Genomic DNA, 72,089 nt, shown 5'->3' with positions numbered 1-72,089 from the left:
AATCCCCAGGTCCACCAATGCCATCTCAAAAGGTAAGATTTCCTTCCTTTTCATGGCTGTGTAGTATTCCATCTTATAAATGTACCATTGCTTTTTTTTATCTACTCATTCACTGATGGACACTATGGCTGTTTTCATATCTTGGTTATTGTAAACAATGCTGCAATGAACATGGGAATGCATATCTTCTTTTCAATGAATGCTTTGGGATTCTTAGGATATATTCCTAGAAGTGGGATAGCTGGGTCATAAGGCAGTTCCATTTTTATTTTTGAGGAAACACAGTGCTGTTTTCCACAATGGCTGCACATGTCTTTATTCCCACCAGCAGTGTAGGAGGGTTCCCTTTTCTTCACAGCCTCACCAGCAGTTATTGTTTATTGATTTGTTAATAAAAGTCATTTTGGCAGGTGTGAGGTAGTATCTCATTGTGGTTTTAATTTGCGTTTCTCTAATGATTAGTGATATTGAGCATTTTTTAATAAGCCTATTGGCCATCTGTTATGTACTTTTTGGAGAATAGTCTATTTAGATCCTTTGCCCATATTTTTATTATTTTTATTTTTTGGTGTGTAACTCCATTTATTTAAAGTTCAAAAAGAAGGCAAAGCTAAATAAAGTGTAGGGTTTAGGGAGTGCAAGCTTAGGTGGTAAATCTGAAAACAGGCGAGAAGGTGATTATTATCCTTAGGTGAGGATAGTAATCCTCCGCGGAGGGTGGTTAGTGCTCCAGCAGTAGACAGGTCAGAGGCTGTTGGGATAGTGACAGCGTTTACTTGTAGATTATAGTAAGATTCATCTTCTGTTTGTGATACTTTCTTAAATTCTACATTGTTATTTTGTGCATGCAACTGTTATATTTCACAGAAGAAAAAAAATCATAAAAGCACAACCCATGCATAATTTGAGTTCTACTGCACAACAGAATGAAAATATAATCAAAGTTTACTTTTGAAAATGTAAAAAAGATAAAAAACATATATAAAGATAAATTTAAAAATTATTGATGATATTTTGTTGTATTTATGCTTAAATTATTAAATAAAACATGGTTTTTATCTGCATTAGAAACATCTTATTGATTTTTTTTATAAATAAATTTTTATTTTAATGGGGTGACATCAATAAATCAGGGTACATATATTCAAAGAAAACATGTCCAGGTTATCTTGTCATTCAATCCTGTTGCATATCCATCACCCAAAGAGTGATTGTCCTCCGTCATCCTCCATCCAGTCCTCCCTGTACCCCATCCCTCCCCCTCCCCCTCTCCCTCCATCCCTCCCCCCGCCCCCTGTAACTGCCACACTCCTGTCCATGTCTCCCAGTCTCCTTTTTATGTCCCACCAATGCATGGAATCCTGCAGTTCTTGTTTTTTTCTGATTCACATATTTCACTCCGTATAATGTCATCAAGATCCCACGATTTCGTTGCAAGTGATCCGATGTCATCATTTCTTATGGCTGAATAGCACACCACGGTGTATATGTGCCACATCTTCTTTATCCAGTCCTCTATTCTTTATTTTTATTACAATGGTTAAAGAATTTAAGCAAACTCTTGGCCAATACAACAAGAATCCATAAAAGAGTAGTGTCCTTAACATGTTCACCAAGTCCAAGTTGGCCCCAACACCATGCCAAATCCCTGAAAAATGCAACCCAACCCCAGTTCAGTCTGTTAAGAGCTGTCACAAGGAGCAGGACTCCAGGAAAAGTCCACATCCAGGAAAGGTCCGCATGGCACTGAAATTGTCACAATTCTATACTTTGCAGCTCACATCCAAGTCCCAATGACCACTGCTTCTAGCTGGTAATGATTCAGGTAGACTGGAAAAGCCATCTGCAGCATGTGTGGATATAGAGCTTCTGTTCTCCTCGGCCTGGAGAGATGAGATCAGGTTGCTTTTCTCTGGAACTCTGCGACTGTGGCTTGGTAAAGAGAACTTTGGGATACACTAAGCTGGGTGGCAAAGGTAGATTCATAATAAAAGTTGGAAAAAGGGGGAAAGAGAGCTCTAAATTAGGAGTAGGTCCCAGCCTGAAATATGAGTGGGGCATTGAGGTAGGAGGAGTAAAGGAAACACTATATATTAAACAAAGCAGCAGAAAATAGAACTATCAACAACCACAACAGAGATCTTCGAGGGAAGAATAAAAAACCTGACTATTCAGGCAAAACATAGTTAAGTGGCCCTTGTGCAAATGAGATCAGTTTACCTGCTTCTTGGAAGAAATACCCTAGGCTCGTCCACAGTGTCATAGATGGGGCCGACAGCCCTGGGCACCTTCAGCCTTCAGTGGCAAACCCCAGCATTCTGGGCAAGGTTAGATGGCTGGAGCAGGGCTGGAAGAGACTGAACCCTCCCTTAGAGGAGTGAGAGGGAAGCCTACCTTCCAGTGTCCTTGTTTCCTCACAGCAGAGGCATGTAAGTCTAGCAGGCTTTAGCTCAATGACCTCCCTTTCCACTATTGAAGAAGGACCCAGATGGAATCCTATGAGACCCCTTTGGGGCATTGGAGCCTTTAAGGGCGTATCCTAAAAGCTGGTAGTTCCCCTGATCTCTGGGCTTTTTCTGCCTCTAGGAATCTTAAAAGCCATGCTCAGAAGATCTTGCTGAGGGGTTTGAGGATCCCCATCTGCCTATATAAATCTTTTCCATATATCTGGAGCTATTTGGAAAAAGACAAAACAGTGTTATTAGCTGGATCAAATAAAGAAGGTAGTAGTTTGCAGGTAAAAAAGATATGGTGTCTCCTGTTCATCAGCATTCAAAAGAAATTTAAAAAAAATTTTTTTAAGTAAAAAGCATGATATGGTAGACCCATAGGAGTTCCAGGATATGACTACCCCCTTTTAAATTTTTTTAAATTGACCTTAAAATATTTGCTGGCCCTGGCCGGTTGGCTCAGCGGTAGAGCGTCGGCCTAGCGTGCGGAGGACCCGGGTTCGATTCCCAGCCAGGGCACACAGGAGAAGCGCCATTTGCTTCTCCACCCCTCCGCTGCACCTTCCTCTCTGTCTCTCTCTTCCCCTCCCACAGCCAAGGCTCCATTGGAGCAAAGATGGCCCGGGCGCTGGGGATAGCTCTGTGGCTTCTGCCTCAGGCACTAGAGTGGCTCTGGTCACAACAGGGCGACGCCCAGGATGGGCAGAGCATCGCCCCCTGGTGGGCAGAGCATCACCCCATGGTGGGCGTGCCGGGTGCATCCCGGTCGGGCGCATGTGGGAGTCTGTCTGACTGTCTCTCCCTGTTTCCAGCTTCAGAAAAGTGCAAAATATATATATATATATATTTGCTGGGTACACTTTAATAATACCTTAACTTTAAAGATTGTAAAATAAAAAAATACAGTAAATGCTTTTGCCATATGCAGGAGCATTTTCAGTTTAACCAGTTTAGGAAATCCAATAATAGAACAATGCATACAGACAATGAGCTATAACATGCTTAGCAGCCTCTCCTGTTCTGACAGAGGTTACTATAAATCCAGAATATGTATCCACTCTAACGTGGACATAGGACTGTTTGCCAAATGAAGGTATATGAGTAACATCCATTTGCCAAAGTTGTCCTGGTATGGGTCCTTGAGGGTTAACTCCAAATGAATGGGCAGATTGTAGTATAGGGCCCCTTGGACAGGATTTCCCAATCTGCCATGCTGCTTCCCGAGAAAGTTGAAACTGTTTACACAGGGCTGCAGTGTTCTGGTGATGAATAGTATGAGATTGAATTGCTCGAACTGTCATAGTTGCTCCAAATAATTTTCTTTTGGGTAGTTTGATCAACAAGGGCATTCCTAGGCCCTGGCTGCTTGGCTCAGTGGTAGAGCATCAGCCTGGTGTGCAGGATTCCTATGTTCGCTTCCCGGCCAGAGCGCACAGAAGAAATGCCTATCTGCCTCTCCACCCCTCCCCCACTCCTTCCTCCCTGTCTCTCCCCTCCCCTCCCGCAGCCAAGGCTCCACCAGAGCAAAGCCACTCCGGGCACTAAGGATGGCCCCGTGGCCTCTGCCTCAGGTGCTAGAATGGTTCTGGCTGCAACAGAGCAACACCCCAGATGGGCAGAGCATCCCCCCCTGGTAGGTGTGCCGGGTGGATCCCGGTCGGGCTCATGCGGAAGTCTGTCTGACTGCTTCCCCATTTCCAACTCCAGAAAAACATAAAAACAAAAAAACAAAAAAACAAAAAAACAAAAAAAGGAAGAAAGAAAAGAAAAAAGAAAAAAAAGGAAAAGAAAAAGAAAAGAAGGACATTCCCTTGTGCTAAAGCTCTAGGGAGCATAGAGTGAGCTTGAGTATGTCCTATGAAACATGGAGCTCTATGTTGACATACAAGTCTTTGAAGAAGGAGGAACTGCTGAAATAGTTCATCAGCATTTGTCCCTACGACAGCAGTCTTTATAGTGGAAACACCATAAGTAAATATTTGCTGTCTGTATATAGATTATAGGGGGAATATGGCAAATGCTGAAACACCATGATAATGGCATATAATTCTAGACTTTGAGCTGATTTTAACTTGAGAGTTTCAGTATAAAGTTGTTCATTGATTTGTAGGAGCGATTTGCCATTTAGTGGAATTTTCCCAGAGCCATTGTTGTTGATCCTTTGAAAAAAGGGAACAACAATAATTCTGAGGCTCAAAACCTATAAGCTGTAAGGGTCACCTATGCCCCTTGATAATCCTGAAGACTACAAGATCAAAATATGGAAGTGTATTCCATGGGCTATTAGATGGTTCAATGTGCCCAAGCTGTAGCTGCTCTTGTAGCAATTGAGCAGCTGTCCTAAGTTTCTCCTGAGAAAGGGGCAATTGGTCTACCCATACAGGATTATCTGATTTCCAAGTAATTGGTTCTGCACAATGCATTATTGAGGTAGCAGGAGCTACCAAGGCCCCTATGCTAAATTTGGATATCCTAATCCACACCTTCTGGTATTGGGTGCCACTTCTATGGGGGTGAGAATTCCTCGCTGTTCTTTCCCTAGACCCTTGGTGGGCAAAAATCCCTGATCAAGCATCTGAGTACTGACTAAACCATTAAGACTGACAAGCAACACTCCCATATTTTTCAAAACATCTCTATCTCACAAATTAATTGGCCATCCAGGGAGCACATAAGGCTTAAAAAATCCAGAATGACCTTAATCTTCCCAATGTAGGAAACTAGAACTTTGTTGAGGGAATTTACTCTGCCCTAAACCTTGTAATTCTGTGGCTGCTGCATGAGTGGGCCAGGAAGGAGGCCAATGTAGCTTAGCAATAACAGATACATCAGCTCCAGTATCTAAAAGTCCTTTAAATTTATGCTCATGTATTGTTAGTTCCATTTCAGGGCGTTCCTGACCTATTTTTTAAAAAAATCCAATTGGCAAAATCAGAGAAGCCAAATCTCCAATTTGCTCTGGGCCCCTTTTGCAGGATGTGGCCTGAGAAGCAGAATTAGCATCCATATACTATTCTTCTAACTGTCTGAATTAGCAGAGAGACACTTTTTTTTTTATTAATTTTGATGGAGTGACATTGATGAAATTGTCTTTTGTCACCTTCTAACTGGTTTTCTTTGTGCCCCTCCCCTCCCCCCACCCTGTAACCCCCATACTGTTGTCCATTTCTCTGAGTCTCATTTTTATGACCCAACTATGCATGGAATCATATAGTTCTTAGTTCTTTCTGATTTACTTATTTCGCTCAGTATAATGTTATCAAGGCCCATCCATGTTGTTGTAAAAGATCCTATGTCATCATTTCTTATGGATGAGTAGTATTCCATAGTATATATATATACCAAAGCTTTTTAATCCACTCGTCCTCTGATGGACATTTGGGCTTTTTCCAGATCTTTGCTATTGTGAACAATGCTGCCATAAACATGGGGATGCATTTCTTCTTTTCATACAGTGCTATGGTGTTCTTGGGGTATATTCCTAACAGTGGTATAGCTGGGTCAAAAGGCAGTTCGATTTTTAATTTCTTGAGGAATCTCCATACTGTTTTCCACAGTGGCTGCACCAGTCTGCATTCCCACCAGCAGTGCAGGAGGGTTCCCTTTTCTCCACATCCTCGCCAGCACTTATTCTGTGTTGTTTTATTGATGAACGCCATTCTGACTGGTGTGAGGTGATATCTCATTGTGGTTTTAATTTGCATTTCTCTAATCATTAGTGATGTTGAGCATTTTTTCATATGCCTATTGGCCATCTGTGTGTCCTCTTTGGAGAAGTGTCTATTCATTTCTTTTGCCCATTTTTGGATTGGATTGTTTGTCTTCCTGGTATTAAGTTTTACAAGTTCTTTATAAATTTTGGTTATTAACCCCTTATCAGACGCATTGTCAAATATATTCTCCCATTGTGTCGTTTGTCTTTTTATTCTGTTCTTATTGTCTTTAGCTGTGCAAAAGCTTTTTAGTTTGATAAAGTCCCATTTGTTTATCCTGTCTTTTATTTCACTTGCCCGTGGAGACAAATCAGCAAATATATTGCTGCGAGAGATGTCATAGAGCTTACTGCCTATGTTTTCTTCTAAGATGCTTATGGTTTCACAGCTTACATTTAAGTCTTTTATCCATTTTGAGTTTATTTTTGTGAGTGGTGTAAGTTGGTGGTCTATTTTCATTTTTTTACAGGTAGCTTTCCAATTTTCCCAACACCATTTGTTAAAGAGGCTGTCTTTACTCTAATGTATGCTCTTATCTCCTTTGTCAAATATCAGTTGTTGAGAAAAGTGTGGGTTTATTTCTGGGTTCTCAGTTGTGTTCCATTGATCTATATGCCTGTTCTTATGCCAGTACCATGCTGTTTTGAGTACAATGGCCTTATAATATAACTTGATATCAGGAAGTGTGATACCTCCTGCTTTATTCTTCCTTTTCAAGATTACTGAGGCTATTCGTGTTCTCTTTTGGTTCCATATAAATTTTTGGAATATGTGTTCTATATCTTTGAAGTAAGTCATTGGTATTTTAATCGGTATTGCATTGAATTTATAAATTGCTTTGGGTAATATAGAGATTTTAATGATGTTTATTCTTCCTAACCATGAGCATGGTATATGCCTCCACTTGTTCGTATCTTCCCTGATTCCTTTTATCAATGTTTTATAATTTTCCGAGTACAAGTCTTTATTCTCCCTGGTTAAATTTATTTCTAGGTACTTTATTTTTTTGGTTGCAATGGTAAAGGGGATTGATTCCTTGATTTCCCTTTCTGACAGTTCATTGTTAGTGTATAAAAATGCCTCCGATTTCTGATTATTGATTTTATATCCTGCCACCTTACTGAATTCATTTATTAGGTCTAGTAGTTTTTGACTGAGATTTTAGGGTTTTCTATATACAGTATCATATCATCTGCAAAATGATAGTTTTGCTTCTTTTTTTCCAATTTGGATGCCTTTTTATTTTTTTTTCTTGTCTGATTGCTGTGGCTAGGACTTCCAGGACTATCTTGAATAAGAGTGGTGAAAGGGGGCACCCTGCCTTGTTCCTGATCTTAAGGGGATTGCTTTTAATTTTTGCCCATTCAGTATTATATTGGCTGTGGGTTTGTCATAGATGGCCTTTATCATGTTGAGGTATGTTCCCTGTATTCCCACTTTGCTGAGAGTTTTGATCATGAATGGGTGCTGGATTTTATCAAATGCTATTTCTGCATCTATTGAAAGTATCATGTGGGTTTTCTCCTTCCTTTTGTTTATGTGATGAATCACATTGATTGATTTGCAAATATTGTACCAGCCTTGCCTCCCAGGAATAAATCCCACTTGGTCATGGTGTATAATTTTTTTCATATATTGCTGGATCTGGTTTGCTAATATTTTGTTGAGGATTTCTGTATCTAAATTCATCAGAGATATTGGCCTATAATTTTCTTTCTTTGTGTTGTCTTTGCCTGATTTTGGAATCAGAATTATGCTCGCCTCATAAAAGGAGCTTGGAAGTCTTCCTTCCTCATGAATTTTTTGAAATAGCTTGAGAAGGATAGGAGTTAGTTCCTCTTTGAATATTTGGTAGAATTCACTTGTGAAGCCATCAGGCCCAGGACTTTTCTTTTTTGGGAGTTTTTTGATAGCTGTTTCAATCTCATTTGTTGTAATTGGTCTGTTTAGGTTTTCTGATTCTTCCAGATTGATTTTTTGAAGATTGTATGTTTCAAGGAATTTGTCCATTTCATCTAGGTTGTCTAGTTTTTTGGCGTACAGTTCTTCATAGTATTTTCTTACAATATTTTGTATTTCTGTTGTGTCAGTTGTTATTTCTCCACTCTCTTTTCTAATTTTATTTATTTGAGTCCTCTCTCTTTTTTTCTTGGTGAGTCTGGTTAAAGGTTTATCAATCTTGTTTACCTTTTCAAAGAACCAGCTCCTCGTTTCATTGATCCTCTGTATTGTTTTTTTAGCCTCTATGTCATTTATTTCTGCTCTGATCTTTATTATTTCCTTCCTTCTACTAGCTCTGGGCTTTACTTGCTGTTCATTTTCTAGTTCTTTTAGATGTAGGGTCAAGTTGTTTATTTGAGCTTTTTCTAGCTTCTTGAGGTATGCCTGTGATGCTATAAACTTCTCTCTCAGTTCTGCTTTTGCTGTGCCCCATAAATTTTGAGTTGATGTATGCTCATTATCGTTTGTTTCTAGGAATTTTTTTATTTCCTCTTTGATCTCATTGTTAACCCATTTGTTATTTAATAACATGCTATTTAGTTTCCAGGTGTTTGAATGTTTTTCAGTTTTTCTGTTTTGGTTGATTTCTAGTTTAAAGCCATTGTGATCAGAGAAAATGCTTGATATGATTTCAATCTTCTTAAATTTTTTGAGACTGCTTTTGTGCCCTAACATGTGGTTTATTCTAGAGAATGTACCATGAGCGCTTGAAAAGAATGTATATTCTGCTGCTTTAGGGTGGAAGGTTCTGAAGATATCTATTAAATCGAGTTGATCTAATATGTTTTTTAAGTCTGCTGTTTCCTAATTTTCTTTTTTGAGGATATATCTAATGATGTTAATGGGGTATTGAAATCCCCTACTATTATAATATTGCTGTTGTTCTCACCCTTTAAGTCCATCAAAGTCTGCTTTATATATTTAGGTGCTCCTATATTAGGTGCGTAGATATTTATAATGGTTATATCTTCCTTTTGGATTGCTCCTTTTATCATTATGTAGTGACCTTCTTTATCTCTAACTATGGTCTTTGTTTTAAAGTACATTTTGTCTGATATAAGTATTGCTACCCCAGCTTTTTTTTTCATTTCCATTTGCATGAAATATTTTTTTCCATCCTTTTATCTTCAGTCTGTGTGCATCTTTTGATTTAAGGTGTGTCTCTTGTAGACAGCATATGTATGGGTCCTGTTTTCTTATCCACGCAGCTACCCCATGTCTTTTGATCAGATCATTTAATCCATTTACATTTAAGGGTATTATTGATATGTAATTGTTTATTGCCATTTTATTCTTTAAAACTGTATTCCTCTTTTGCTATATTCTTTTTCTCCTTTGATCTGTTTACAACATGTCCTTTAGCATTTCTTGCAGCCTTGGTTTGGTTGTAGTGAATTCCTTGAGGTTTTTTTTTTTTTGTCTCTAAAGCTTTTTATTACTCCTTCAATTTTAAATGATAGCCTTGCTGGATAAAGTAGTCTTGGTTGTAGGCTCTTGTTCTGCATTACTTTGAATATTTCTTGCCATTCCCTTCTGGCCTCAAGTGTTTCTGTTGAGAAGTCAGAAGTCATCCTTATGGGGACTTCTTTGTAGGTGATAGTCTTTTCTTCTCTCGCAGCTTTTAATATTTTCTCTTTATCACTTAGCTTTGGTATTTTAATTATGATGTGTCTTGGTGTTGATTTCTTTGGGTTTCTCTTTATTGGAGTTTTCTGTGCTTCCTGAACATGTGAGCTATTTTCTTGCCTTAATTGAGGGAAGTTTTCAGCTATGATATATTTGAACAAAGTCTCTATCCCTTGTTCTTTCTCTTCTTCTTCAGGAACCCCTATGATGCGGATGTTATTTCTCTTCATGTTGTCACAGAACTCTCTTAGAGTTTCCTCAGACTTTTTGAGTCTCTTTTCTTTTTTCTGCTCTGCATCCGTGCCTTTATTTATCGTGTCCTCTAACTCACTGATTCAATTTTCCGCTTCATCCATTCTGCTTTTAATTCCTTCCATTGTATTCTTTATTTCAGATATTGTATTTGTCATTTCTGACTGATTCTTTTTTATTATTTCAATGTCCTTTTTTATATTTGCTATCTCTTTATTTAGGTTTTTGTAATGACCATCTATTGTTGTTCTAATATCGCTGAGCATATTAACATTTGTTATTTTAAACTCTGCATCTGGTAATTTGGTTATATCTGATTCATTTAGGTCCTTTTCTGGGGATTTCTCTTGGTTCATTTGTGTTGCATTTCTCTGCCTCCGCATTTTTTCTTCACGAGAGTGGCTGTGATCATGTGCTCGGTGCACAAGCCTTGGTGGCCTTGGCCTTTGCCCCGCCCCCATGGATGACGTTATGCTCGGTCCTGAGGGCACTGGTGAGCACCTTTGCTCAGCTGTGGGTCTCCGCCTATTTCCAGGCTTTCACCCTGCCCTTGCAGGAGGAGCCTGCTCGTGGAACGGCTGCTAGCCTTGGCTCTACTGGCTGGGCAGAACTGCGTGCCCATGCTCAGCTCAGTAGCGGAACTCTGCCTGTTCTGGGCTTTTGGCTCCCAAGTCAGGCCACAAGCCTGGGTTGCATGGGCAGGGCAAGGCTGTGCTCCTGCGCCCTTGCTCAGGGGCTGGTCTCCACCCTTTCCGGGGTTCCTGCCCTTCTCCTGCAGGCTGGATTACAGGCTGCTGGCAGCTGGGCTTTACCGCTTTTGCACGCCCCCTCTTCCTCAGCCGGGCAAGACTGAGCTCACACCTGAGCCCAGTGGTGGCCAGCCGGCTTCTGCCCCTGCCAACAGAACTGCACTTCCATCTCCAGCTGTCGCCTGCCCTCTGGCGAGCCCTCAGCCGTGTGGGTGCGGGCACTGCAGCTCAGACCCTAACACACACTACTGTAGACCCGAAAGCTCCCTCCTTCTAAGCAACTCTGCTCTGAGTGCTGCGGGGGGAGCTTATTTGGCTGCTTTCCTGCTTCCCTTTGCTGGTATTGCTGTTTCCAGGGGAAATATTCACTTCAAATTTGGGGAGTGACTCAACCCAGGGGTTAGGGTGGCTATCTCCCAAAATGTTTCTCCCTGTGCCTCCTAGATTACACTCTTTTCCTGCTACTCTGGTATTTTCCTCTCTCCCCATTCCCTGGAGCCCCGGGTGAGTGCTTGTGAGAGAGGTTTTCTGCGCGGTCCCTTTAAGAAGGATCCTGGGTCTGAGAAATCAGTCTCTTTCTCACAAACAGTATCCTGACTTGTTTCCAGCTAAATACTGTCCTTACGCCTCTTCTGGGCTCTGGGGCTGTAGGCTGGGGCTTTGTTCCTGGGGCTCAGGTCCCTCCCCTCTCTGCTAAAATCACTTCCCACCACGCAAGTCTCTCCCGGCTGCTGTTCGCTCCGGGAAGCTGGGCAGCCCTCTCCGCGTTTCCGCTTTTCCTACCAGTCTCGGTGTGGCTTCTTCAGTGTTCCTTGTTTGACGTGTCCTCTTAGTTTAGTCCAAAGTTGGTTTTTCCAGATGATAGTTCTTTAAGTTAGTTTGTAATCCACTTTGGTTCTAAGAGGTAGATGTTGGTACATCCGCCTACTCCAGTGCCATCTTGTCTCTCCTTTGCCTATATTTTTTAATTGGATTGTTTACCTTACTGGTGTTGAGTTTTAGAAGTTCTTTATAAATTTTGGTTATTAACCCCTTATCAGATGTACCAGTGAATATGTTCTCCCATTGAGTGAGTTGTCTTTTTGTTAATGGTGTCTTTTGTTATGCAAAAGCTTTTTAACTTGATATAGTACTATTTGTGTACTTTGTCCTTTATTTCACTTGTTCATGGAGATATATCAGCAAAAATATTGCTAGAAAAGATGACTGACAGTCTACTGCCTATATTTTCTTTTAGAACTTTCATGCTTTTGCAATTTACCTTCAAGTCTTTTATCCATTTTGAGTGTGGTTTTATGAATGATGTAATTTGGTAGTCTTGTTTTATTTTTTTCTGCACTGTACCAGCTTTGCATCTCTGAAATATATCCCACTTGATAATGATGTATGATCTTTATAATGTATTGCTGGGGCCCTGACAGGTTGTCTCAATTGTAGAGCATTGATCCGGTATGTAAAAATTTAGGATTAGATTCCTGGTCAGATCACACAGGAGATTTGATGTCCCCTCCCCCTCACTCTTCTCTCTTCTCTCTGTCTCTTCCCCTCCCATAGCCATGGTTCAATTGATTCAAGCATATTGACTCTGTGTGCTGAGGATGGTTTTGTGGAGCCTCTGCCTTAGGAGCTAAAAATAGCTTTAGAGTGAACATGAGCCCCAGATGGACAGAACATTGGTTCCAGATCAGTGGTAGCAGAATGGATCCTGATTGAGGTACATACAGGAGTCTATCTCTCTATCTCACTTCCTCTCACTTAAATAAAAAAAATTGTATTGCTGGATCCAGTTTTGTAATACTTTGTTGAAAATTTTAGCATCTATATTTATCAGGGATATTGCCCTATAGTTTTTTTTTTCCTTGTGGTGTCTTTACCTTAGAATTAGGATAGTGCTTGACTTTTCAGATGAACTTGGATGTCTTCCTTCCTTTTGATTTTTTGAATAGATTAAGAATAGGTGTTTGTTCTTTTTTGAATGCTTGGCAAAATTCACCTGTGAAGCCATCCAGTCCAGAACTGTTGTTTGCTGGAGTTTTTTTTTAATTTTTTTATTTTTATATATAGAGAGTCAGATAGATAGGGACAGACAGGAACAGAGAGAGATGAGAAGCATCAATCATCAGTTTTTTGTTGCGACACCTTAGTCGTTCATTGATTGCTCTCTCATATATGCCTTGACCACGGGCCTTCAGCAGACCGAGTAACCCTTTGCTCAAGCCAGCGACCTTGGGTCCAAGCTGGTGAACTTTGCTCAAACCAGATGAGCCTGTGCTCAAGCTGGTGAGTTTGGAGTCTCGAACCTGGGTCCTCCGCAATCCAGTCAGATGCTCTATCCACTGTGCCACTGCCTGGTCAGGCTGCTGGGAATTTTTTGATAACTGTTTCAATTTTATTTGTTGTAATTGGTCTGCTCAGGTTTTCTGACTCTTCCAGATTCAGTTTTGGAAGATTATAGGTTTCTAGGAATTTATCCATTTTGCCCAGGTTGCCTAATTTTTGGCATATAGTTCATCATAGTATTTTCTTACAATTATTTTTCTTTCTGTAATGTCAGTTGTTACTTCTCTTTCATTCCTAATTTTATTTGTTTGTGTCATCTCTATTTTTTGATGAGTTTTGTTAAAGGTTTCTCAATATTGTTTACCTTTTTAGAAAACCAGTTCTTGTTTTTATGTTTTTTTAAATCTTTTGTATTGTTTCTTTATTTTAGCCTCTATGTGATTTATTTCTATTCTGATCTTTATTATTTTCTTTCTTCTACTTCCTATGAACTTTATTTATTGTTCTTTTTCTAGTTCTTTTAGATTTGTGGTTAGGTTGTTTTTTTGAGCTTTTTCTTGCTTCTTAAGGTATATATGTCACGTTATGAACTTCCTTCTCAGGATGGCTTTTGCTGTGTCCCAAAGATTTTCTTTATGTTTATTTTCATTTCTTTCAAGAAAATTTTTTATTTCTTCCTTCATCTCCTTGTTAACCCATTCATTATTTAATAACATTTGGAGTGTTTGAATGTTTTCCAGTCTTTTTATTGTAGTTGATTTCTAGTTTCATGCTGTTGTGGTCAGAGAAGTTGGTTGATATGATTTCAATCTTCTTAACTTTGTTGAGACAATTTATTATTGTTTTGTGTTTTGACATGTGGTTTATCCTAGCAAATGCACTATGTGCACTTGAAAAGAATGTATATTCTTCTGATTTAGGGTGAAAAGTTCTGAAGATATCAATTAAATACAGTTGATTTAGTGTGTCATTTAAGGCTACTGTTTTTGTTGATTTTCCTTTTGGAGGATCTAGCCATTGATGTTAATGAGTGTTAAAATCTACTATTATTTTATTTCTGTGGGTCTTACCCTTATGGCCATCAAAATCAGCTTTATATATTTAGGTGCTCCTATATTGGATGCATATATATTTATAATGGTTATATCTTCTAGTTAGATTGCTCAGTTTATTATTAGGCAGTGGCTTTTGTCCATTATATAGCCTTTGTTTTAAAGGCTATTTTGTCAGATATAAGTATTAAAACCCCAACTTGTTTTTCATTTCCATTTGCATGAAATATTTTTTTCTTTCTTTCATTTTTAGTCTATAGTCTATGTGTTTCTTTTGTTCTGAGGATGGTCTCTTGTACTCAGCACATATACAGGTCTTGTTTTATTCATGCAGCTACTTTATGTCTTTAGATTGGAGCATTTAATCTATTTACATTTAAGTTTATTGATATGTGCTTATTTATTGCAGTCTTATTCTTTAAATCAATACTCTTCCTTCTCTAGATTTCATTTTTTTTTTTTTTAATTCTTCTAATAAGAGGCCCTTTAACATTTCTTGCAGTACTGGTTTAGGGATAATGAACTCCTTGAAGCTTTTTTTTTTTTTTGTATTTTTCTGAAGCTGGAAACGGGAAGAGACAGTCAGACAGACTCCCGCATGTGCCCACCGGGATCCACCCGGCACGCCCACCAGGGGCGATGCTCTGCCCACCAGGGGGCAATGCTCTACCCCTCCGGGGCATCGCTCTTTTGCGACCAGAGCCACTCCAGCGCCTGGGGCAGAGGCCAAGGAGCCATCCCCAGTGCCCGGGCCATCTTTGCTCCAATGGAGCCTCGGCTGCGGGAGGGGAAGAGAGAGACAGAGAGGAAGGAGAGGGGGAGGGGTGGAGAAGCAGATGGGCGCTTCTCCTGTGTGCCCTGGCCGGGAATCGAACCCGGGACTTCTGCACGCCAGGCTGACGCTCTACCACTGAGCCAACCTGCCAGGGCCCTCCTTGAAGCTTTTTATGTCTAGGAAGCTCTTCATCTCTCATTCAATTTTAAATGATAGCTTTGCTTGATTGATAACAATAGGCTCTAAGAAACTCACACTTTGAATGTCTGTGCTCTAAGCCTCTTTTCCTCCTCTTTGTAGAACTTAACCCAGTGGGACAGGAGGTGGACCAACTGACTGTGAAGCTCTACCTCATCCAATGCATGTAAGCTGTGCAGGTGTTAACCCCAGAAAGCAGAATTTGTCTCAGCTGGGTTTGGTGACTGACAAGTTCTCCATTTGGATATGTTGCTAGAAAGACTAGTTGATCTTATATGTAGTCAGTAGCTGGCCACTGGATGTGCTGGCTCTGGGGCTTTTTGGAGGAAATCTGGTTCAGACCAGTGTAGGATACTGCCTATGACTGGCCCTTAGCAACCTTCTTTGCCCTACAAGCAAATGAGAGTTTGTGGCTGCCTCTGCTGGGCTTAGGTGCACATAGAAGGAACAAGCTATGCACCCAGGCTGGCTTTTACCAGCCTTGGGCCTGGGAGCAAGTCAGCAAAAGGCTGAAGATTCTGTGAGACTGCCTCTTGCTGCCTCTGTCTGCTAGCTCTTTTTTGGGCTTGGCCAATGAAAGATACCTTTGGTAGTGTCTAGAGCCTGCGGCAATTCAGAGTTTAGGATAGGTGGTAGGTATGACTTTCACCCCATGGCCTCAGGTGTCAGACTGTCCTTTTTTTCACAGACCTCAGTAGAATGTAGGCACTAAGAGTCTGGTGGGTGTGACCCTGAAACTCAGCGGGTTGGTCTGCCCACAGTTTGGACAGTTTCTATTGAATGTCCCATGAAGTAGAAGCACCAGTCATATTCTTGGGAGAGTGGGGTGGGGGAGCTTCAGGCTCAATGCCAGATAACTGATTCCCTGCCATGTCCCCTGCTTCCTGGCTAAGGTTGCTTACTTCTCAGCAAGGCTTAATCCCCTAGGATGGGCCAAGAGAGCTTCCCAAGGGTGGGGCAATTGCTTTCCCCAAAGTTGATGCTGCACCAATGGGACTGCTCCACCCAAGAAAGATGGTGACTGCAGTATTAGGGAATGGCTCAGCCCAGAGTTATAGTTGTACCTTACCATGTCTCTTCCCGGACCACATAATTCACACTCTTCTCATGCGACTTCAGTCCTCTCAGCCCCCCTTCCACTGGGGCTCAGGGTAAATGGTTCTGAACAAAATTTCTGCGTTGGTTTTTAAAGAAGGTACCTTTGTCTCTGAGAACACCCATCTCTTTCTCGCAGACAGAAATCTTGTACCTTTTTATTGCTAAGTGCTGTGTGGGTAACCTCTTCTAGGCTCTGATGCTTTAGGTTGGAGCATCCAGACTGGGGCTTAAGACCCACACCACTTAGAGAAAATCTCCCCACAGCTGAGCATCCCTTCAGACCCTGCGCCACCACCCACTCCTGGGAGTGGGTGTAGCCCTTTTCGTGTCTCTGCCCTTCTTATCAAGTCTCGATGTAGCTTCTGTGATCCTTCGTTATGGACTCCTCATTTAGTATGAAGTTGGTTTTCAGGATGATTGTTCTTAAATTTAGTTCTAAGTCCAGTTTGGTCCTGGGACACAGCAGTTGAAATATCTACCTGCTCTGTCACCATCTTGGAATACCTCTCCCCTTTAAAATTTTTAAATGATAGGGTTTGTAAATTAAAGTTCATGATATCAGGTTAATAAAGTTTTTAAAGGTTTCATTTTTAATGACGAATAGTGGTTGAATTATAATATACTTTGACACATTTTGAAATAATAATTTTTCTTTTTAATCTATTAATGCGGTGAATTACACTGATTTTCTAATGTTACACCATCTTTGGATTTCTATGATAAATCCAACTTTGTCCAAATATATTATATTTTTTGTATTCTTCTGAATTTGATTTACTGTTTTATGATTTTTTTCTGACCTTTCCAGATATATTAGGTAAGTGCCTCTTTTTAGACATTCAAAGAGTTCCTGAAATCTTCCTTTCCTGCTTGTAAACAAAGCATTTTCCTGTCTCTATCTCTCTCAGAAAAAAAGAATCTCTCAATTGCTATATTAATAGCTTAATTTATATTTTATTAGTTAACAAATTCTGGATGACATTATATAGTTAATTTTCTAAAATGCTGAGTTCATTCAGATCACTGTTATTAAGTGGTTAATTTTTATTATATCAAGTCCTCATATTACCATGAGCACATCATATTTTATAATGTAGTGGGTCAAATTTTGTTTTCTTTGATGGTATGAAAATATTCATTACTTTAACAAATATTTATTGAATATATAGTATGCATCAAGTAGTATCTTAGAAACTGGAGATAGAAATAAAGAAAGATTCTTGCCCTGATGGAGCATCTTGGTGAACTCTGAGGACCCAAAAATGATCTCAGAATGTAAATGGGACTTCTTCAGATGGTGCACAATTTATACAAAAAAGTATTTTTGCTCTCTAATAGTCATTTCATGCCTGGAGTCAAAACTTTGACATATCACATTTAATCAGTGATAACAAAGAAATATGACCTCCTTACTGCTTTAGACCATTTCTCATTGAAAAGTTACCTTTATAGTTTTTTGTATTATAGTTCATGTAAACATAAAATATTCATTTTGAATTAAAAATATAATAATTTTACAATAAAATTACTTCTGTTGTGGATATGTAAATATTTTTCAAAAGCTCAGATAAATTCTCATTTTGTTAATATACCCAGTGAATTTGTAGCACATTCTAAAATTGTTTCTTAAAAATCCTACAAGAAGAGCCTGACCAGGCAGTGGCACAGTGGATAGAGCATTGGACTGGGATGCGGAAAACCCAGGTTTGAGACCCCAAGGTCGCCAGTTTGAGTGCAGGCTCATCTGGTTTGAGCAAAAGCTCACAAGCTTGAGCCCAAGGTTGCTGGCTCAAACAAGGGGTTACTTGGTCTGCTGAAGGTCCGCGGTGAAGGCACATATGAGAAAGCAATCAATGAACAACTTAGGTGTTGCCACGCACAACGAAAAACTAATGATTGATGCTTCTCATCTCTCTGTTCCTGTCTGTCTGTCCCTGTCTATCCCTCTCTCTGACTCTTTCTCTCTGTCCCTGTAAAAAAAAACATCCTACAAGAAGATACAAATATGTATCTTCTTTTTATGTTGTGTTAATAAATTTATTTTTCTAAGATAAGAAATAGTATTCTTATTTTGATATACACTTAGCAACTAATTAGTATTAATGAAGTCATGTAATTAGGTAATACTTTTGTACTTTCACTTAAAAATTTTTATTGACTTTATTAGGGTCACACTGGTTAATAACATTATGCAAATTTCAGGTGTATGGTTCTATAATACATCATCTGTATATGGCACTATGTGTTCACCACCCCAAGTCATCCTTCATAACTACCCCCCCTCTACCCTCCTCCTCCTTCCCTTTTAAAGTATTTTATAAGAAAGTATAGCAAATTAAATTCTAAATTAATATCTAACAAAGGTGTATAACATTGAATTTTAGTTCTAATATAATTTCTATTTTAAATTATAAATAAAATCACAGCTAATCCTAAAATTCCCAAATTGATAGCTGAAACCTTGGTGCCCAGATCAGGAATATACTTGATTAGTTGTGCAATGTTAGAGAGTTCTGAGGTGAGATTGGCTTTACTGATGGCTTTAACTGCAATAAAGACTTTGGTGCCATTTTCTATTTTCAAAGCTTCTGGTTTAAATTCAAAAATTTCTGTTGAGCCAGCCTCCTTAGGTGTCAGGCTAGAGGTGTTCACTAGAGTAGCAATGTCAAAATGTTCTTGGAGCTTCAGGAGATACTTATCTATTCTTATAATGTAGCGGTTGGCTGAAAAACAAATAGACATTTCATGTATATTAAAATCTCTGTGATGCTGTACTGCCAACACACTGCCTTACATTTAGGGCCTTATCAGAAATGCACACTGGGTTTTGTTTATGAAAATCTCAGTTGTAGCTATTGTCTGGTTATTCTGTCTTCCATATTTGAAGGACAGATATGTAAACACTTTTTATTTAGTTATCTAATTACAAGAAATTTAATTGAAAATTATATAATTAAAAGCAAAATCTCAATTTTTCTAGAACTATAAAGAACTGAATCCATTTTTAACTTAGAACAAGGAACACAATAATGTTTGAATATAGTAAAGACATTCAGACCCCACATCTGTATTGTTTCTCGATAAATTGAGAGAGGGATTAATAGGAGGGGAAAATAAGAGAGCAGATAAATAGAGTGGAAGACAAGCAGTAAGGATAAAGAGCAAAGGGAGGCAGAGAGCGAGCGTGGAATGTGTGCTCATTTCTATGTGCTTAGGAGCTAGGCAGACTTTGTTTAGCACCTTAATTCTATAACTTTCTAGCTGTGTAACAAAAAGTAATTTATTAAACCTTTTTAAACTCAATTTTCTTATCTGTGAAATAAAGATTCAATTCATTCAATGAGTATACTGAATGCTTACTATTCTAGTGTTCAGAATTATATATGATAATGTAGGAAAAGTATTTAGCACAAGTTTGAGGAGTTAATAAATGTTTAACATATTAGCTATTATAACTTATTTTATCAAGAAAGGAAAGAAAGATGCTGACATAAATGTTTAATTCCAAAATGCTACTAGAAATCCACCAGAGCAATCAGTGTAAAGATACAGTCTCACATTCTGAAATGCCAGGTATGGAAACTGGGGTATAAGCAAAAGTCAAGTGCCCTTTCTGGATGTGAAGACATTTTGTTGTCAATGATACGTTTAAGGTATTTTAAGTGTGTGGAGAATAACTTTGATTTAATTATTTTGAAAAAATTCAAGCCCTTTGCCTTATCATTCTAGTTTTTCAATAAATGGGTCTTCTCAATCTATACTACTACTCTTCATACACACTCTGTGTTTCATTGATATGGGTTTGTTTATCTCTATCTTCTATCATCTATCTATCATCTATCTTCTATCTATCTATCTATCTATCTATCTATCTATCTATCTATCTATCTATCTATCTATCATCTATTTATCTATCATCTATCATCATCATCTATCTATCACTACTCAGTTTATTATCCCTCTCTTGCTCTTACTTTAATTTAAATATTCCATTGTGAAATTTTGCTTTCTTGACCTTGATCATATTATTTTGTTCCTTCTCGCTCTGTCATGACTACTTGAAGTGTGACTCTCTTTTCATATCTGTGCAAGTTTTACTAATTTCTCAAAGTTCAAAAGAGGCCTAACCTCTTCATGAAGTCATGTTCATGTATTAATTCATCCTGATGACTCTTCTTATTGCACAAAATGGAGTTTTGTAGATTTTTTTATTGCAGGAAATAATTTTCTAAATTTTTTAAATTGAGGTTCAATTTATCTTTTTGAATAGATCATTTTATTATTGAGGGAAAAACCTATGATTTAAATGTTTTTTTCTTCTATCAATTGGAGTATGTGGTACTGTTTTGGGCACATATCTGACTTACTAAATTACTTGTTGGTCAACAACATAGTTATTAAGTTGATGCTCCAAATGATGGAATAAGAGAATCATAAAATATTAGGATTACCTCTAAATGTTTTAGTCATTTAGACCAATTAGCATATTTATGGATATGAAAATTGGGTTACAGAGAACTTAAGTACTTCACTTGAGATTATATAGATATTCATTTATTCTTTGGGATACTGCTACCACATTGTTTTGCAAGACAGAGCAATATTTGATAGTAACTTCAAGCTTTTATTTGTCACCAAAGAGCCTGCCTATCTTAGACATTTGTGGTTAAACACAGTGAAGTTCTTCCTTTCTCAGTGCCCAAGTATAATGCATTCTTCATTCTTTTAGTTTGTATAATCAGAATAAAGGACATTTAGTATGAACCCAATCTTGAACTGAAGTGTTGGCATTGACTGTAATTTATAACTAAATATTTGGTCAGGCAAATTTATTTGAGACTTTACTAGTGGAACTCTCTTTTTTTTTAATTCTGCTATTTATTTGTGGGTCATATTAAAGAAAAATAATGTATTTCAGAAGTTGTTATGATGAGTTATTCATACTGAAGTAGAAAAGAGCTCTTCATGGGTAGTCTATGTTTTCTTTGGTTTAGAATTTTTTTTTTGTATAATAATGATAAAAAGAATATAGCTTCCAAAAATGCTATATAGAAAATGAAAGATTAAAAAGCATATTTTCTATTGAGAGTATTCAATGAGGATTTTATTGTAACCTAAGAGAAAGAGTACTGAACATGTGGCTTTTTAGCACTGACAGCTCATGAGATACTGTGTATTTTGATAATGCATGTTGTTTTCATTTTAATTTTCTACCTTTAAAGGAAAATGGAGAGATTGGATTTATCTCATATGAATCTACTAGTCTAGCAAATACTGGAATAGGATAGCCATTCAATACATAATGAAACTCAAGTAAATTGAAAGTGATGGTGAAAATGATTAAATCTTTTGAAATGAGGCAATTTATTGTAAGAGACTTTGAATGAATGAGATATTTGGCCTTGAACTTTATTCAAACTCCATGGCTTGAACTTCCAAACTAGTTGAGTTTCTCTGCCTAAGATCCTCTCTTTTCAAAGGGATATCTTCAATTAACTTGGCTAATTGTCCTCATCTTCAACTCTTAGGTCATGGGTAGACTTCCTTGGAAAGCTGTTTAAGATATACTCTATGGTCCTACCTACAACCAGGAATTTGTAGTCTTTCAATGTGCTGCCATATCCCTCTGTGCTTTTATAATACATGTCACTTATCATGTTCTGTAAAGTTATCTATTTACTTGTATAAATTGTCTTCTGCACTCACCTGAATGTTGAGAGTAGGGATTAACTCTTAGGAATTCTGCTTTGTTTGAAAATTCAAACAAATCAATAAATGAATAAAATTGTACAAGAAAAACTTGTTAGAGAGAAAAGAATGAAACAGAAAGTTATTAACTATTTTCTTAAAGTTATTTCTAAGATGGTTCATATTGTGAGAGAGAGTTTGACCCAAGAGAATCAGACAGGAGTGGGTGAGACTTGTTAAGTTATTAAATATAGAAAAAATCAAGGGCAGTTAATTATCTTGTAAAGTTTCAATTTCACACCTGAAAAATAAGTGAATAATTTTTCATAGTAGACACTCCACACATTATTTATAAATAGGACAGTAGATAATTCTTAGCAAGTGAAAGACAATGGGGTTTCTATTAGTATATTTTAAAATATAATATCAAAATTACCTTTTCCAAAAAAAAAAAATTACCTTTTCCTAAATCAAAGACATTGCCAGGAGCAGTCCATGAAAGTTGAATAAAATCTTCTTTAAATTTAGCTGTGAGGTCTGTAATTTTGCTGGGTGGAAATATCTGAGTATGATCACCAGAAGGAGGAATTTCAGACAGAACAAAGGAGCCTCCAGAGGTTACTCTGTTAAAGTCTTCTACTTCTGCTTCTTCCATGTCATCATCATCCTCAGGTCTGGGAGGGTTCAATATAATTATACCTGATAAAAATAGTATTTTTGTAACTTATTCCATTGCCATATCTATTCTTATCTTGTAATCTCATCTTGCAATGTAGAAGGCTAATATTTATAGCTTTCAGTGAAAAAAATACTTGTATATTGTTGAATGTTAAAGTTGGTGAAGAGACACACAATGTTAGAAAGATCTTTTAATCTACTTTTACTCTTTACCACTTAAATGTAAATTCTTTGAGAACAAGGGTGATGTCTTATTTCCTATCTCTGTTGCTCGAGCATTTAGCACAATGCTTGCCACATAAGAGAGGCTCAGTAAATTTTTTTCAATGTAAATGAAATGAACTGAAGGGGTATAAGCACATCATGTTGGAAGCATAGCTCAATGCTAGGTCCATTGTATAACTATGGTTTTGAAACATGCATGATTTTATAGCTGTTACTTAGGTTCTCCATAGTACATTATATTTTCCATGCTTGACACGTTATTCACCTTAACAAAGAATATGTTTCTATTTTAAGACCACTTACCATTTTCTGTGTAACCTGGTACATACAGAGCTTGGTTGTGTCGTTGTCTTAAACTTAGCCTACCCATCTTTTTTCTTGCCTGGGCACGTACTTTTAAACTGTATCTACCATTTCCATGGTAATCTATAAAATATCTTGAGTAGATGCCATCATTTTTTACAGTATCAGCTCCTTGATATTGAAAGGCAATAATCAGTCATTCAACAGAGTAAAAATGACAATTCTAATTGTTTACAAACCTAAACTGGAGAAAGCATATGCAAAACAATGACACTAATAAAAATGGAGAAACATTCTACTCTCAAATTCCATGGGAAAAATAAATTGTTCATAAAATTTAAAGAAGATAATGTGCTTATTTCTACATCTAGTCAAGGTAACTGAGTAGGACATCTCAAAAGCATTAACATTTAATTGAATTCACTTAAAAATATGATTCATTAGCATGCACAGGAAATACTGACTGCTAATTGATTGGTAGTAAAACTGTAAGTTCAGTGGAAGTGGATGCAGATTCTTATTACCTGCACCGTTGTCCCAAAGTTCCAACGTTACTTGATGTTCATCTTTGTTTTCTATAAAGGCTGTTACATTGGCTCCCAGAACAGGCAAAAACCCTTGACTGATTCGTGCATAAACAATCATTGGGCTGGTGTAATTTGCTGTATTTCGACTCATGTGAGCTGTTGCAGTTATTGGGAGTAAGGTAGGACTTCTTGCTCGAGTAGTCACAGTCACCGTTACCGTTTGAGGTTTGATATGTTTATTTAAAAGGCTGTAAGCCCAAGTACCCGTCTAAAAAAGAAAAAACCTATTTGAGAGATTTTGTAATATTTTTTTACCTTGTTGGGGATATAAAATTATTTAGACATTTAAGAAGAGTAATAGTAATGATTTAAATGTATGATTTTTATAAGCTAGTAAGTAGTATGGATATTAATTTCTAATTTTTTTCTAGGTGAGAGGAGGAAAGATAGTGAGACTCCTGCATGTGCCCCAACTGGGATTCACTGGGCAACACCATTGAGGGCCAAGGCTCGAGTACTGAGTCATTTTTAGCACCTGAGACTGAGGTGCTCCAATGGAGCTATCCTCAGTGCCTTGAGTCATGCTCAAACTGTTCGAGCCACTGCTGCAGGAGCGGAAGAATAAATGTGGAAGAGGGAGGGGTGGGTAAAGTACATCGTCACTTCACCTGTGTGTCCTAACTGGGAATGGCACTGGGACATCCATATACTGGGCCTGCCGCTCTATCCACTGAGCCATTGGCCAGGCCAAAGCTCTAATTATTTTATTTGTTTTCCTTTTATGACAGATACTGTTTAAATATTGACAATACTTAAGATGTTTGATTGATATAGAATGGAAAAAATAAAAGAATATTCTTACCTCTGCACTACCTGGTATTCGAAGACGGGCAGATCGAATATTTAATTTATCTTCTTTAAAATCTAAGGTTTTATATTTCTTTCCTTTTGGGTCTTGGAGAAGAATTACTGGCTTTTGTATTGTCCAAGTGACAACAAAAAAGGTGTCATTTCCAATTGTACTATCCACAGGCACCGTACCATTTATCCATTTCCCTCCCGTAATTCTTAAGGCTTTACTTTCCAGCTGTCACATCAAAATAAAAGACACATAAAACCATTTGTTACTATAGATAATAAAATCACAAAGTTTGGTCAGTTTAGAAGAATTCTGAATTTACTTTTAGAATTTCAATTAAAATTACTAAGAATTATTTTGAAATATTTTGTCAATAGAAAGCATTTATAACTAAGAATATAGAAGACAAAAGAAAAAGTAGCTGTAATTGTTCCACAAAGACAAATTCAGCGAGGATATTTTTCCCTCTGCACACTTGAAATATTTTCAGTCAAAAGCATTTTTTACTTTTTAGTATGATAGAAGTTTATTACAAATGTGAAAAAGCAAGGAATCATTCTGTAATACAGACCTGAATTGCTTGCTGAGTGATGCTCCCACTTCTAGATGAAATTGTACTGAAAACATCAATAAGGCTATTTATGTCTTTATTGGCAAAAAAACGATGTCCTCCTAAAAATGGACATAAATTTAATTTTATAATACTAATTTTAAGTGGGCTCTTCATATTTTAATTGTGCTATTATTAGTATACTTTAGGATATATTTTTAAATTTCATTTTAAAAATTATCAAAGATGAATTTCCCAGAATATTAGAAACTTTTGTACTTCAGTATCAAGATATAGTACTATAATAACTAGAACTTTGCTCAAAATAAGTTAAAATGAAGAAAATGTAAGGAACTGGCCATATATAATTGTTTTTACATCAATCATGTAGCAAGAACCTGCCACATTAGTAAAGATGATGTAATAACTAAATAATATGGTAAAAATAAAATTTAAGACAAATTTCTGAATCTCCAGCTTATTTTCTAGTTGTGTTTATGATATACCAAAAACAATTAGAAAATTACAGTTTAGAATAAAGTACAATAAATAAATAAATGTTAATGAAGAGAGAGATTACTTAGGTGTGAAGAGTTAGAAAAGAATGGGTTGCAGAAGGCAAGATTTATTATCAGGATTCTAACTACATATAACCTCGTATTCTTTAGGTTTCCATTTTTATGTTTCTCTTTTCTGTAGGTCTGAGCAGGACTGACACTGAGGAAGAATTTTGGAATTGCAGTTGAGTAAGTCATTAGGAACTATTTGGGAAGAAGTTTCAATGTGGATTTATTGATAGAAAATGGTAAGAAATGAATAAAGACAACAAATGCTGACTATTATCAGAAGAAATCAGTATAGGTAGAAATAGAGAGAAGTGAGGGGGGAGAAAAGATAAGATTAACTTGAAGAATAAGGACAAAGTGACAAAGATGATTTTTTTTTTTTTGTATTTTTCTGAAGCTGGAAATGAGGAGAGACAGTCAGACAGACTCCCGCATGCACCGACCACCAGGATCCACCCGGCACGCCCTCCGGGGCGTCGCTCTGCCGCGACCAGAGCCACTCTAGCGCCTGGGGCAGGGGCCAAGGAGCCATCCCCAGCGCCCGGGCCATCTTTGCCCCAATGGAGCCTCGGCTGCGGGAGGGGAAGAGAGAGACAGAGAGGAAGGAGAGGGGGAGGGGTGGAGAAGCAGATGGGAGCTTCTCCTGTGTGCCCTGGCCGGGAATCGAACCCGGGACCTCCGCATGCCAGGCCGACGCTCTACCACTGAGCCAACCGGCCAGGGCCGAGATGAATTTTTAGGATAGGAAACTTTTGAGCAGTTTTGTAGTTTAAGAGAAAGAGGCCTTAAAATGGGGGAGACTGAAAATGTATTTTCTATTCAATTATGTTCCAAAGTTTTACCTGTCATATCTGAAAGGATCTCCAGTTCTTTGGCAGCAGAAGGCCCCAGAGCAATGGTGTGGATGATTGCCTCACTTTGTTTCACATCTTCAAAGCATGAGCTTATTTGATCATCTTGCCCATCTGTCAATAATATGATTTCAGAAGCAGAAGTGCTCTGGCTACTTTGGATAATTGCCTGATAGGGAAAAACCAAACTATCAAATGGAGAAGATCATATCTAAATAGATTTAAACTAAAAATAAACTTATTCTTTACTCTTAGAGAAGTTTTAGGCCTATGCATCAGAGTAGGCAAAATAAACTACTGTCATTCCAGGCTGAGTTGGTATGGAAATGAGTATAATGCCCAATGATCTTGTAGGCTTCCAAAGATAAGGTGTTAATAGATCTCTTCTTTTTAAATATACTCAAACTACCAAAGAAAGGAAAAATAAAACACTTAGGACAATGCCTAGCACATAGTAAGTACTCAGTGTACTACTATTATTGTCCTAAGAGATACTGTGGTAGAAGTATATGACCAAGGCAGATTTAGAAGGCTGCTGACTAGACAGCATTTGCAAATTTATGCCTAAAGGCACGAGTGCAATGTTAAATGATGTGGCATCTGCCTGTAGGGATTCCAGTTGATCATTGAAGAATCTCATGATTTCCTGAAAAAAACACTGACCTATCATGAAGAAGGAAGTTCATACATTAATCAAGTATCACATTGTTATTATTTTTTTTGTTTTTTCTTGACTTCTTCCAAGAGTATTGGCTAAGATCTTTAGTCAGACATATTGAGGGTAAATTCCAGCATGGCCATTGGCTGAATAGAAGAGCTAGTGTTTAGTCAGCCTTCTTTCTGTCTCTCTTTTTCTCTCTCTCTCTCTTTGATATATGATAGAGTTCAATAAATAGCTCTGTGTGATAATCAACTTTTTAGACTTTGGAGTAAGATAAAACAGGTTTTGGGCCCTGGCTAGGTAACTCAGTTAGTTAGTGTGTCATCTCAATTCTCCAAAATTGTGGATTCAATCTTTGGTCAGGACACATGCAAGAATCAACCAATGAATGCATAAATACCGTTAAGTGGAACTGCAAATTGATCTCTCTCTCTCTCTCTATCTTTCCCCCCTATTCTCTCTTTAAAAATTAATGAATTAATAAATTAGAAAAAGATTAGGTTTTGAATCCACAATATGGCTATTAAATATGATCTTGAGAAAGATATTTCATTACCCTGAGTATAGTTTCCTTATGTGCAAAAAGTGCATTTTAATAGTCTCCAACTGAATAAGAAATGGTAAAGATAAAATCAGATCATGAGTATAAAGCATTTAACATAGTTAATGTAGAATATGCTCAATATATTTTAGTTATTCTTGCAATGATTATGTAAGTGAAATGCTTATATATTAATATGGTTTTATTACATAAGTAATTAAATAGGTATTTATAGCTTTGAATGTGATTTGACAGATCTACTCAACAATAGACTGTAGTCAAAATATAAGATATCAAAGTATATTAAGAGAAACATGTATAAACCATTATGTGCAAAGACACATTTTGAATATGTAGTACTGTAATATTTTCAGTGAATAGACATATAGCATGGGACAGAAGTAGATTTACAGTTGTTTGTATGAACGATAATATAATAATTAATAGTAATACAAGAATATATTCTTCCATATTTATAACTGTAAGCCTACTTTTGCCACACCCTATATATATATTTAATAATAATTATGGTTATTACAATAACAGCAATTCTTCTTGAGCACTTACTTATCTTACATAATTGTCACAATTAAATGAGTTAGGTACTATTATTTTCCACATTTCCTTGGTTGAGGAAATAGAGTTTCTGAGTTGAGTATCTTATCCAAGATTATTTAACTAATAAATAATAGAGCCAGAGTTTCAGATTTCTCTGAATCCAGAGCCTCATGCTTTCTTAAACCAATATAATTTACAAAATGTAGACATCATGAAGAAAGCTAAAAAGTGTCAATCAGTGGTGTAGATAAGAGTAACAACCTCTACATTTTAGCTGAGGCAATTTAAAGGAACAATGAAGGACAGCAGTTTACTGTTTTGTGACTTAAAGAATGACAATAAGTAAGCTTAAATATAGGCTAATTTTAGTTTGGAAAAAATTCAAATGAGTACCAGAGGTTCAAAAGTCACTCCCAAGTTTTGATTTCACAGTTTCATTTCATTAAACCTCCACCCGTGTGTCTTGGGTTTGGCACTATATTGCTTGAGGAACTACCTCTGTGTTTGTGATTATTAAATATCAATTTAACTTGATAAACTGGGTTTTTCTTATTCTGTAATACAGAGATATTACTGATTATTTTCTTTCACAATCCCCTTAACAGAATATTTTCTACTCCCACAGATTCATACTTTGGAAGTGTTAAAGAAATGGGGAATTCCTCAGTGAAATCATAATGACTGTGTACACCCGGGGTTTTTTATTCCCTCGCTTAACCACTCCCCAGTTTAACACAGAGAGGCTCCAGCTTAAACAACAGATGTGCGAGAGTAATTTTTAAAAAATATATTTTAAATGAAGGACCTGTGAGCTCATGATCCTTGTTCAAATATGGTTGGAAAATATTAAAATCTAATAGGAATGACAAACGATATTTTATAAAGCATCTAAAAATTTTACCTGGAATGCAGCTGTGAGGCCTCCGCAGATTGAAGTTCCTCCCTCAGCTACTGGAGGCAGATTCGCAGTGATACTTCGGTAAGCAGTATCATTGGTTATTTTTGTAAGATAATTTTGGATTGTAGCCGTACTATCAAATGTGACCATCCCAACCAATGATCCCATTTCAATAATTTGAATCAAGTATAGTTCTGCTGCTTGATTCATTCGAAAGAGACGGTCATCCTGTAAGAAAAGTATGAACAATTCCAGAGTCTCCTCAAATCTTGGCATATTGTTGAAAGACCAAGTTGTTTGTGTGCCGAAATCATAATAATATTTGATTACTATATTTTAAATTATTTATTTATTTATTTTAGAGAGAGAAGAAGGGAGAGAGAAATAGACAAATAAGAACATTGATATGTTCCTGTATGTGATCTGACAGGAGACCGAAGTGCCAAACTACACGTTAGAACGATGCTCTAACCAACCAAGCTATCTAGCCTGTGCAGTTTGCTATGTTTTAGAATTTAATTTTTTTACTTATTAAATAGAAATAATATTAAAGAAAAAGTTTAAAAATCAGGAGTGTTCTCATTGAAAAAGCCATAAAAATCTATATGTTTTTAAATATTTCATAGTTTTAAATTCAGGAATTTCTGCTAAGGAAATATTTTCATAATGCATACAGTAATATTCATGGCAACATAATTTTTATCAATAATTTGAAGTTATCTAAAATATTCAATAACAGTTCAATAATAGTTGACTAAATTATGGTATATGCATATGATAAAATCATTAAAAAATAGTGTTATGGAATTATTTTTCTTCCTGGGATGTGTTTAAGGTATAGTAAGTAAAAAATATTCATATTATAAAACATACAAAATGTAATCACATTTCTGAGGTGGAGCAATAAATGGCACAAATTGAAAAATCACTGTAATGACATAATGCTTAATGCTGGAATTATGGATGATTTAAAATTTTACTTTTTCTTCAGTTATATTATTTATTTGTTAGAACCAAAAATTTAAAAGTAAACATTATTTATAAGTCAGTAACCTTACTATAACAATTACTTTTTTAAAAATCTCTTCTTGTCCATATAAATTACTACAGTAAAGTTTATTAATAATAAATATATATTTCAATTTGTTTAGTAAAGCTAAATTAAGGTTAAACTATATTTCTATTAGCTTAAATACTTAATTTAAGAGAGCTAACAAATAAATGCCTTACTGAACTCATGCTTCCAGATTTATCGAGTACCAAACAGACTACTCGTTGTTTGGTCCTGAGCAAAGAAAATGTAGGAGGAGGTGGTGGATTCTTTCCTTTCATGGGAGATGCATTCTGAAAATCATCAGAGCCCTTGATTACATCCCATGTGCTTCTGTGGTTGCAGATTTTGTTTTGTAGGTTTGGAGCTTCTGTATTGTGTGTTTCTGCTGTACAAAATTCAGTCACCTGGGGGGAAAAAAAAACGGTGAGAAGATGATATTATGGTGACTGGTGAGGTATTACCTTCCTTTCCAACCATTCAGCAATTACATACTCCACATATTTTATCTCCTGACAATTAAAAATAATTTCATAATCTAACATCTGACATGTATTTTGCATATTTGAGTGGAGAGGAAGCAAAGTAAAACCGTGAATATGCCCTGGAATGCTTCGGGGGATTCTTTCAGGTATAGGTAGATCATGGCAGTGTGGGGTGGCGATGGCTGGCACAACTGCTTAAGTTAACTTCTAAGTTTCCCTTCTAGACCCTTGGAGGACTCAAGCCTTGAATGAAGTTTAATGGGAAAAGGGACAGGATTTGCAGTGTTTTCTAGTTGCCCCTAAAAGTGGGATAAAAATGGCCTTCTTTAGTTGCCTAAGGATTTTCTATCTCTTTATAGTTGTTCGAAAAACTTGAAAAGAGATATTCTCACAGCTAGCATTCTTATTGGCTGTGGTGAACACTGACATAAGTTAAACAATACTCCTGTAAAGTAATGGAAATGCAGGGAAAAAAATGAGGAAATATGATTGTGTCTCTTTCTGTTGCAACGGTGAGTTTTATCCAGGAATTCTGCTAAATGATGTCTCATTACTTAGAATCTGTGAAAGTCCTCAAGTTAAAAAGACTTAGTAACTTGGAAAAATGCTCCCATAAGCTAGTGTAGCATTCAGGAAAAAGTTTATCTTGCAGTAAGTTTCAGCTTATATGAAATACTGTACTTATAGAAATGTCGTTTCATTTTTAAAAAATGTCTTTGCAATATTAAGTCTTCAGAAGTAAACTCAGATTTAGAACTAAATTATTAAATTTGGATACATTTTCTTTAAGTTTTAAGAATTTGCTTTCCTTCTGGTATGGTTCTGATTTATATTTTCCAGAAAGCATTATATTGGATGGTGAAAAAAGTGTAGTTTTCAATAAGAACAATGATTCATAATCAAGTCTTTCTGATAGAAAATGCCTCTCAAATTCGGTCTTTCTGCCTTTGCCTCTGCCTTTATTCAGGGATTCAGGCCTTCTGGTCTCTTATCTGCTTATTGCCATGGCCTGCCAACTGGCTTCCCTGCCTCCACTACTCTCTCACTCCATTTTGTCCTTCACAATTGGTAGATATATCTTCTGGAACAATTGAATTGATTTCATTTTCAGCTTGAAGCTGATAATTTAAAATCTGAACCCATTAGTTTTAGTCAGAATTTCTTGTTTCAGTTTCCTTTCTTGCTTCTTGCTCGCCATCCTTTGCTTGTAGCAGCACAGTTAGTGTTCTTCTGGACAAGATGTGTGGTTAAAGTAGAGTATTTATATCTGAGTCATATTTTATATAATTAGTTCCCTTCTTTGATAGGGGAAACTAAATGTTATAAATTGGACTTCAGGAATAGTAGCTTTTAGTTATAGTGATAGGGGATTATGTAAGGGATTAAATTACAATAATTTCTTGTAAGAGTTCAGACAGGCCTTCCTGCTAGGAGGTAATGCACTGTAGATAACTAAAAGCTTAGTTAACCAACCTTGATCTTTGTTGCCTAAGAATACTGAGAATCCCTCTTGCAAAAGCAAAGAATCTCTTGTGGATGGTTCCCAGAACCCCTGCCAGACCCAAGCTTTTGTGGAGCAACATCAAAGATGCCAGATAAACCCGTGTCTGTGTCAGAAGGACATTCTGGGTAGGCATCTCTGTATCTGGACTCCCATCTCCTGCACACTGCTATGTGATTAACAGCATGCTCTGTAATGAATTACTAACCTCCCCCAAAATATACAAACCCGCCAGTCAGCTAGACTGTTAAGGCTGTTTTTCAGACCTGAGTTCCCTGCCTTCTCAAATTGCTGGCAATTTGCATTAAAGACCCTCTTACACCTACTCAGTCCCTGTGTCTCATGAATTGGCTGAAAGGGAAAGGCAACATTAGTCCCAGTTTGTTCCGAAAATAACTCTATTTCAACTACATGATATTCTTCATTATTATATATCTCCCAGGTAGGCAGCATAAGTTATGTTCTAATTGTCCAATGCTTTTGGGATTTATAGTTTACTACAGACAGTACATATTCCAATTATCTTCCTTTGTAACATGATCTGATGTCTATTTGAATGCTGAATTATTTGGCTAATCTTTGCTGATGTCGATTCAGCAGTTAACATGAGTTTTCTTAACTCATATTTCAAATATTTCCAGATGGGAGCTTTAGTTGGCTGGAAAATCATTTCTACTTTAATATCTAATTGAATCTATTTAAGAATTTTAGAAGAAAATATCAAGTCTATATTTTACCTGAGACCTTCACCTTTAATGTCTTACATTTCAAAATGATTTTAAATTTTATTGTAAACAATAGATTTTTTAAAAAATCTTCACTTAATGGGAGTATTTGTTGGCAGAGATTTGTTGACAGTGATTTGGTATATGAAAATTTGCTTCTTTTTATTTAGTCATATTTTTACTTGTTTTTGATAATTTTCATCTGTTTCATATTAAAAAATATTTTAACATGTTTAGAAATTTTTTTTAGATTACTGTACTGTTTGCATTAGTTTAGATTGGATTTATTCAAGGAAAGAGACAATTGACCATTATCCAAATGTTTTATAAATTTAAAAAATTAAATATTTATTTTTTATTCACCTTATGCTAACTAAGCACAGTGATAATACTTATATACCTAACAATGACACTGTGAACCAAGTATTATAATTCCCATTTAAAAGATGAGAGAACTAAAACTCAGATTTAATAGTTTGCTCATCATGACACAGCTTGAAGATGACAGAGTTTTTTCTTTTTTTTTTCTTTTTACAGAGACAGAGAGAGAGTCAGAGACAGGGATAGACAGGGACAGACAGACAGGAACGGAGAGAGATGAGAAGCATCAATTATTAGTTTTTCATTGCAACACCTTAGTTGTTCATTGATTGCTTTCTCATATGTGCCTTGACCAGGGGGCTACAGCAGACTGAGTAACCCCTTGCTCGAGCCAGTGATCTTGGGTCTAAGCTGGTGAGCTTTTCTCAAACTAGATGAGCCTGCGCTCAAGCTGGCGACCTCGGGGTCTCGAACCTGGGTCCTCCACATCCCAGTTCGATGTTCTTTCTTTTTTTTTTTTTAAAAAAATTTTTTTTTATTTTTTATTTTTTATTTATTCATTTTAGAGAGGAGAGACAGAGAGAATGGAGAGACAGAGAGAGAGAGAAGGGGAGGAGGAGCTGGAAGCATCAACTCCCATATGTGCCTTGACCAGGCAAGCCCAGGGTTTCGAACCGGCGACCTCAGCATTTCCAGGTCGACGCTTTATCCACTGCGCCACCACAGGTCAGGCCAGTTCGATGTTCTTTCCACTGTGCCACCGCCTAGTCAAGTGATAGACTGAGTTTTAATATAAAATTTATCTGACTTCAAGTCACCTGTTCTCATTCACTGAGCTTTATACACTTAAACCAGATATTTCAGGTCAAAATTAGCTTTGGAACTTGAAATATTGTGTTGTTAATTTTTAATTGGTCAGGTAGGTGATTGTGAATATTTTTTCTTTAAGTGTTCCTTAGAGACAGAGCTGTATATGTTTTCACAATATCATTTGCAATAGGTTGTTGTGGTTTAGTGTAAAGATAATGGAAAATCTGCAATGTTAATGCTTTTCAAAACTACAGAATGAATTACTTTGTAAAAGTAGTCTGAGTAACATTTAAAAGGGAGAATTCAGTTGTAGTTTAAGTCAGAGGTCTACAGAGTCAAATGAGGGAGGGAATGTTATAAGAAATTATGTGACACCAATGATAATGGTACAGTTTTACATCTGAAGAAAAGTAATGGGTTAATAAGAAAGGACAGGATATTTTCCAAACACCTCTTGACACAAGTTGGTGAAAGAAGCTGTTAATTGAGTAATTTCTTTCATTTCTATTGGTGTATACATAATTTCATAGAAGAAAATCCAGCTTCCCTAATCAATTTTTTCCAAAGAGTTCCTGTGTGAGATTTGAAAAATAATGTACTTACAGAATTGAGACTTTGCATAAACATTATGGATTCCCTTGCAGACTGGGATTTTTCTGGGATGAATTTACATTTTGCTTCATAGAGCCCTGTTTGTGAGTCATGTCCACATGGCTTCGTACAGCGCTCTCCCCGGCATATCTTTTCAACCTTGTACGTTCCAGTAATATAAGTTGAACATCTGTAATGAAAGAATTAGGTTACATTTATATGTGATAATTAAACAAATCATGAACAGCCTAACGTGTTAAAATCTTCATGTCCATGACAAAAGCTCTAGGTCATGTACCATTTTGACAGAAGTAGGCTCAGTGTCCTACTCCTACTTTCCATTGAATTCTACAAGAACAGTGGTATTAGTTCATATTTATTAGTGTTTGTTGCTTATTAATGTGATCAATAGATATATTATTCTTGTTATGTTAAGCTAAAGATGATAATTCCTAACTCAGAGGGTTGTTTTGAAGATTAAAAGAGTTAAGAGATACAGAAGAACTTCTTCCTAGTAAGGAGAGGAGAGTCAACATTACGATTAAAACCCTCTTAAATTTTTATGGATATTACACACATACACATATATATGTACACACACATATTACTATATAGGTACTATATGTACATGTATGTATGTATACCATACACAAAAAATCATGGGTGGTCTTGTGTTTACAGCCTTTTTAAATTTACAATTTGAAAACTGCTGAGCTAGATTGAAGAAGAAGTAAAAATAAACCCTGCTTTGAAATACTTGTGCATTCACCATTCTGTTTATAAGATAATTTTCAAGTGCCTGTCAGGGAATGAGAAGTGAGGTATGTGTACAAGAGTCTAAAGAGTTTCTGTTTATCTGCAATATTTACCTTCATTTTGTGTTAATGTTAAACTTTATAGCATTAATTCTCTATTCAAAGTGCCTGGCACACAGTAGGAGCTCAGCAAGTGTTATTTTAGTTACTTGTTTTTACTAATATGTCTCTTTTATTGACAGATAAGGACACTTATTTTTTATTCATTCATTAAAAATTTGTTGTCTGATACATTCTTTGTTTACCTTTTACATACTTTGTGCCAGGCCCATGGCCAGGGGATTAAGCAAAATATCAGTCCTCAAGGATCTTGAAGTCTATGGGGAAAAATAAAATTACACAGACAATTCCTGCCCAGTGTGAGGAAAGTCCATGCATATTCCTTTAGGAATACTGTCAAGGATATCTAACACAAATGGAGGGAGAGAAAAGATATTTAGGGGAGAAACATTTAAACTGTGTCTTGAAGGGTGAATAATAATGTTGAATAAGGAAGGTAGTTTTGGGAGAAGTTGTGTGGGATGTGGTCGAGGAATGAATATCTTTGGTCGAGACTAGTTCATATGAGACTCTAAGCTGCTCAGTAGAGATTAAGCAAACAACACAAAGAAGATGGGAATAGTCATTTTTCTATTACAGCTTTTTCCTCTAATATATATACTGCATACAGATATTAGGGGATATTTTATCGCTTCATATGTATATTTTTTATCCCAAAGGCATTTTTTATTATATCAATTTCTATTGTTCTTTAATATTCTTTAAATATTCTATGTGTTTATAATTTAATTATCTCATCTATTAATAAATAGTACCTGTATAAATCTACCCAGAATTATATTTCTTTAAAAGATCAATTTTCTTACTTATCCCCTTGAAAAGTACTCTTTTTTCTTTAAGCTCAAGATTAAATAAAAATAAATATCTTTGACATGAAGCTCTAGTACTTCAACAGATTTCAATGGAATAGAATCATCTATTGGAATAAAAAATTGAGTAGAAACTTGAACTCCAATTCTTCAATATCTAAAAGTTTAAACTACAGATTTTTCCTTTTTTTTCTGTGTCAGTAAAATATTTTTGTACAATCCTCATGAACATTACATTTATTCCCAATTCTTTATTGATTTTAATTCCAAAGTGGAATTCCCAGTGGTTAGACATCTCCAGTGGAGTAGGTTGGATATTGTAATTAACTGTATGAGCATTCAGCCACTGAGATAGCCTTTCTTTGCCTAGTATAAAGAGTAAAAAGTCACAGGTAAAAATTTTTAAAACTTATTTGTTCAGTACAACAATACCTTGTTGCCTCAATAGTGTTCTTGCTGGAAATATAGAATGGCTGATCCATATTGTACTCGTCAAATACTCCCCATCGAAGATGGGCCCACTCGTGGACAAATACTCTGCCTATGAGAGAATATTAACACTTACAAAATTTATATTTACAATGTTGTTTTAATTAAGTTTTCTTATTCTGCCCCATGTCCTCAACATAATTGAGTCAAGGAACTCTAGAAATTGGCAACTTCCATTAAACCAAAAAGGTTGAAATGGGTTAATACCAGTAAATCACTAATATTTTTATAAACACATTGAAAAATATAGTTAGGTTGAACATAACTAGTATATCTCAAAGTATTAAGACCTATTTTTTTCCTTTCAAAATCTTTGAAAATACCTTTAATCCAGTGTTATATTTGTTTCAGGTGGAAATAAATATAGAAGTATAAAGTAGATATCTTTACCTCGTGATCCATAGATAGGGAAATTATTAGTCAACAAAAATTTTGGAGTAAAATGTATGTATTGTCCTTTGTCTCCACATTGTCCATATTGAAGTGTGTAGGGATCATCTCCATATTTTAGGTAAGGATTAGCAACTATGACGTCTGCCTAAAAGGCAGAACAAACAAACCAAAACAGATCTTAAGAGCAATAAAAATAAAGAATTATTTATCTAAATTAAGACAAGTAATGTTATTAATTTAATTACTAAAGTAGTGATTAGTAATTAATAAAATATTATGAGTGCTAATTTTTAAAAAGCACAGGAAGTAGAAATATTTTAGCAGCTAGATAAAATACCCTACCTGGTCATATGATTCTCGTTTTGGCATTAAGTACTCAGATTTTGACTTCCAGGTCATTGGAATTAAAATGCTTACATTCCTGAAATAAATTCTTCGTTTGGTTGCTTGAAACAGGTAAGTAGAAGCTTCAGTTACCATTTCCTGACAAAATTTAAAATACCTTGTGGTAACAATTTCACAATGAAATGATCCTAAAAGTGTATATACAGTATAGTACATACAAGAAACACAAATCCATCCTCCGTTTCCCCAAACATTTTTTTAAAGACTAACTGAAAAATAGGTTGAATTTTACCATATCTCTCTGGTATGTGAACTTTTCATTTTTATATTCTCAAAAATAATTCTTATTTTTTAATTTACACAGACCTGCATTCAGCATTACAGTTTGGAGGGGGTGGTGAGGGTGCTGGGCAAGATATAAAGATGTTTAAGACTGGGAGCTTATTGGCAAATTGTCTTGTTTAATTAAATGAAGGTACTTGTAATTAGGTTGAGATTTTAAAGTTTTGTAGATTCTGTACTTGCTCTTAATGGAAAGTAAATCTGCTAGATTTATTTTGAGTTGTATTCTCATACAGAGTGTGTTCATAAAAGGCAAACTTTTACCAAGCAGTGATGAAAATAAAAATATATATGCCTCTTTGGTTTCAAGTCCTAGTTTTACCATTTATTGTATGACTACAAATCACCTCTCTCATTAATACAAGGGTAATCATCTCTGTTCTTGACCATCACAGGGATATTGGGAGTATCAAAGAAGATAGTATATATTAAAGTGTTAGATATATAGTATTTTATTATGCTGGATAACACAAATAAAATGAGGAAGTAAATCAACCTCAAAAATACATAATATTTTCTTTAAGATCACATACAAAAGAGTTTTGAGTATTTTGGAGTTAAACAAATATGAACAACTGAAAAAATGTGTAAGATATAGAACCTCTAGGGCTTAAGTGTTAATTATTTAAGCTTTATAAAAGTAATTTTATAAAGATAAAATTTAAAAATAATTCTCCAGGAGCTTTAAGGTCTTTTTGTTAGTTTAATTTATTGAAAAATACATTAGTAGCTTGGCATTTAAATAATTCATTAAGGGAACGACTAATACTATCAATAGATGAAAAATCATACACTAAGCAGATATTAATCTTGACAGTTTTGATACTCTGTAAAACTGTCATGAATGATGAGTACTGTCAAAGCAATTTTGAAAAGTTATAACTGTATGAGTGGTGTGTTTGTGACTAGACAGCCAAAATGAGTTGAAAATAATTATTGAAATAAAAATAATAAAAAATTTTTTCTTACCTTTATTTTTTGAATGAGTTGTTCATCTTCTGGTACACTGGGATTAATTGCAATGACAATGCCATCATATCCATTATTATTCAGCTTTACCATTGAACTTTTCACTCCAGGCAAGAGATGTAAAGCTAGGAACAGAACAGGAGTCAGACTGAACACCATTTTTGCATGTTACAATAAATCTATTGGGAATGCAAGGGAGAGTATTTATATTACTTAATTTGGGAATTTGAATCTAGACCAAAATATTTACAGGTGTTATCATATACAGTTAGTTAGATATTAACAATAGATAAGGAAACAAAACTGGCTAAGCCTGATGAAGTCTAGAATCAACAGATTCACAGACACCCCCGGGGACAGATATATTTGTCAGAGACATTAATCATCAAGTAGGCAGCAAAACTGATCTTCTAATCTCCTGGGGAAACAACAACAAGCCTATTCCCACAGATTAATGGTTGCAGTTGTGTGCACTAGAAGCCAGATTATGAGGCAAAACTTTGAGAAATACAAAATAGAAGCCAAAATGGCAACCATAAAGGAGTCTAGCTTGAGAAAATCTAGTAAAAAAAATAAAATAGGGTCACAGACCCCAGTAGATCCAGGAAAGGAATTGGGTTGGATAGCATAGCACCAGGAACATCCAGGAAAGAGATTGGAACGTTTGAAAGAAAGTTTACCCCTTCCCACACCCAAAAAATTATAATCAAATCTTAACAAAGGCCCATCGCAGTAGCACCCATGTGCACTCTGTCTGTTCACCCATGTGGGCCAAAATGCAGCATCAATCATGAACTGTATGGGAACAGAGACTGTGTTGGGCTACTAGAGCCTTAAATGCCAGACTATTAGCATGGCAGTCTAGTTCTGGGTTCTGTCCCTTCTCCTGGGCTTGGTGGGGACAAGTGTGACTGCAGCCCCAGAAGCTGGACTTCTTCCACAGTGACACATCTGAACTACTTGGTTGTGGAGGAAGATATCAGGCATGGTGTACCGTGGGGAAGTACTTTGTTTTTGCTTCAATAAATCTTGCCACTATACTTAATCCTCCTAGGTACGTAATACTGAAATGCTTTTTCTGCAAAACCATGGAAGAATCCTATTTCCTCTGGCAATGCTTAGATATAATAAATAAAAATATTTTGATGAAATTCTTTCTCTTACTGATTCTAAAGATTAGTTTTTAATTAGTGATGTGGATTAGGCTGAACACATTTGTCATACTTTTTAATACTACTAAGGTGTTAAGTACTCAATTTAGCTGTTTTTTTATTTTTAATTTTTATTGATTATATTGGGGTGGCATAGGTTAATAAAATTATATAGGTTTCAGGTATACAATTTTATAATACATCTTCTGAATACTGTATCGTGTGTTCATTACTCCAAGTCAAATCTCCTTCCACACCATGTATTCCTCCTCTACCCTCTTCTATCTCCTCCTACCCTTCCTTCCCTCTGCTACTCATCATCTCTTTGTCTGTGTCTGAGTCTTTTCCTTGCTTAATTTCTTCACCTTTTTTATCCAGCATCCCAAAAGCTCTCCCGTTTGACAGCTGTCTGTTCTCTGTATCTGAGTCTGTTTATATTTTGTTTGTTAATTTACCTTGTTCATTAGAGTCCACATAAAAGTGAAATTGTATCGTACTTTTCTTACTCTGACTGGCTTATTTCACCTAGCATAATATTGTCCAGATTCAACTATCTATGCTGTTTCAAAGGGTGAGATTTCTTATGTTTTTACAGTTGAATAGTATTCCATTGTATAAGTGTACCACTGCTTTTTTATCCACTCATCTGCTGATGAGCACCTGGGCTGCTTTCAAAACCTGGCTATTGCAAATAATGCTGCAGTGTACATAGGAGTGCATATATTCTTTCATATTAGTGCAGTGTTTCCCAACCTTTTTTGTGCCATGCCCCACCTTAACCTTTCTAAAATTTTTATGTCCCCCCCATGTAACATACATAATTTTTAACATTAAAAAATTGATTTGTTCACTTAATAAACATAAATGATAGGTTCTAGGAAGAAATCTTTATGAAATTGTTAACAAAACACAGTAAGTAAAATTTCAAAACATATAATGAAAAACAGAAATTTAAATTCCAAATAATTTTAATACAGATTTTTTTATATTAATTTATTATTTTAATTTAGTGTGATCCTTGCGCTTGATGCTTGCTGCACAGAGATTTTATATTAGGTTCCAATTTGGTTAGCTTTAGTCTCAAGTCTCCACGTTGTGTTATATCCAGCCAATTTCTTTTTTTTACCAGTAAATCATTTATAGCACTAAATCCACATTCAGCTAAAAATGAAGATGGAAACAGTAGCAATAGTTTTCTTGCACATTTAGTTGAATTTGGGTATTTGATTTCTGTTTCCTCACAAAGCCATGCCATCGCTCCTTTGATATTAAATAAAGCTTTAACTGACTCATCATTTTGCAATTCTGCGAGGTCTTCTTGATACTGCATATTTGATATATCAGACAAATCCACTAACATTGGCTGCATCATCCATGTTAGGAAATCAATTTGTTTTAAATCAGAAAATCTTTCTTTTAAATCAGCCGATAGAATATTCAAATGATTGACAATAACAAGTAAAGCGGTATCAGTTATTTCACATTTTTGGAGCCAATGAAACTGTTTAAAGTTTTTGTTGTTAATATGTTTCTGACATAACTCAATATTGGTAATGAAACCAAATATCTTTGCTTTTGCATTGACAAGAGTTTTATTTGTTCCTTGAAGTTGCTTATTTAATATACTTAGTTTTTCAAAGCTATCAGCTAAATAACTCACAAATGCTTTACCATCTATTGTTAACAGATACTTCATTTCAGGTTTGTCGCTTAAAAAATCACTAAGAGTATCAAACAGTTCCATAAATCTTTTCAAACAGTTTCCTTTAGATAGGCATCTTACTTCAGTATGAAGTAAAAGTCTCACATGGTCTTCATTTTGTTCTTCACAAAATAGCTTGAAAAGATGCTCACATTTGGCACTAGCTTTAATAGCATTAACACACTTTATTACTGTATGTAATACTTCATTCAGAACAGGCGAGATGTTTTTAGCTACCAAGTTTTCCCTATGAGTAACACAATGCACAAGAATCATTTCTGGATTCGCATCTTTCATCAATTTTAAGCAGCCATTTTTCTTGCCCATCATATTGGGAGCACCATCTGTAGCACAAGATGTTATATTTTTCATTGGTATATCATTGACATCTAAGTAGTTTTTTAGCTTATTATATATATCTTTGGAGGTAGTGGTGCTTTCTAATCTTTTACAGAACAACATTTCTTCAGCAAAATGTCCTTTATCAATATATCTTACGTAAGTTATCAATACTGCCTCACTGTCTCTCAAAGTTGATTCATCCATTTGCAAGGAGAATTTTCTTGTTTTCAGCTTTTCAATAAGTTGTTTTTCAATATCCTCACTCATTTCGTCTATTCTTCTGCTAACAGTATTGTCACTGAGTGGCATAGCTTTTACATCTTTGTCATCTTTTTCAAGAACCGTTTTAAGAAATGCAGATATTGACGGTTTTATTAAATTCTCTCCTATAGTGTGATTTTCTCCAGTTTTAGTGATGAATAAAGAAATTTGATAACTAGCCTCAAGAACACGATTATTAGTTGAAGTATGAACAGTAAATAGAGACTTTAATGTCGTTCTTTATTCAAAATTTTTCTTTAAAGTTTTAAAGTAACTCAAATCTGAATTAATATGAGCACTATGTTTCGCCTTCAAATGCACCTCAAGACGACCTCGTTTCATTGATTCGTTGGTCAAGCATTGCTGGCATAAAAGACAAAAAGGAATCCGCTCATCGTGAACAGCGGGTATAAACCCAAATTTTAAATATTCCTCCGAATATTGACGAGTTTTTTTCTTGCTTGCACCACTCATTTTACTATGGGCTATAAGAAATAAAAATAAGATCAATTAAAAACTAATATTAAAGTATGTGTTAAAATATATTCAATGTGACATAGAGTAAACGTATACTAAAAATTCATATTTATTTAAATGTATATAACATATTTACTACACTACCACTGCAAATCAAAAGGTATCTATATTTTTTCCACTTGACAAAATTTTCTGGAAAGTTATGCTTCTAAAATTAAAATTGTCGTGCATGCACTATTATAGCCCCAATAATATTTATAAAATATTAGTGCTTTCTAGCCCCGATGCAAGAAGTACTTAATAAAGAGTTTAATATTGATAAAAATAAAATCAAATACTTACCAATTATATCTATACAATATATATATGTATATTTATTAAATAAACAAGCTTTTACAACAGTTTTGACTGACACATTTCAAATTAACACCAACTGAATGATGTGAAACACTACAGAAGTTGTGATGGGCCAATTAGGTGAGAATAACTGCGTTGTTTAGCGAGTTTTTAAAACATCCGGGGTTCCCTGCAGCAGACGGCACGCTCCGTGGTGAACCCAGGACGAAGTTTACTTGACGACGCCAATCACCCAGTTGATATTTTGGTTTCATCAAACGAAATTATACTTAATAATTATTTACTGCAATTATTTAAGAATTGCATTTTTTGTTAAATTTGGCACTGATATCTAGCATTGCATTTAAATGGCCCAGGGCGAAAGAGTTAAAGTCGTGTCGAGTCCATTTTCAAATTGCCCCCTTAACTATCAAGTTGCCCCCCTGTGGGGCGTGGGCCCCACGTTGGGAAACACCGTATTAGTGCTTCTGGTTTCTTCAGATATATTCCTAGAACTGAGCCATAAGGCAGTTCTATTTTTAAGGTTTTAAGGTAATTCTCTACTGCTTTCCAAAGTGACTGTAGTAATCTGTATACCCACCAACAGTGCACAAGGATTTCCTTTTCCCCACATCTTGACAACACTTTTTTTTGTTGATTTATTGTTGATAGCCGTTTTGACAGGAGTGAGGTTATATATCACTATTTTAAATTTGCATTTCTGTCACCATTAGTGACTTTGAGCATCTTTTCATCTCTATGTCATCTTTGGAGAAGTGTCTATTCAGGGCCTTTGTCCATTTTTAGTTAGGTTGATTTTTTATGTGTTGATTTGTGTAAGTTCTTTATAAATTTTAGATATTAACTCCTTATCGAATATATCATCAGTGAATATATTCTTCCATTCTGTGGGTTGTCTTTTCATTTTGTAAATGGTTTTCTTTGTTGTGCAAAAATATTTTGTTGTTGTCCCATATATTTATTTTTTCTTTTATTTCTTTTGCCCAAAGTGACATACCAAAAAAAATATTGCTATGAGAAATGACCAAGATTTCACTGCCTAAGTTATCTTCTGGAATTTTTTATGGCTTTGTGAATTACCTTTATCTTTAGTTCTTCAATCCATTTTGAGTTTATTCTTGTATATGGTGTAAAAGGGTCTAATTTCATTTTTTTGCATGTATCTGTCCAATTTTCTAAAATTTTTTTATTTAATAAACACTATTTTTACCCTGTTGTGTGTTTTTGCCTCCTTTGTCTAACATTAACTGACCTTATAAATGTGAGTTTATTTTTGGGCTTTCTATTTTGTTCCATTGATCTGTATGTCTGTTCTTATGCCAGTACCATTCTATGTTGATTATGATGGCCTTGTGGTATAGTTTGATATCAGGTGGTAGGATTTCTCCAACTTTGTTCCTCATTCTCAAGATTGCTGTGGCTGTTTGGAGTCCTTTGTAGTTCCATATAAATTTTTGGAATATTTCTTCTAGTTCTTTGAAATATGTCATTGGTATTTTGAAAAGAATTACACTGAATCTCTAGATTGCTTTGGGTAATATGGACATTTTAATGATGTTAATTCCTTCTATCTATGAGCATTATATAAGCTCCCACTTTTGAATCTTCTTCAATTTCTTTCTTCAGTGTCATAATTTTCTGAGTACAGGTCTTCTTCATCCTTGGTTGAATATATTTCTAGCTATTCTTTTTTTTATGAAATTGTATATGATATTCTTTTTCTTAGTTTCCCTTTCTGATAGTTCTTTATTGTATAAAAATGCAACCAATTTCCAAGTAATTATTTTGTATCTTGCTACTTTACTAAATTCATTTATCAGTTTTACTAGTTTTTTGTTGGAATCTTTAGGGATCTCTATATACAGTATCATGTGCAAATAATGACAGTTTTACTTCTTCATTTCCAATTTGGACACTTTTTTCTTCTCTTCTTCTTGTCTGATTGCTGTGGCTAGAACTTTCAGTACTATATTGAATAAAGGTGGTGAAAGCAGATAACCTTGTCTTGTTCCCAATCTTCAGAGAAATGCTTAAAGTTTTATTATTATTATTATTATTATTATTATTGAGTTTTGAGACACACACAGAGAGGAGAGAGAGAGAGAGAGAGAGAGAGAGAGAGAGAGAGAGATTTGTTATTCCACTTATTTATGTATTTATTTGTTGATTCTTCTATATGCCCTGACAGGGGATCAAACCCCCTGACAGGGGATCAAGCCTTTGTATATCAGGAGCTATCCAGGCAGGTAGGTGTGTGGTCTTTATAATGTATTGCTGAACCTGGTTTGCTAATATTTTATTGAGGATTTTAGCATCTATGTTTATCAGAGATATTGACCAATGGTTTTCTTTATTTGTATTGCTTTATCTGCTATTAGAATTAGAATAATGCTGGCCTCATAAAATCTATTTAATATATTGCTGGATCTACTTTACTAATATTTTATTGAGGATTTTAGTATCTATATTTATCAGGGATATTGGCCTATAGTTTTGTTTCGTTTTTATTTGTAGTGTCTTTATCGGGTTTTGGAATTAGGATAATGCTAGCCTTGTAAAATAAAGTTAGAAGTTTTCCTTTCTCTTGAATTTTTTTGGAATGGTTTGAGAAGGATAGTGTTAGTTCTTCGAATGTTTGGTAAAATTCATCTAGGAAGCCATTCAATCTATGACTTGTGTTTGTTGGGAGGATTTTTATTCCTGCTTCAGTTTCACTAGTTGCATTCTGCTGTCCAGATTCTCTGATTCTTTCTGATTCAGTGTGGGCAGATTGGATGTCTCTGGGATTTTTTCCAAATTGTCAAATTTGTTGGCTTACAGTTGTTTATAATATTTTTTTTTACAATCCTTTGTATTTTTTTATGTCAGTGGTTACTTCTCCTCTTTCATTACTGATTTTATTTGTGTCTTCTCTCTTTTTTTTTTCTTGGTGAGTCTGGTTAAATGTTTATTGGTCTTGTTTATCTTCTCAAAGAACCAGCTCTTGGTTTCATTGACCTTTTATATTTTTTAAAGACTCTATTTTGTTTATTTCTACTCTGATCTTTATTATTTTCTTCCATCTATTCAGTTTGGACTTCATTTGTTTTTCTTTTTTCAGTTACTTTAAGTGTAAAGTTAGATTGAGATTTTTATTGTTTCTTGATGTAGGCCTGAAATGCTATGCATTTACTTCTTGGGACTGCCTTCATTGTGTCCCATTAATTTTGGGTTGCTGTGTTCTCATTTTCATTTGTTTCAACATATCTTTCTATTTCTTCCTTGATCTCATTGTTTATAGATTCACTATTTAGTAACATGCTACTTAGCTTTAATGTTTTGTTTTTTTCTCCTGTGATTGATTTCTAGTCTTATATCATAATAGTTAGAAAAGAAACTTAATATGATTTCAGTCTTCTTAAATTTATTGAGACTTGTTTTGCATCCTAACCTGCAGTCTATCCTAGAAAATGTTCTATATGTGTTTAAAAAAATATTCTGCTGCTTTGGGTGAAATGCTCTACAGATATCAATTAAATCTAGTTGATCTATTGTATCATTTAAGGCTGCTTTTTTCTTATTGATTTTCTGGCTGGAAGATATATCCATTAAAGTGAATGAGGTGTTAAAATCTCCTGCTATGACTGTATTCCTGTCAATCTCTCCTTTTATATCTATCAAGATTTGCTTTATATATTTAGGTGCTTTTTATGTTGGGTGCATAAATGTTTACAAGGGTTGTATCCTCTTGTTTGATTGCTCTCTTTATTCTTATTAAGTGTTCTTCTTTATCTCTTACTATAGCTTTTGTTTTAAAGTATACTTTGTCAATATAACTAATGCTACTGCATTTTTTTTCTTTCTAATTGCTTAAAATATCTTTATTCAACCCTTTACTTTCAGTCTTTGTGTATGTTTTGTTCAGAGGTGGGTCTCTTGGAGACAGCATATATATGAATGTTTTCTTATTCATTCAGCTACCCAATATCTTTTGTTTGTAACATTTAAAGTGATTATTTATAGATATATATTTATTGTCATTTTATTCCTTTTTATTTTTTGTTTTTGTTTTTTAAGTAAGAGGTGGGAGGGATGGAGGCAGAGAAAGACTCCCACATGCACCTGACTGGGAGCCACCCAGCAAACCCCTTCAGGGCAATGGTCTGCCCATCTGGGCCCGCTTCCCCATTGCTAGGCAACTGAGTTATTTCAATAGGTGAGGCCATGGAACCATTCTCAGTGTCCAGGGCCAAATTGCTCACACTAATCAAGCCATGGTTGTGGGAGGAAAGGAGAGATAGCAAGAGAGCAAGAAGGGGAGGGGGAAGGGTGGAAAAGCATGTGGTCACTTCTCCTATGTGCCTTGACTAGGAATTGAACCCAGGATTTCCAAATGATGGACTGACACTCTACTGCTGAGCCAACAGGCCAGGGCTGCCATTTTATACTTCTAACTATGTTCCTCGGGGCCTTCTTCCTTTTTTGCTTCTCCCTCTTCTCCTCCTCTTTCTCCTCCTCTAAGACCCTTTAACATCTCTTGTAATACTAGTTTGGTGGTAACAAACTCCTCTAGCTTTTTCTTGTTTGAGAAGCTCTTTGTTTCTTTTTCAATTTTGAATAATAGCCTTGCTGAATAAGGTAGTCTGAGTTTTAGGCCCTTGCTGTTCATCACATTGAATACTTTATGCCAATCTCTTCTGGCCTGAAATGTTGTTAATGAGAAATTGGCTAATAGTTCTATGAGAGCGCCCTTGTGGGCAACTAACTCTCTTTCTCTTGTTGCTTTTATGATTCTTTCTTTGGCTTTAACCTTTGCCATTTTAATTATGATGTGTGTTGGTGTTGACCTCTTTGGGCCGATCTTGCTTGGGACTCTCTGTGCTTCCTGAAGTTGTGTGTCATTATTCTTTACCAGGTTAGAGAATTTTTCAGTTGTTATTTTTAAAATAGGTTCTTAATCCCTTGCTCATTGTCTTCTCCTTCTGATACCCTAGTGATGCAAATATTGGTTTGCTTTATGTTGTCCCAAATGTCTCTTAAAATATTCTCATTTTTAAACATTATTTTTTCTTTTGGCTGTTCTGATTGGGTGTTTTTTTCCTACCTTGTCTTCCAAATCACTAATTCAATCCTGTGCTTCATCTAACTTACTATCTATTCCTTTTAGTGTCTTCTTCATTTCAGATATTGTATTCTTTATTTGTGACTCGTTCTTTTTTTATGTCTTTTTTCATGGTGTTAAAGTTTGCATTAAGTTTCTTGAGCATTCTTATAACCATTTTTTTGTACTTTATATCTAGTAAATTGCTTGCCTCCATTTCATTTAGCTCTTTTTCTGGAGATATATCTTGTTCTTTCATGTGGGCCATGTTTCTTTGACTCCCTATTCTGGTTGTTTCTTATGTTTTTTCTGGAATCCATCCTGCTGCGAAGACAGGCATTGCTATCTTTGCCACTAATGTTGTTCTTTGATTGGAAAAAAAGAGTAAAGCCATGCTGGAAGGCTCCTAAACTTAACATTTGGTGTTACCTTCCCTTGTTACACATTAGCTGAAGAGGTTTTTGGAAGACACAAAAGAGGCATTATATGTAAATAAATTACAATTTTTCATTTGTGTTCCACACATGAATACTGACTAGCTAATTTTAATGGCATCTTTATAAGTGGGTTTTAGTTGATCTAAATCAACTATTTTTAGTGATTTATTTACTTGCTCATTTTTTTGAGAGACAGAGAGAGACAGACAGAGAGCCAGGAAGGAAGGGAGATGAGAAATATCAACTTGTACTTGCAACACTTTAGTTATCATTGATTGGTTCTCATATGTGTCTTGACTAGGGGGCTCTGTCTAGCAAAGCCAGTGATCCCTTCCTTAAGCCAGAAAATTAGGACTCAAGCCAGCAGCTAGCTATTTGGCTTAAGCCAGTGACCTTGGACTTCAACCTGTAACCTTTGGACTCAAACCAATGACCATGGGATCATGTTAATAATCCAGTGCTCAAGCTGGTGAGCCAGTGCTCAAACTGGGTAGCCTGTGCTCAAGCTCAAGCTAGAGACCTCAGAGGTTCAAACATGGAACATCAGTCTGCCAGGTAGATATACGCTCTAGACTCTGCTCAACCACCTGTCAGGCTTTTATGCATTTTAATCAGTCTAGACAATTTTATTTTATCTATAGTGCTATGTTTGTCACTGACGTTATTCTTCAGTTATTAAAAAAAATTAAAGCCATGATAGTTGACTCCTAAACTTAATAGTTGTTGCTGCCTTCTGCTGCATATTAGCTTAAAATGATTTAGGAAGACATGAAAGAGACATTATCTATAAATCAATAACAATTTTTCTTTTCAGTTTAAACCTAAAATATTGACTCCTAATTTTTATGGCACTTCTGTAAATTAAGTTAGTTTTATCATCCTGCCCCAATTCAATTATTTTTTATCAGCTTAGGCACTTTTATCTGTATGGAATGGTTTTTTAACTAGCACCTTAAGTTTTCATCAGATTTTCTTGTCTTATGTGAATTCAGCTGGCATAAGCGGTAAATGCTGCATAGTGGGACTGAGTGATGAGGATGGAGACTCGAACAAGATATTGACATGAGTGAGCAGGATGGTTGAGTGGCCAGGTGAGGCGGCATGTCTCGGCTGGAAAAGTCAAGAAGAACAGTCTAGTTGGTGTGACTACAGTAGACAGTCATGAGTCATGTTAGTGGAAATAAAAGAGGGACCCTAAGCAATAAGCACAACAATTGGGTATACACAGCATTTGACAGATGTAGAGGACCCCTTTTCTTCATATCCATGGACTGCCCCACTCCATTAATAACAAGCTTGGCTATTCTTTTCCTTCACTGGCATTACCATGATTTCTTTGCTTATTGTTTATCATTTCCACTAGATTGCATACCTCAAGAGCAAGATGTATTTCTTCAATGTTGTTTAATTTTAACATAACCCTAGCATATAGTAGGTACTGAGGAAGCATTTGTAGAGTGAAATATACCAATAGCATGTTGGGGAATATGGCAATAACTTCTCCAGTGATGAACACAGAGCCCTTCTCTCAAAGAGCATTGAGTGTACAGGACCAGACTCTCAGTCAGTGCACAGTGGTGGACTAGAGCTACTTAACCCCTTTTGCTTATTGTCACAATTGTCCTGAGACACTGAGGCAAGATGACTGAGTGGCTACTTTTGCATAACTATATATCTGAAAATTTAGTGGCTGGAAAAGATGCAGACTGTCCAGGGGCTTGGTACCTTTTAAAATATTATTATTTTATTAATTGAGGTAACATTGGTAAATAAGATCATATGGGTTCCTAGTGTGCATTTCATGACACATGATTTGTATATTGCACAGTGTACCCACCAACCAAAGTGTAATTATCCACTCCTACCCAATATTTGGCCTCCTCCTTCCCTGCAATACCTCCCACTGCCTTTTCTGGGGTTAGAACTACACTATTGTCTGAGTTTTTGTGTTTCAGTTTTATTGATATATTTCACTATTGAGAAAAATTACATGGTTATTAGCTTTTTCAGACTAATTTTGCTGAGCATAATATTCTCAAGTTTCATTTATTTTGTCAAAATGACAGTATTTCATTGTTCTTATGGCACAGTAGCATTCCATAGGCTATCTATGCCACTGATGTTATATTTGGATGTTAAAAACAAATCAGACCCATGATAGATGACCCCTAAACTTAACGTTCGGTATTGCCTCCCTCTGCTACATGCTAGCTAAAGAAGCTTTTGGAAGACACAGAGACACATTAGACATTATATGTAAATCAATAACAATTTTTCTTTTGCATTCAACCCCAAATAACTGACTCCTAAGTTTCATGGCATTTCTGTAAGTTTTATTATTCTGCCCCAATCCAATTTTTCTTTAGCATTTTAATCAGCTTAGTCACTTTTATTTTATCTTCATAAAATGATTTTATTATCAGCACCCTACATTTTCATCAGATTTTCTTGTGTTATGTGTATTCAGCTGGCATAAGAGGTGGGCACTGCATAGTGGGGCCAAGTGAGGAGGAAGGAGACTCCAACAAGGCATTGACATGGGTGAGCAGGGATCCTGAGTGGCCAGGGAGGGGCATGTCTTAGCTGGAAGGTCAGGAAGAACAGTCTAGTTGGTGTGAGTACAGTCTACAGACATGTTAGCAAAAATTAAAAGAAGGATCCCAAGTAATAGGCACACCAGTTGGGGACACAGAGCCTTTGACAGATGTAGAGGACCTCTTTCCCTCATTTCCGTGGACTGCCCCACCTCATTAACATCAAGCTTGGCCACGTGACCTGCTTTGTCTAATGGAGGCCTGCAGGCACATAAGCTGAGATTTCTAAAATGTTCACACAGCTGGGCGTGCCTCCCTGGGCTTGTGCCAGCATCACAAAGTGATTCTGTCTTGATAACACAAGTTCAAATAGGATGAGGGACGGGAGCAGACCTGCACCACACCAACAGCTCTGAGCAAGCCCGGCCAGATACACATTATTGAGTATGCGATACATAGCATTGTTTTGAGGCTCCAAGACCTTCACAAATGTCATTTCTTTTGCTGCAAAACTCTTGCCTGTATTCTTAGAATAGAAGGCTAATGCCTTCTCTTCCTTTCATTTTCAACTTCAATGTCACTTTCTCAGAGGCCCCTGCCCTGACTCTCTTTCAGTTTAATTCATGTCCCTCTTTGAATTCTTTCTAAATACACTAGGTTTTTTCCTTTGCTGGTGTTACCAAAATTTTTTGTTTATTGTTTGTTATTTCTACTATATTGTGTTTCTTGAGGGCAAGGCAGTGGTGGGATTCAGCCAGTTTACATGGGTTCTGCTGAACCGATACCTAATTTTTGTTGAGTTCGGTGAGCTCAACTTGTGAAATGACACTTGGAATCAGGGTTCTCTCTAAGGTGGTTGCCTGGGTAGCCGCCCAATGTGGAAATCACAAATTTACATTTCTTACTCCTTTTTAATGTTCATCTGCGCAACAGCATATTCTAAGTGCCCGTAGTAATGTTTATTCCATCCATAGGTGAAAAAAATTTGATGGAACCATGCTTGTTTTTTATTTTTTTAAATTTTTTTAGATTTTAATTTTTTATTTTTTAGAGAAAGGAGACAAAGAAAGAGAAAGACAGAGAGAGAGAAGGGGGAGGAGCAGAAAGCATCAACTCCCACATGTGCCTTGACCAGGCAAGCCCGGGGTTTCAAACCGGCAACCTCAGCGTTCCAGGTCGATGCTTTTACCCACTGCACAGCTGCAGGTCAGGCCAGAACTATGCTTGTTTTAAAGAAAATTCCCAGAACTATGCAATTCCTGGAAGTGTTCAAAGAGCTAAAAATATTGTCAGAACAATTGCTGTAAGTTCAGCAGAAGTGGAAAGAGATTTATCAAAGATGAACATAGTATATTCAGAGAAGAGAAGTTGCCTAACTCTTTCTAATACATCAAACATGATGACTATTAGTCTAATCGGCCTACTTCTAAAGGAATGGGATCCTACTCCTAAAGTGAAAAGATGGTTAAGGATAAATCACAGGGCCAATGATGCTCAGATAAAAGTGAAGAAAATTGCAAGTAAGGATGCCTATCGAGAAGCAATATAGAACCATCTTAAATAACAGTTTTATTGGTTTTTTTTCAGGTTACTTAATATTTTTTTATTAGTATTTTAAAAATATTTCTTATAATCTAGTTTTGTGTACCTCTTTTATTGTTCTTCCTTAAGTATTAGATGCATGAAATAATAACCTACCTTTTGGTATATCATTTTTTATACTTAAACAGTCATTAGGGCAGAGAACTGGTTGTTACATTATTTGAATACCACCACTGGGGGGCAAGGAGTATTTATTTGTTCAACATCATTTAGTTTGGGCATAGTCTTAGCATATTGTAGGTACTGAGGAAGTATTTGTAGAGTGAAATATACCAACACTCTGAAATGGGATATGGCAATAACTTCTCCAGAAAAGTACATAGAGCCCTTCTCTCAAGGAGCTTTGAATGTACAGGACTAGATCATCAGCCAGTGCACAGTGGTGGACTAGAGCTACTTAATCTCTTCCGTCTGTTGTTACAATTCTTCTGAGACATTGAGGTAAGATGACCGAGTGGCTACTTTCACATAACAAACTATCTGAAAAGTTAGTGACTGGAAATAATGCAGGCTGTCCAAGAAATATATATCTTTTTAAATATTATTACTTTATTATATTAATTAAGGCTGCATTGGTTAAAACAGGGGTAGTCAACCTTTTTATACCTACCGCCCACTTTTGTATCTCTGTCAGTAGTAAAATTTTCTAACCGCTCACCAGTTCCACAGTAATGGTGATTTACAAAGTAGGGAAGTAACTTTACTTTATAAAATCTATAAAGCAGAGTTATAGCAAGTTAAAGCATATAATAATAACTACTTACCAAGTATTTTATGTTGGATTTTCGCTAAGTTTGGCAGAATAAATCTTTATAAAACAACTTACTATAGTTAAATCTATCTTTTTATTTATACTTTGGTTGCTTTGCTACCACCCACCATGAAAGCTGGAATGCCTACTAGTGGGTGGTAGGGACCAGGTTGACTACCACTGAGTTAAAAGATAATATATGTTTCAAGTTTGTATTTCTATGATACATGATTTGTATGTTGCATAGTGTCAACCAAAGTGTAATCATCTACTCCCACCTGATATTTGGCCCCCTTCTTCCCTGCAGTACCTCCCACTGCCTTTTCTGGGGTTAGGACTATAATATTGTCTGAGTCTCTGTGCTTCAGTTTTATATCTCTCGATTGAAAAAAATCACATGGTTCTTAGCTTTATCTGAATAAGTTAATTTTGATGAGCATAATATTCTCAAGTTCCATTTATTTTGTCAAAATGGCAGTATTTTATTGTTCTTATGGCACAGTAGTATTCCACAGTGCTTTGTTTGCCACTGATGTTATTCTTTGGATGTTGAAAACAAATTAGAGCCATGATAGATGACCCCTAAATTTAACATTTAGTGTTGCTTTCCTCTGCTACTTATTAACTGAAGAGGTTTATGGAAGACACAGAGAGACATTATATGTAAATCAATAACAATTTTTCTTTTGTGATCACCCCAAATTACCAACTCCTAATTTTCATGGCATTTCTGTAAGTTATTTTTATCATCCTGCCCCAATTCAATTGTTCTTTGGTGTTGAAATCAACTTCATCACTTTTAATTTGTCTCCATGAAATGATTTTTTTTAACAGCACCCTACATTTTCATCAGATTTTCTTGTGTTATGTGTATTCAGCTGGCATAAGAGGTGGGCACTGCATAGTGGGGCCAAGTGAGGAGGAAGGAGACTCCAACAAGGCATTGACATGGGTGAGCAGGGATCCTGAGTGGCCAGGGAGGGGCATGTCTTAGCTGGAAGGTCAGGAAGAACAGTCTAGTTGGTGTGAGTACAGTCTACAGACATGTTAGCAAAAATTAAAAGAAGGATCCCAAGTAATAGGCACACCAGTTGGGGACACAGAGCCTTTGACAGATGTAGAGGACCTCTTTCCCTCATTTCCGTGGACTGCCCCACCTCATTAACATTAAGCTTGGCCACGTGACCTGCTTTGTCTAATGGAGGCCTGCAGGCACATAAGCTGAGATTTCTAAAATGTTCACACAGCTGGGCGTGCCTCCCTGGGCTTGTGCCAGCATCACAAAGTGATTCTGTCTTGATAACACAAGTTCAAATAGGATGAGGGACGGGAGCAGACCTGCACCACACCAACAGCTCTGAGCAAGCCCGGCCAGATACACATTATTGAGTATGCGATACATAGCATTGTTTTGAGGCTCCAAGACCTTCACAAATGTCATTTCTTTTGCTGCAAAACTCTTGCCTGTATTCTTAGAATAGAAGGCTAATGCCTTCTCTTCCTTTCATTTTCAACTTCAATGTCACTTTCTCAGAGGCCCCTGCCCTGACTCTCCTTAAGTTTAATTTATATCCTTTGGTTAATTCTTTCTAAACACACCTGGGTTTTTTTTTCCTTTCTGTTTTGCCACAATAAGTTTGTTTCTTGTTTGTCATTTCCAGTACATTGTGTTCCTTGAAAGCAAGGAGTCTTTCTTCAACATCACTTAATTTGAGCACAGTACTAATATATATATTAGAGTAAAATATACCAACACTCTGATATAGATATGGCAAGCTTGGGGAAGAGTGGAGGAGGCCTTCCAAACATTATTTCAAACGGGGTCAAACCTTTTACATATGGAGTACACCGTGCTCTTAGGAGAGCCACGGGAAGAAGACTCACCCAGTTTTTGCCAGTCTCCAACTTGAGTGTAGTTAAAACATCTTTGAGTGTCTGATTCATCCTTTCTACCTGTCCTAAACTTTGTGGTCTGCATACACAGTGTAAATTCAACTTTACTCCTATTGTTTTTGCTAAATCCTGAGTTATGGCAGCTATGAAAGCTGGGCCATTGTCAGTCCCCATAGCAAAAGGTAGGCCAAACCTGGGGATGATTTCAGATAAAAGCTTCTTAGTGACTGCCTGAGCCGTTTCTGATCGAGTAGAGTAGGCTTCTACCCATCCTGAGAAAGTATCTATGGCTACCAGTAGACACTTGTGCCCTCTGTTCCCTGGGGGCATCTCGGTAAAATCTATTTCCCATTGTTCACCAGGCTGCTGTCCTCTTACTCCGTGTCCAGTCCCTTGAGTTGTTTCTGGGCCGGGGTTGACTTTTGCACATGTTAGGCATCTCCAACTTACTTCTTTGGTGACCTGGTGGAGTCTGGGAATATAGAAATTAGGTTTTAACAGTTCTATGGGTTTAGTCCCTCCGAGATGGGTCCTGGCATGTAAGTCTTGGACTAAGTTTCTGCCGAGTGCCTCAGGGATAAGCGCCCAGGAATCCAGCAACATTTTCTAACCAGACGGGTCCTCAGTGGCCCTTAAAGAAATTCCTAGAGCTTTGTCTGTGTCTGAGTAAACCGGGGAAGATTCTAAGACATGGCTTGGTAGTACTGGGAGAATGTTGAGGGGCCCCACTGGTTTTGGAGCAGCTTCTTTTGCTGTTAGGTCGGCAAAGGCATTTCCCAGAGCCTCTGGAGTGGTTCCTTTCTGATGCCCCTGGCAATGTATTATGGCTACTTCCTTGGGTAACCATATTGCTTCTAGAAGAGAGAGGATCTCAGGGGGCATGCTTAATAGTTTTTCCTCCTGATGTTAGTAATCCTCTCTCTTTGTAGATAGCCCTGTGAACAGGGGCAGTGGCAAAGGCATACCTGCTGTCCGTGTAGATGTTGACCCACTTTCCTTTAGCCCACCGCAGGGCCTGGGTTAAGGCAATTAGTTCAGCCTTCTGTGCAGACGTGCCTTGGTCAAGAGCTGCTGACCAAATTATCTCATCCTGCGTTACCACGGCGGCACCTGCTCTCCAGATTCCCTCTTGTATAAAACTGCTTCCATCTGTGTAGAGGGTGGCTTCTGCCACCAGCAGGGGCTGCTCAGTCAGATCTTCATGGCTGCTGGCCAACGTGGTCAGCAGATCTATGCAGTTGTGTGAAGGTGTCTCCGGGTTGTCATTGGGGAGCAGCGTGGCTGGACTAAGGGCAGAGGTCTGCAAGAACTTAAGGTGGGTAGAGACAAGCAAAGTTACCTGGTATTGGGTTATGTGAGCGTTGGACATCCACTGGTCTGGTGGGCTGCGAAGCAAAGCTTCCATTGAGTGCGGGCAATGACCTGCAGCTCCTGTCCGAAGATGAGCTTTTCAGCTTTCTTGGTGAGAAGGGCAGTGGTGGCAATGGCCCAAAGGCAGTTTGGCTATCCTGCCACCATTGGGGCTAACCTCTTAGACAGGTAAGCGATTGGTCTCTTTCAGGGTCCAAGGTACTGGGTAAGAACCCCTTTTGCAATGCCCCAAGTCTCACAGACATGCAATTGGAAAGGCTTAGCCAAATTAGGGAGTGCTAGGGTGGGAAACCTGGATTAGAGCATTCTTAAACTCCTGAAATGTTTCCTCTTCTTTGGGGCCCCACTGAAGTGCCTCTTCTTTTCCCCCAGTGCAGGTGTATAGTGGCTTGGCAATCTCTGCAAAGCCAATTATCCACAGCCTGCAGTATCCTACAGCAGTGTTTTTCAACCAGTGTGCCGTGAGACATGGTCAGATGTGCCATGGGGAAATTAAACATGGGTCCCCAAACTATGGCCCGTGTAAGCTATTTATCTGGCCCACTGCCAGCCGCCTCCATCGGAACATAAACATTCCCCTCACAATTCCTCCAGCTATCAGTGACAGGAAGAGTGGAGGCACGCTCACTGACCAATCATCTTCTAGGATTCATCCCGACAACTAGCAATGAACCAATAGTAGGCCGCCTCTCATCCACACCCAGGAAGGTCCCCACTGGGACTGCCGCGTACTTGTCATTGTGTGGCTTTGGTGAGTAGTTGAAGCTGCTACTCCTCCCCATGGTCCCGATTTCTAATCCTGGTCAGGACTGGAGGTAAATGTTGCCACCACTAGATGAAGCCTCAGGCTCAGCTGGTTATGTCTATCCTGATGGTGTATATAGATATTTGACCTTTTTCTTTTTAAAAGAGGCCCCTGCAGAGGGTGATATATAATGCATCATAATGCATCACAATGTTATCTATATTGTATATGGCCTCCTGAAGGGTCATCTTCTTAAAGAGCTCAAATCTCTATATACACCATCAAAATAGATAGAACCAAGGCCCCTGCACCCAGCTGACCATGGGATTTGAACCCACAACCTCAGGGAGAACTCTAGTATTTATCAGAATCCTTACCTAGAAAGAAAACTTCTCAATCTGACAGTAGAGATGCTCTGAGAACTTATGATGTTACACAAGTACCCAACATTTTCTAAAATTGATTTTGTCCAGTCTCTATATAGAGAGAATATTTGCCAAATTGATTTGAACCCACAACTTTGATGAAAGCTCCAGTATCTATTAGTGGGACTGTATATATGAGGGGCTACATGGGACTGTATATATGAGGGGTTACATGGGATTGTATATATGAGGTTACATGGGACTGTATATGAGGTTACATGGGACTGTATATATGAGGTTACATGGGACTGTATATGAGGGGATGTTACGTGGAACTGTATATGAGGGGATGTTACGTGGGACTGTATTTATAAGGGGGTGTTATGTGGGACTGTATATATGAGGGATGTTACATGGGACTGTATATATGAGGGGGTTATCCTTTTTTATTTAACTTTTTTTTTTTTTAATAAATGTAATTCATTTAAAGGACCTCTGCCAGGCATATTTCACTCTTGTGACAGTTTGGGATCTCAGCAAGATGAGCAAGTGACAGTGATGGAGAAGTTTTTGAGAAGGGAAAATGCAAATGCCGAACAGGGCCCTGGACAAAATTCTGACCCAGATGAAGGCCCTAGTATGAATGGTCGACAAAAGAAAAAAGACAAGACTGTGAGCTCGAGGCAATACAGCAAAAGCTATCTTTCATTTGGATTTACTTTCACTGGGGATGAGACAACACTGACTCTGCTGTGCTTGGTGTGTGGTGAGAAGCTTAATAGCACCACGGTGCCAAGCGAGCTTAAACACCATCTCCAAACGAAACACCCTTCCGTTCAAAACAAGCCGATGGACTAATTTGTACACTTACGTACAAAGAATGAGAAACGGGCAACTTTTTTGAGAAAAACCACAAAGGTAAATGAGAGAGCCCTCAAAGCTAGCTACCTTGTTGCTGAACTCGTAGCTAAATCAAAAAAGTCCCACACTGTGGCAGAAACATTAATACTGCCAGCTTGTAAAGCCATTGTAAATGAGATGCTTGGCCCTACTGTGGCCACAGAGATAGCTAAAGTGCCTCTCTCAGATAACACAATTGCCAGATGTATTGATGACGTGTCTGTGGACATAGCAACTGTTGTTTTGGAAAAGGTGCGCATCAGTAAGAAATTTGCCTTGCAACTTGATGAGTCGACAGATATTAGTGGACATTGTCAGCTCTTGGCCAACGTGCGTTTTGTGGATGGAGAAGCCATTAGAGAAAACTTTCTATTTTGCAAGGCACTGCCAGAAAAATCAACAGGAGAGGAAATATTTCTGGTCACATTGGAATATCTTGATAAAGGTGGGCTTATGTGGGAAAACCCGCACAGGTGTCTCCACTGATGGAGCCGTAGCTTTGGTCAGGGCATCAAAGGCTTCATAAGTAGGGTCAAAGAAAGAAACCCAGATGTTATTGTTACGCACTGTTTTTTGCACCGTGAGGCCCTCGTTGCAAAGACCTTACCAGCAGATCTAGCTCCTGTGTTGGATGATGTTGTGAGCATAGTGAACTTTGTGAAGACGTGACCTTTGAGATGTCGCTTATTTGCGTCTTTGTGTAAAGAAATGGGAGCGCAACATAAAATCTTAGTGCTCCACATGGAGGTCCGGTGGCTATCGCACAGCAAAGTGCTGGCCCATGTGTATGAGTTGCAAGAGGAACTTAAAGTATTTCTGACAAACGAGAGGTCCGATTACTCAAAGCTGCTTGCAAGTGATGAGTGGTGTGCAAAGCTGGTATACCTGGCTGATATATTTCATTATCTGAATGAACTGAACACACTGATGCAAGGCCGAAATGTAAACCTGCTTACAAGCACTGATAAAATGAACAGATTCTGTTTAAAGGTGCAGCTCTGGCAACAACATGTGCAGCGTGGCAACCTTGAGATGTTGCCGCTCACTGAAAAATAGCATGATGACAACACTGCTGCAATGTGTGAGGTGATTGGCAGACATTTGAAAACTCTTGAGAAGACGTTGTCATTTTATTTCTCTTCAGCCTTCACAGAATGCCTTGACTGGGTTAGGGACCCATACAGCTCAGTATCCGTTGCTGGAAAGGACACGACCTTAAAGGAGCAAGAGGAACTCATTGAACTGAAACAAGATCATGGTTTAAAGCTAAAGTTTGCTGATCTTCCTTTGGACAGTTTTTGGTTATCTGTTGCCAAGGAGTTCCCCATTCTGGCCAACAAAGCTATTTTGACATTGCTCCTGTTTTCAACCACATATCTATGTGAGCTGAGCTTCTCAAGCTTGACTGCGATAAAAACTAAAAACAGAGAGAGACTGAGAACTGTTGAGGAAGAGCTTCGTGTGTGTCTTTCTACCATTCCTGCCAGGATATCCCTTTTGTGTTCATTGAAACAGGCCCAGGTGTCACACTAAGTGAGTATAAATACATTTAGAAACTATATTATTAACTATATGTATAATATGTACTGTGTTAGAGTGTCATTTTGGTAGGTGGTGTGCCCCAGGATTTTGTAAATGTAAAAAATGTGCCGTGGCTCAAAAAAGGTTGAAAATCACTGTCCTACAGCATCTAGGAATTATTAGACTTGCCACTTGGACTTGGGAGAGGGGACTTTTAGAATAGGTTGCACCCTCCGTTCTGACAAATTCCTTTTTCCCTCCTATAGCCAATATCCTAGGTAAGTTGCAGTCTTTACACACAGCTGAGCCTTTTTAGCTGATACCTAAAAGCCTAGGCAGCACAGGACAGTTACAAATCTTCAGTGGCAGTTTCACAGTCCTCAAATGTTTGGGCTGCCACTAAGATATCAACATACTGAAGGACTGTGACTTCAGGGTCTTCCCTGTGAAAGTCTGACAAGTCCCGGCTTAACGCCTCATCAAACAGAGTCGCTTGTGGCATCCGTGTCAACATTAATGGCCCGCTTTCTCTTGCTTCTGGGTCAACCCATTCAAAGGCAAAGATAGGTTGACTTACCGGCGCCAGTGGGATGGAGAAGAAGGCATCCTTCAGGTCGAGGACCGTGTAGACGTCCTGGTTGGGTGGCAGCAAACTCAGCAGAGTCTAGTGGTTAGGGACCGTGCGATGGATGGTCCCTACCCGCTTGTTTACTTCCCGCAAGTCCTGGACCAGCCGGAAATCTTCTGTCCCTGGCTTTGGAACCGGTAGCAGCGGTGTATTCCAGGGGGATTTGCACGAGGATTCCTGCCTCTTTTAGCCACCTGATATGAACGGCTATGCCTCGCCTGGCTCGCTGACTCATTGGGTATTGCCAGATGCAAATTGGAGTCGCGTTGCTGAGGAGCTGGACTAGAATAGGCGGCAGATGGGTGGCCCGTCCAGGAGGGTTTGATTCCGCCCACACCCGGGGGGATGCTTTGTTGCCACCTCTGCAAGAGGGTAGTTTCCGGGGTCCCAATGTCTGATGGTTCTGGAGTGAGGAGGTATTCTTTGCTTAAAGGGCAAGTCACTAGGATAGTAGCAAGGGGGGCCTTGGAATCCTACCCAAGGAATTTCTTCTTCAAACGAGATGGTGGCTTTTTTTTTTTTCATTTTTCTGAAGCTGGAAACAGGGAGAGACAGTCAGATGGACTCCCGCATGCGACCGACCGGGATCCACCCGGCACGCCCACCATGGGGCGACGCTCTGCCCACCAGGGGGCGATGCTCTGCCCATCCTGGGCGTCGCCATGTTGCGGCCAGAGCCACTCTAGCGCCTGAGGCAGAGGCCACAGAGCCAGCCCCAGCGCCCGGGCCATCTTTGCTCCAATGGAGCCTTGGCTGCGGGAGGGGAAGAGAGAGACAGAGAGGAAAGCGGGGCGGAGGGGTGGAGAAGCAAATGGGCGCTTCTCCTGTGTGCCCTGGCCGGGAATCGAACCCGGGTCCTCCGCACGCTAGGCCGACGCTCTACCGCTGAGCCAACCGGCCAGGGCCGAGATGGTGGCTTTTAATTTGTGGAGCAAGTCCCTACTAATCAGAGGGTGGGAACATTCTGGAATGACAAGGAATGAATGAGTTACAGTTTTTGCCACGAGGTCGCTTATGAGGGCCTGGGTCCAGGAGTAGGCTTTAATTTTTCCTGTGGCCTCCCTGGATTAATGTCCATTTAGATGAAAGTGGTCCTTCTGGTTTGTTTAGGACCGAGAATGTGGCTCTGGTATCAATCAGGAAATTTATGTCCTTGCCCCCGATTTTTAGTTTTACCATGGGCTCCCGGGGGCTGTTTATTGAGCCCTGACTGCTTCAGTCTTCCTTAATCAGAAGGATGGCCTTAGATCGCTGCCGTTTGTGGCATTCACTTTTCCAATGTCCTTCCTCTTTACAAAAAGCGCACTGGGGCCCCCAGTGGGGGGCCTTTTTGGGGTGGGCCCTTTTTCCCATTTGGTTTCCCTTCATGCATGGCTACTAGATCTTAGTAACTTTCTTGTTTAATTCTGCAGGGTCTTCACGATTGTTGTAGACCCACTGAGCTATTTCTACTAACTTGGTTAACAGCTTTCCTTCAAAGCCTCCTAGCTTTTGTAATTTGCGTCTAATGTCTGGGGCTGACTGAGAAACGAAAGTGATATTAATCGCCCATTTTTTCTCCTCGGCTTCTGGATCTATGGGTGTATAAATGCAGTAAGCCTCTTGGAGATGCTCTAAGAATGCTGCTGGGAATTCGTCTTTCCCCTAAGTAATTTCAGATACCTTAGACATGTTGGTGGGCTTGCGAGCAGCTTGGCACAAAGCTCTTATAGAGTCTGACGATACCGTTTGAGAGCCTCCTTACCTGAAGTCTTGTTGTGGTCTCAATGAAGTGCACTAGGGGAAACACCTCTTCAAGGTGAGCAGGGTCGGTAGTGGGTAAACCTGAAAGGGCTAGCACAAGCTTCCGACCCTGTACCCTGATTCTCTCTTTCCTCAGAGGTAAAGAGAGTCTGAAGCAACTGCTGGTAGTCATCCAAAGTGGGCTGGTATGTATAGAAAATAGATTCTAAAAGAACAATTAACCCGTGTGGGTTAGCAGAGAAAGAAGGGTTTTGATTCTTCCAGTTATAGAGATCACTGATAGAAAATGGAACATAAACCATGAACGGGTGACTGCTAGGCTCAGGGGTTGCCTGGCACAGGGAAAGGATGGGGGTGGCAGGGACAGTAGTGTCGGGGGTCCTCAGGTCATCAGCAGCATCATGGATAGAAGAGAACTTTGGGGTTAGGGGGTGTGGCATTGGGACTCTGCACCATATAATGTACCCTGACGAGTATGGAGGGGACTGAGGGTTGCATCAGCCCTGGAGCTGGAAATCTCAGGTTCTGGAGCTGAGGCATAAGGAGGAGGACCCAGGAGAATTGGACTCTCAGGCAGGGCGGGCAAGACTGGTGGTGGGAGCTTGGATTTAGGGTCCGCCAGTAGGACAGTTTGCCTCTTCTTTCACGTCTTGAAGGGTGAGAGGCAATCTCTGAGCCACTTTGGTTGCCCCATGAGAACATCAATTCAGATTTGTATATACGGAATTTGGTCTGGGTGACTGGGATGCCTGAAGATGACAGATTGAACCTGGTAAGCAAGAGAGACATAAGTAGAGCCCTCTGAGGGCCAATTCCCCAGAGGGAATGTTGGCCACTCTAATTCACACAGAGTGTGAAGTCTCCTGGAGCTAATATTAGCTCTGTAGTCAGCAGCTTGTTTCTTGAAGTCCTGAAAATTATTCAAAGTACTCTCAAGCAGCGTACTATTAGCATGTGAAGCAGACTAACCCATTTTGATAGACTTAGAATAATCTACACAAAAAGGGACAAGAATACTGAAACTCCAGAGTACATATGACAAATAAACACTAGTTCTGGGACCACTGACTGCCGTCACGTGTAAGGGTCAGGTTGCAGAGGATATGCTGTCTAGCCCTGCCGCTGACCCCCTAGGGTGCCCAACCTGTCTGGACTAAGTGCCTTACTGGCAAGATTCTGAGCAGCTCAACATCCAATTGAGTAGAGATGCTCCTTTGGTTTCTCTGGCTGCCTTGTGCCTGGGGCCGAGGAATATCTCTCAGAGATCTCCCCCTAGGAAGGGCACTCCAAAGGCCCAAATGGGCACTGGCTTGACCACCAGAAAAGTCCAGTGCTATCTTGCTGGGATCTCCAAATGTTGTGGTGCAACTCGTGAAAAACTGAGGGAGAGCCCAAATCAATTAAAATTTAAAGAGCCTTTATTAACTGGCCAGCGGACTGTCCAGCTGCAATCTACACAGAGAAGCAGAGAGTGGCCATAGGCTGGGGGAGAGGGCAATATTTAAAGACAAAAACCACAGAAAAACCAAAGGGGGGGGGGCTGCAAGATGGCTATGGAGTAGACAAACGTACCAACTTCCACCTCCCAGAACCAAAATGGATTACAACTTAATTTTAAGAACCATCATATGAAAAAATCAACTTTGGACTAGACTCAGAGGACTCTTCAACCAAGGATTACTGAAGAAGCCACACTGAGACTGGTAGGTTAAGGGGAATCGCGGAGAGGGCTTCCCAGCTCCCCGGAGCGAATGGCAGCCTGAAGAGACTCGTTTGGTGGAAAGTGAGTTTACCAGAGAGGGGAGGGTCCTGGGCCCCAGGAACAAAGCCCCAGCCTGTAGCCCCAGAACCTAGAAGAGGCATATGGACAGTATTTAGCTGCAAAACAGTCAGGATACTGTTTGAGAGAAAGAGGCAGATTTCTCAGACCTAGGATTCTTCTTAAAGGGACTGTGCAGAAAACCTCTTCCACAACCACTCACCCAGGGCTCCAGGGGGACGGGAAGAGAGGAGAGGACTGGATAGCAGGAAGAGAGTGTAATCTAAGAGGCACAGGGAGAAACACTTTGAGGGCCAGCCACCCTAACCCCTGAGCTGAGTCACTCCCCAAATTTGAAGTGAATATTTCCTCTGGAACCAGCAATACCAGCAAAGGGAAGCAGGACACCAACCAAACAAGCTCTTCCACGGCACTCAGAGCAGAGTTGCTTAGAAGAAGGGAGCCTACAGGAATACAGTATTGAGTGCTAGGGACTGAGCTGCAGCGACTCCACTCAAACTGCTGAGGGCTTGCTGAAGGGCGAGCAGCAGCAGGACGCAGAGGTGGGATCCCAACAGCGGGGGCAGAAGCCAGGCCAGCCACAACTGAGGCCTGGTGTGAGCTCAGTCTCACCTGGTGGGGGTGGAAGGGGCACATGAAAGTGGTCTGGCTGGCTGTGGGCCCGCCTGCAATCCCACCTACAGGAGAAAGGCAAAAGCCTGGAACAGGGTGGAGACCTGCAGCTGAGCAAAGGTACTCACCCCTGACTTTGGTGCTGAGGCTTGTGGCCCAGGGTGCGGCATGCAACCCCACCCATGGAAACAGGGTGAAGGCCAAAACCAGCCAAGGCTTGTAAACCCAGGCACATGAACACAACCCCTCCTGTGGAGGAGAGGCAGAAACTGCAGCGACAACTGCAGCAGGCCGGTGCCGGCAACGCTCATACCCAAACACTTGAGGCAGCAGTGGTGGTGGCGGGCCTGCAGACAGACCACACCTAAGAAACACAGAAGCCACACTCATTGGATTCCAGTGGGCACACCCTTCTTATACACAGACAAAATGGGAGGGCAGAGAAATATAACCCAAATGAATCAAGAGAAAGTCCCAGAAAAAGTGAATGAGTCAGATTTAACCAAATTACCAGATACAGAGTTTAAAATAATGATTGTTAGGATGCTTAAAGATCATAGGACAACACTAGTTGGTCATTATGAACACCTAAAGAGATAGCAAGTATAAAAAAGGACATTGAAATAATAAAAAAAGAATTATTCAGAAATGACAAATACAATATCAGAAATGAAGACCACAATGAAAGGAATTTAAAGCAGGATAAATGAAGCTGAGGATAGAATCAGCAAGTTAGAGGACAAGATAAATGAAGGCATGGAAGCAGAGAAGAAAGAAGAAGAGACTCAAAAAGCCTGAGGAAACTCTAGGGAGCTCTGTAACAACATGAAGAGAAATAACATCTGCATTATAGGGGTTCCTGAAGAATAAGAGAAAGAACAAGGGATAGAGATTTTGTTCAATCAAATCATAGCTGAAAATTTCCCTAAACTGATGCAGGAAAAAGCCTCACAAGTTCAAAAAACACAGAGAACTCCATTAAAGAGAAACCAAAAAAAATCTACACCAACACACATCATAATTAAAATACGAAAGCTAAGTGATAAAAAGAAAATATTAAAAGCTGCTAGAAAAAAAAAGGCTATCACCTACAAAGTAGCCTCCATATGGATGACATCCAACTTCTCAACAAAACACTTGAGGCCAGCCGGGAATGGCAAGAAATATTCAAAGTAATGCAGAACAAGAGCCTATAACCAAGACTACTTTATTCAGCAAGGCTATTGTTTAAAATTAAAGAAGAAATAAAAAGCTTCCCAGACAAAAAAATCTCAAGGAATTCATTATAACCAAACCAATGCTGCAAGAAATGTTAAGGGGCCTGTTGTAAACAGATCAAAGTGGGAAAAGAATATAGCAAAAGAGGAATACAGGAATACAGTTTTAAAGAATAAAATGGCAATAAACAAATACATATCAATAATAATCTTAAATATAAATGGATTAAATGATCCAATCAAAAGACATAGGGAAGTTGTGTGGATAAGAAAACAGGACTCATACATATGCTATCTACAAGAGACACACCTTAAAACAAAAGATGCACATAGACTAAAGAAAAAAGGATGAAAAAAATATTTCCTCCTAACAGAAATGAAAAAAAAGCTGGGGTAGCAATACTTATATCAAACAAAATGGACTTTAAAACAAAAGCTATACTAAGAGATAAAAACAGTCACTACATAATGATAAAGGGAGCAATCCAACAGGTAGATATAATCATTATATATAAATATCTACGCAACTAATATAGGAGCACCTAAATATATAGAGCAGATTTTGATTGATATAAAGGGTGAGATCAACAGCAATACTATAATAGTAGGGGATTTCAATACCCCACTAACATTACTAGATAGATTCTCAAGAAAGAAAATTAACGAAGAGACAGCAGACTTAAAGGACACACTAGAGCAGGGATCCCCAAACTACAGCCCGCAGGCTGCATGCAGCCACCGGAGGCCATTTATCCAGCCCCCACTGTACTTATGGAAGGGGTACCTCCTTCATTGGTGGTCAGTGAGAGGAGCACATTGACCATCTCATTAGCCAAAAGCAGGCCCATAGTTCCCATTGAAATACTGGTCAGTTTGTTGATTCAAATTTACATGTTCTTTATTTTAAATATTATATTTCTTCTCGTTTTGTTTTTTGACTTTAAAATAAGATATGTGCAGTGTGCATAGGGATTTTGTTCATTTTTTTTTATAGTCGTCTGGCCCTCCAATGGTCTGAAGGATAGTGAACTGGTCCCCTGTGTAAAAAGTATGGGAACTCCTGAACTAGATCAACTGAATTTACTAGATATCTTCAGAACTTTTCAACCTAAAGAAGCAGAATATACATTATTTTCAAGTGCTCATGTTACATTCCCTAGGATAGACCACATGTTAGGGCACAAAAGCAGTCTCCACAAATTTAAGAAGATTGAAATTATATCAAGAATTTTCTTTGATCACAATGGCATGAAACTAGAAATCAACCACAGCAGAAAAACTGAAAAATTCTCAAACACATGGAAACTAAATTGCATGTTATTAAATAATGAATAGGTTAACAATGAGATCAAAGAAGAAATAAAAAAATTTCTAGAAACGAATGATAATGAGCATACAATACCTCAATATTTATGGGACACAGCAAAAGCAGAACTGAGAGGGAACTTCATAGCATTACAGGCATACCTCAGGAAGCTAGAAAAAGCTCAAATAAATAACTTGACCCTACATCTAAAAGAACTAGAAAAAGAACAGGAAGTAAAGCCCAGAGGTAGTGGAAGGAAGAAAATAATAAAGATCACAGTGGAAATAAATGACATAGAGGCTAAAGAAACAATACTGAGGATCAATGAAACCAGGAGCTTGTTCTTTGAAAAGGTGAACAAGATCGATAAACCTTTAACTAGACTCACCAAGAAAAAAAGAGAGAGGACTCAAATAAATGAAATTAGAAATGAGAGTGGAGAAGTAACAACTGACACAACAGAAATACAAAGGATTGTAACAAAATACTATGAAGAACTGTATGCCAAAAAGTTAGACAACGTAGATGAAATGGACAAATTCCTTGAAACATATAATATTTTGAAAATCAATCTGGAAGAATCAGAAAACCTAAACAGATTGATTAAACAAATGAGATCAAAAGAGTTATCAAAACATTCCCAACAAACAAAAGCTCTGGGCTCGATGGCAACGCAAGTGACTTCTACCAAATATTCAAAGAACTAACTCCTATCCTTCTCAAGCTATCTCAAAAAATTCAAGAGGAAGGAAGACTTCCAAGCCTCTTTTATGAGGCGAGTATAATTCTGATTCCAAAACCAGGCAAAGACAACACAAAGAAAGAAAATTACAGGCCAATATCCCTGATGAATTTAGATGCTAAAATCCTCAACAAAATATTAGCCAACCGGATCCAACAATATATGAAAAAAATCATACACCATGATCAAGTGGGATTTACTCTTGGGAGGCAAGGAGGGTACAATATTTGCAAATCAATCAATGTGATTCATCACATAAACAAAAGTAAGGAGAAAAACCACATGATAATTTCAATAGATGCAGAAAAAGCATTTGATAAAATCCAGCACCCATTCATGGTCAAAACTCTCAGCAAAGTGGGAATACAGGGAACATACCTCACATGATAAAGGCCATCTATGACAAACCCACAGCCAACATCATACTCAACGAGCAAAAATTAACAGCAATCCCCTTAAGATCAGGAACGAAGCAGGGGTGCCCCCTTTCACCACTCTAATTCAACATAGTTCTGGAAGTCCTAGCCACAGCAATCAGAGAAGAAAAAGAAATAAAAGGCATCCAAATTGGAAAAAAAGAAGAAAACTATCATTATTTGCAGATGATATGATATTGTATGTAGAAAACCCTAAAGTCTCAGTCAAAAAAACTACTGAATCTGATAAATGAGTTCAGCAAGATTGCAGAATATAAAATTAATACTCAGAAATCAGAGGCATTTTTATACACCAACAATGAACTGTCAGAAAGAGAAATTAAGGAAATAATCCACTTCACTATTACAACCAAAAAATTAAAGTACCTAGGAGTAAATTTAACCAGGGAGATTAAAGACTTGTACTCAGAAAATTATAAAACATTGATAAAAGAAATCAAGGAAGATACAATTAAGTGGAAGCATATACTGTGCTCATGGTTAGGAAAAATAAACATCATTAAAGTATCTACATTACCCAAAGTAATTTATAAATTCAATGCAATACCAATTAAAATTACAATGACATACTTCAAAGATATAAAACTCATATTCCAAAAATTTATATGGAACCAAAAGAGAACACGAATAGTCTCAGGAATCTTTAAAAGGAATAATAAAGAGGGAGGTATCACACTTCCTGATATCAAGTTATACTACAAGGCCATTGTACTTAAAACAGCCTGGTACTGGCATAAGAAGAGTCATATAAATAAATGAAACAGAATGGAGAACCCAAAAATAAATCCACACTTTTATGGACAACTGATATTTGACAAAGGAAATAAGAGCATACAATGGAGTAAAGACAGCCTCTTTAACAAATGGTGTTGGGAAAATTGGACAGCTACCTGCAGAAAAATTAAACTAGACCACCAACTTACAACATTCACAAAAATAAACTCAAAATAGATAAAAGATTTAAATGTAAGCTGGGAAACTATAAGCATCTTAGAATAAAACATAGGCAGTAAGCTCCCTGACATCTCTCGCAGCAATAAATTTGCCGATTTAGCTCTATGGCAAGTGAAATAAAAGACAGGATAAACAGATGGAACTATATCAAACTAAAAAGATTTTGCAAAGCTAAAGACAATTCGAACAGAATAAAAGGACAAACTACACAATGGGAGAACATATTTGATTCTATGTCTGATAAGGGGTTAATAACTAGAATTTATAATGAACTTGTGAAACTCAACACCAGGAAGACAAACAATGCAATCAAAAAGTGGGGAAAAGAGCCTGACCAGGCAGTGGCGCAGTGGATAGAGTATCGGACTGGGATGTGGATGACCCAGGTTTGAGACCCCAAGGTCACCTGTTTCAGCGCGGGCTCATTTGGCTTGAGCAAAAAGATCACCAGCTTGAACCCAGGGTCACTGGCTCAAGCAAGGGTTTAGTTGGTCTGCTGAAGGACCGCGGTCAAGGCACATATGAGAAAGCAATCAATGAACAAATGAGATGTCAAAACAAAAAACTGATGATTGATACTTCTCATTTCTCTCTGTTTCCGTCTGTCTGTCCCTAACTATCCCTCTCTCTCACTCTTTCTCTGTCTCTGGAAAAAAATAATGTATCGAAAAAAAAATTGGGCAAAAGAAATAAATAGACACTTCTCCAAAGAGGACATACAGATGGCCAATAGGCAGATGAGAAAATGCTCAACATCACTAATCATTAGAGAAGTGCAAATTAAAACCACAATGAGATATCACCTCACACCAGTCAGAATGGCGCTCATCAACAAAACAACACAGAATAAGTGCTGGCGAGGATGTGGAGAAAAGGAAACCCTCTTGTACTGCTGGTGGGAATGCAGACTGGTGCAGCTACTGTGGAAAACAGTATGAAGATTCCTCAAGAAATTAAAAATCAAACTGCCTTTCGAGCCAACTATCCCACTTTTAGCAATATACCCCAAGAACACCATAGCACTGTTTAAAAAGGAGAAATGCACCTCCATGTTTATGGCAGCATTGTTCACAATAGCAAAGATCTGGAAACAGCCCAAGTGTCCATTTGTGGATGAGTGGATTAAAAAGCGGTGGTACATATATACAATGGAATACTATGGGGCCATGAAAAAGAAAGAAATCTTACCTTTTGCAACAAAATGGGTGGACATGGAAACTATTATGTTAAGTGAAATAAGCCAGGAAGAAAAAGAAAAATATCATATGACGTCACTCATTTGAGGAATTTTGTGAGTAATGTGAACTGAGGAACGGAATTGAGACAGAAGAGGGACCAAAGGGATCAGAGGAGAAGAGGACAGAGGGAAAGGGGATGATAGGATTTGATAAACCTGAAGAGAAGGGGGGAGGGCACGATGGGGATGGAGGCAGGGAGATGTTGAGGGGAATACAGGAGAGGAGGGATACATTTGGGGCAACACTAGAATCTATGTAAACATAATAATTTAAAATCAATAAAAAATAAAAAAATAAAGACAAAACGCACAAAGTTACACAACATTGGCATAACATCTTGCAAAAGTATTCATTGTTCTAAGGAGATTAGCACACTTGCATAATATCTTTCAAAAGTACCTATTGTTCTAAGAAGATTAAACTGCCTACTCGTAATTTCTTGCCAAAAGCAAGATTAAACCTCAACCTTGCCCAAGCTTGTTAAAAATTTTCTACTCTTGCAGGTGTGGCTATAACTGTTAAACTTCAGTTTCCCTTATAAACCAGTTTCTCTAATCTCTAACTTAAATAGGGTCAGGGGTCTTAAGCATGGGTTGGTGACATGCCATCACAGTCTCATCTAAATCAGCTTCATTGTAAACTACAAGGGAAAGAAAATAATTTTTTTGATATTAGAAGTTATTTCATTTGAAAACAAATTATCTCTTTTTGCTTAAGATTTTGAAACAGAAACTTTGATTCACCTTCCAAGCCCGTTGAAACATTGCCAGGAAAATAATTCTGATATTGACATTGGCTATTTCAAAACAACACTTAAATATGAGGGAAGCTTTTCTCAACAGGTTTCAGGAATTCAGAAACAACAAAGCGCTGTTAGCCTTTGTTAAAAAATCTCTTAGTGCTACTGTAACAGAATTTAGTTTTTCTCCCTTTAATATTGACCTTGGCATCTTTGAAATGCAATTGCTGGATTTAAAAAACAAAGAATTGTGAAGCTCAAAATTTGAACGTCTTTGTGCTGATATAGAAATATTGGAGAAAAACGCATTTGCTGTTCTTTCCTTATTCAGGTCTTTACATATTCATGCAAACAATCATTTTCAAGCATGAACCTCATCAAGAGTAAATTGAGAAGTTG

General features: G+C 37.7%; 1 protein-coding gene across 1 annotated transcript; it reads right to left on the bottom strand.

Annotated features, from left to right (window-relative positions):
- Positions 1-18,545: 18,545 nt before the first annotated feature.
- Positions 18,546-57,545, bottom strand: LOC136398347 (calcium-activated chloride channel regulator 1-like). Its single transcript, XM_066372668.1, has 17 exons — positions 57,423-57,545; positions 56,358-56,701; positions 55,329-55,864; positions 38,806-38,930; positions 37,492-37,632; positions 37,147-37,294; positions 36,700-36,808; positions 34,596-34,773; positions 30,330-30,557; positions 29,103-29,327; positions 26,433-26,610; positions 25,046-25,146; positions 24,478-24,702; positions 23,613-23,883; positions 23,089-23,259; positions 22,342-22,581; positions 18,546-18,917 (listed from the first exon to the last, which is right to left on the bottom strand). The coding sequence occupies exons 1-17, from the start codon at positions 57,543-57,545 to the stop codon at positions 18,598-18,600; spliced, it is 3,663 nt and encodes a 1,220-aa protein (XP_066228765.1). The 3' UTR covers positions 18,546-18,597.
- Positions 57,546-72,089: the final 14,544 nt, after the last annotated feature.

The sequence above is a fragment of the Saccopteryx leptura genome, chromosome 3 (assembly GCF_036850995.1).
Source record: "Saccopteryx leptura isolate mSacLep1 chromosome 3, mSacLep1_pri_phased_curated, whole genome shotgun sequence".
NCBI classification, from domain to species: Eukaryota; Metazoa; Chordata; class Mammalia; order Chiroptera; family Emballonuridae; genus Saccopteryx; species Saccopteryx leptura.
Note: the sequence above shows the minus strand (reverse complement) of the source record. Positions and strands in the feature narration are given on the sequence as shown.

What these genes read in the sequence shown, in the direction of transcription:
- LOC136398347 (XM_066372668.1), bottom strand. Translation starts at nt 57,545, where the DNA reads ATGGGGAGGAGTAGCAGCTTCAACTACTCACCAAAGCCACACAATGAC. An exon ending in AATCTGGAAGCATGAGTTCA is followed by an intron (nt 29,328 to 30,329) that starts GTAAGGCATTTA and finishes CTTTTCTTACAG; the next exon opens with GATGACCGTCTCTTTCGAAT. An exon ending in TCACTCAGCAAGCAATTCAG is followed by an intron (nt 24,703 to 25,045) that starts GTCTGTATTACA and finishes TTGATGTGACAG; the next exon opens with CTGGAAAGTAAAGCCTTAAG.